The 69659-nt window shown below is 32.6% G+C and overlaps 10 protein-coding genes across 24 annotated transcripts in view; 3 read left to right on the top strand and 7 right to left on the bottom strand.

The window, feature by feature from the left end:
• Positions 1 to 4370: 4370 nt before the first annotated feature.
• On the bottom strand, positions 4371 to 5310 carry LOC110624152 (wound-induced protein 1). Its single transcript, XM_021769273.2, has one exon. The coding sequence runs from the start codon at positions 5024 to 5026 to the stop codon at positions 4631 to 4633; it is 396 nt and encodes a 131-aa protein (XP_021624965.1). The 5' UTR covers positions 5027 to 5310; the 3' UTR covers positions 4371 to 4630.
• Positions 5311 to 16661: 11351 nt separating this feature from the next.
• On the bottom strand, positions 16662 to 19408 carry LOC110625027. Its single transcript, XM_021770516.2, has 2 exons — positions 19219 to 19408; positions 16662 to 18667 (listed from the first exon to the last, which is right to left on the bottom strand). The coding sequence occupies exon 2, from the start codon at positions 18542 to 18544 to the stop codon at positions 16871 to 16873; it is 1674 nt and encodes a 557-aa protein (XP_021626208.1). The 5' UTR covers positions 18545 to 18667; positions 19219 to 19408; the 3' UTR covers positions 16662 to 16870.
• A 1345-nt stretch (positions 19409 to 20753) lies between these two features.
• LOC110625230 (alpha-soluble NSF attachment protein 2) lies at positions 20754 to 25105 on the bottom strand. The gene is made up of 10 exons (XM_021770829.2): positions 24983 to 25105; positions 24649 to 24813; positions 23774 to 23823; positions 23602 to 23674; positions 22900 to 22979; positions 22622 to 22773; positions 21879 to 22038; positions 21745 to 21792; positions 21372 to 21452; positions 20754 to 21043 (listed from the first exon to the last, which is right to left on the bottom strand). Exons 2-10 carry the CDS (start codon positions 24791 to 24793, stop codon positions 20963 to 20965), a joined length of 870 nt encoding a protein of 289 aa, XP_021626521.1. The 5' UTR covers positions 24794 to 24813; positions 24983 to 25105; the 3' UTR covers positions 20754 to 20962.
• A 5137-nt stretch (positions 25106 to 30242) lies between these two features.
• On the top strand, positions 30243 to 32000 carry LOC110624550. Its single transcript, XM_021769748.2, has 4 exons — positions 30243 to 30603; positions 30757 to 30882; positions 30997 to 31167; positions 31726 to 32000. Exons 1-4 carry the CDS (start codon positions 30526 to 30528, stop codon positions 31819 to 31821), a joined length of 471 nt encoding a protein of 156 aa, XP_021625440.1. The 5' UTR covers positions 30243 to 30525; the 3' UTR covers positions 31822 to 32000.
• A 1405-nt stretch (positions 32001 to 33405) lies between these two features.
• Positions 33406 to 36607, bottom strand: LOC110624895 (BTB/POZ domain-containing protein At3g56230). Of its 3 annotated transcripts, none has more exons than XM_043961180.1 (3): positions 36543 to 36607; positions 34342 to 34524; positions 33406 to 33960 (listed from the first exon to the last, which is right to left on the bottom strand). In XM_043961180.1, exons 2-3 carry the CDS (start codon positions 34492 to 34494, stop codon positions 33487 to 33489), a joined length of 627 nt encoding a protein of 208 aa, XP_043817115.1. In that variant the 5' UTR covers positions 34495 to 34524; positions 36543 to 36607; the 3' UTR covers positions 33406 to 33486. The 3 variants fall into 3 exon arrangements, with proteins under 3 accessions (XP_043817115.1, XP_043817113.1, XP_043817114.1); XM_043961178.1 differs by lacking the exon at positions 36543 to 36607 and adding an exon at positions 35128 to 35304; XM_043961179.1 differs by lacking the exon at positions 36543 to 36607 and adding an exon at positions 35133 to 35270.
• LOC110624893 (APO protein 1, chloroplastic) lies at positions 36426 to 40070 on the bottom strand. Of its 6 annotated transcripts, XM_021770321.2 has the most exons (6): positions 39804 to 40070; positions 38789 to 38906; positions 38296 to 38369; positions 37646 to 38019; positions 36691 to 37542; positions 36426 to 36611 (listed from the first exon to the last, which is right to left on the bottom strand). In XM_021770321.2, exons 2-5 carry the CDS (start codon positions 38841 to 38843, stop codon positions 36708 to 36710), a joined length of 1338 nt encoding a protein of 445 aa, XP_021626013.1. In that variant the 5' UTR covers positions 38844 to 38906; positions 39804 to 40070; the 3' UTR covers positions 36426 to 36611; positions 36691 to 36707. The 6 variants fall into 6 exon arrangements, with proteins under 6 accessions (XP_021626013.1, XP_021626010.1, XP_021626014.1 ...); XM_021770318.2 differs by having other exon boundaries at positions 36426 to 37542; XM_021770322.2 differs by having other exon boundaries at positions 36426 to 37542; positions 37646 to 38013; positions 39804 to 40068.
• Positions 40071 to 40679: 609 nt separating this feature from the next.
• On the bottom strand, positions 40680 to 41592 carry LOC110623859. The gene is made up of 3 exons (XM_021768863.1): positions 41481 to 41592; positions 41105 to 41195; positions 40680 to 40986 (listed from the first exon to the last, which is right to left on the bottom strand). The coding sequence occupies exons 1-3, from the start codon at positions 41527 to 41529 to the stop codon at positions 40872 to 40874; spliced, it is 255 nt and encodes an 84-aa protein (XP_021624555.1). The 5' UTR covers positions 41530 to 41592; the 3' UTR covers positions 40680 to 40871.
• Positions 41593 to 42526: 934 nt separating this feature from the next.
• On the top strand, positions 42527 to 47287 carry LOC110624421 (putative protein TPRXL). Of its 7 annotated transcripts, none has more exons than XR_006352238.1 (5): positions 42527 to 43049; positions 43558 to 43693; positions 44930 to 44993; positions 46051 to 46268; positions 46813 to 47287. XR_006352238.1 is itself a non-coding variant. In XM_021769547.2 (5 exons), the coding sequence occupies exons 1-4, from the start codon at positions 42731 to 42733 to the stop codon at positions 46250 to 46252; spliced, it is 666 nt and encodes a 221-aa protein (XP_021625239.1). In that variant the 5' UTR covers positions 42528 to 42730; the 3' UTR covers positions 46253 to 46268; positions 46813 to 47287. The 7 variants fall into 7 exon arrangements, 5 of the variants coding, with proteins under 5 accessions (XP_021625241.1, XP_021625240.1, XP_021625239.1 ...); XR_006352239.1 differs by having other exon boundaries at positions 46758 to 47287; XM_021769547.2 differs by having other exon boundaries at positions 42528 to 43049; positions 46106 to 46268.
• LOC110624420 (peroxidase P7) lies at positions 46430 to 47811 on the bottom strand. Of its 2 annotated transcripts, none has more exons than XM_021769543.2 (4): positions 47605 to 47811; positions 47343 to 47534; positions 47086 to 47251; positions 46430 to 46997 (listed from the first exon to the last, which is right to left on the bottom strand). In XM_021769543.2, the coding sequence occupies exons 1-4, from the start codon at positions 47809 to 47811 to the stop codon at positions 46612 to 46614; spliced, it is 951 nt and encodes a 316-aa protein (XP_021625235.1). In that variant the 3' UTR covers positions 46430 to 46611. The 2 variants fall into 2 exon arrangements, with proteins under 2 accessions (XP_021625235.1, XP_021625236.1); XM_021769544.2 differs by having other exon boundaries at positions 47418 to 47534.
• A 20055-nt stretch (positions 47812 to 67866) lies between these two features.
• Positions 67867 to 69659, top strand: part of LOC110624373 (protein NRT1/ PTR FAMILY 5.1) — a 3563-nt gene continuing 1770 nt past the window's right edge. The window contains exons 1-3 of the mRNA XM_021769468.2: positions 67867 to 68074; positions 68457 to 68674; positions 69194 to 69659. The exon at positions 69194 to 69659 is cut by the window's right edge and continues 91 nt beyond it. Coding sequence (XP_021625160.1) covers positions 67966 to 68074; positions 68457 to 68674; positions 69194 to 69659 — 793 coding nt within the window. The 5' untranslated portion in view covers positions 67867 to 67965. The remainder of the gene's footprint in view (positions 68075 to 68456; positions 68675 to 69193) is intronic.

Below are 69659 nucleotides of genomic sequence, written 5' to 3'. Positions count from 1 at the left end.
ATTTTGAAAGAATTACTATACACTCCTTTAATTTTTTTAAAAATTTAATAATTAATTTTTATTTTAATATCATTAATTTAAAATATTTTTATATTTTATAAAATCAGATATCATGATGCGGTCAAAAAATCATAACTATAAATGTAAAGTTAATAATAGTATATTTTAACAAAATAATTATTTTTTATAATGAAATATGTTGAAATATCTTTAAAAAATGAAAGAAATGACTAAAATATCTAATAGATTTTTTTATTTCACAATAACTCAAATAATAATAATATAAATCCAAAAATTTATATAGAAAAAGTTCAAACAGGAAGCTGAAATCATGAACATGACTCCTCCAAACACATACAAGAAAAAAAGGATTCTATGAAAAGACAGCCTAGGAAAAAAGGGAAGCCTTGATGAGCATCCCAAATCAAGGTCCTTTTTTTTTTTTTTTTTTTTCCTGCACATCTACATAAGGTCTCCATCTCCTTTTGCTGGTTTTCCAATTTCCATTATACTGATATTAAAGCTATCCACTTATATTTGGTCAACTTCTTATCATAATTTTGAATAAAACACATATTGATAGAGAGAGATTATATGCACTATCAATAAGGATATTTATAATTGATGTTGATATATATATTTTATGGCACATAAAATTATATGTTAGAATAATTTTTCTTTATTAAAATTTATTTAATACATTTCATTAATATACAACATAAATATAGGCTTTTTTTTTTTGAGAATGAGCCTCAGTCGAACTCATCAATCTAAAAAATTTAATCATTAAATAAATAATTTTTTTTAAAAAAAAGGAAGAGTTCTCATCGTCTTTTTTTTAAAATAATAATTATAATAATAAATATTGAGTTTGGATTTGGAAGTTTTATGGTGATGAAATCATGCGTGCCATATCAAAAATTTCAAGCTTGAAAATATTTCTATGTCAGAAAAATATGGCTGTTTGTGGTGAATTAAGGCGAAATAATTCGCACATTATTAAGCTAAGTTCATTGAATTATACGTCTCTATCCACTAAATTTATATATTTTAAATTTTTATTATATATCCCCTAAATTTATATTTTTTAATTCTCACTATTTTTATTATTTTAATGGACAGTTGAGTTTTTTCTTTTTGAAATAACAAAGCCATCGAATAATTCAAATTCAACTTGTGTTTGTTCATTTGATAATTATATCAATTCTTCATTTATCGCATTGTTTCTAAGTAGCTCATTTTTTTTCCGTAATAATTTCAACAATGAATCTGCTGATAAATACACTAGCCAGATCTATAAAGTTCTTGATACTCTCTGACTCCAAGCTGTTAAAATATGCTCGGGATGGTCCTGTTCAGGTAGTTGGGAAGACCTTACACATCAAAGCATCCGAATGAGTCTGCAACTTCATAAACGTTTTATAGTTCAAGACGTGCTCTCGGGGGTTTCCCATCCCATCATAGACGACCATAGTTGGCATCATGAACTTCTTTGTTATGGTTTTCTATTGTACTCGTTTTACAAACGGCGAAGAGATTGACAATAGGAGACTATTGTTGTCTCGTACTCCCAATTCTGTCAATAATTGCTCTTTCAATCTTTTTAGCTTTTGGTCTTGGTCTACATCTGCGTCTTCCCTTTTGGCCTTTTCTTTGAGCAGTAGTTTCTTTCTAACTCTTCACTCTCCGACCTTTTTGTTGGTTCGAAAGAATAGCTCTCAGCCCCATCATTCTCGATGAGTTCTCTCACTATCCTTCCTCTAGCTCTAGTTGTCGGCTCATTTCTCCAACTGATTTCTTCGTCTCCATCGTCTGTCCTCCTATTGCTCTGTTGGGGGATTTGATAGTTTAATATGGATTGGAACTCATTGATATTGAGCCCCTATACTACAGGTGGCCTACTCGATGGAGTACTGAGCCCTCTCTGCTGTAACATCTGGCCTAATCAGTAGGCAGTATTCTATAACTAAAGAGTTATGCTTTGCAGTTCTTAGTCAGATAGGATAGTTCGAGGTACGGTCCCGGCTGAGCTTGGTGAAGGATTAAATAATATTGGTGGCTAATTTACAGGGGCGATTGGATTGGAGAATGAGAACTATGGATCTTCCTAGATTGAGCTCAAGTCGTTTAGAATGTTTCCGGTATGGTTTTCACCATAATTGGCCACTTGGATCTCATCGGGTAAAATGAGGATGAAAATTCTAGTGATGAAAATATCTCCTTCATCCCCACAGACGACGCTAATTGATGGTTGAAATCCAGTATGAGGTTAGACTCAAAATATATTTTGGTAAGATTTGTTTGTCTTTCCTCGTTGTTTCCTTTTATTTCTTTTTCTTTTTGTTCTCTAGTAATATGTAACTGTTGTTTTACGCTTATACTCTTCTGTCATAATCACATTAATTGCACGTAGGTGTACTGTATATTTTTCTTCCGTCAAGCGGTCATTTAATTTTATTAGTCGATACTTGAACACTATCCAAATATTATAAAATTAGTTGTTTTACAAAGCTAACAAATATCCAAAATCAGATTTGCGTTCAACTCGACTCATCAAAATAAATACTAAATATATATAAAAAGTAGCTCTCTGTATTAATTCTAATAAAATTAAAATCCAATCTTTTAGGTGCGAAAGTTTGGATATCAAAAATCCGACCCTCATCGAACATTTTTATGTAAAATGCTAACGAGCAAGGACAGTCATTTAGATAAGACATACAATAATTATTGATTAAATAAAGAGAAAAATAATATAATAAAACATGCTACTACAAAGATTTTTTTTTATTTTAATTGACCATATGATTTTATGGGACCCAGAAGGAGCTGACATCACACTTGTGGACGCCCACAGAAAGTCCCAGGATGTTCACACCTAACGTGCCAAAAGTGGACCCTACTTGTGTTTCAAAAGTATTAGCTGTATCAGATCACAATCAGCACTCCTATTAATTATCATATACCGCCAACAAGGTATGCCCTATTTTTTGGGTTTTGCCGTATTTCATCATCCATTGTAACCTATAACACAAATTCTTTATCAGGCCAAACTTTTTTTTTTTTAAAAAAAACAAAAAAGTTAAAAAGTTAGTTCCGCCTCATCATCTCAACTTTGTTAAGGTAAAGAGACCAATTTGACCTTCTACAATACATTAATTACTAAAAAGATTAAATTCCATATTTTAAATCTTAATTGTATTTAAATTATCATTAAAAAATTATATTAAATTTTTACGTTTTAGAATTCTCTTTTTCTCGTTACTCAAATTTCAAAGTGTGAACTAAACCTAATGAACTTTCTAAACTATAATTATTAAACAACAGAACAAGAATTCAAACCATATACAAATACGTTCACGCATTGAAATGTTGGCTAAATTTTTATGTAAAAGTTTACATTCGAATGATTCATTTGACTAAATTTTTATAATAGTCGATTGATCTTCAATGGTATATATATATATATATATATATATATATAAATATATATATAATTATTTAATATATAATTTATACAATTTCTCCAATTTAAAAAAAAATTATATAATTTCTATTCAATACAACACACGATATTTTATATGTATTTAGTGTTCATTGAAATATATATATATATAAATTTTACTATTATTCATAATAAATATAATAATATTTGTATAATTTCTTGAAATATATTTTATTATTTTTTAATAGATTAATAAAGGTATCATTATTAAAATTAGAAGAATTAAGTGGTTAAAACTAAATTTTGTAATATATAAATTATTTGATGTTCAACATTCATTCGAAATCAATTCAGAATTATGCCGAGCAATTAAAATTTAGTCGAAGACGCACAAAAAAAAATCTGCACCATCTAGAAGGAGGTAATTCATCTCCCCTAGGTGGTTAAAATTAAATTAAATTTATTTAATTATTTTTTTTCATTGCAAAACCTTAAAGCATGTAATTAGGATCAAGTAATTCCTTTAACCCCTACATTATTCTTGATAGTAAAGAATTATGATTATTTAATAAATAAAAAATATTTATCATATTAATTATTATTATTTTTCTTAATTAATTATTAATTACTCTAATCCATCCAGTCTAATTACTCCCCTTCTTCCAAGGCGGAGAGTCAAAACAAAAGAGCTCCCCGTGAAGCAGGAAATACCAACAATTCTTTTGATTGGGATGAGGACAAAACAAATCAATTATTTTAGGACTCGCTGGATTCGTGCTGCATTTCTTCCTCCCCATGCCAGCCCACCCAAATTCTATTAAAATTCAAATGCCAAAATTCATACGCATGCTTAGTCACATATTAGGATAAAATCCCACCAACTGCAAATATTTTAATTACTTTTAAACCAGAAAAATCTCAAATATAATAAAAGCATAATTCTTTATTATATAATGAAAACACCATTTTACAAACAGAAACACATACATGCTTGACCAACTACGTCTCACTATAACAACAAAAGCAAGAACTTCCAAACCAATTCAACCTAAACAACACGCCCATAAGTTGCTTACATCTCTCTTCGTGTACAAGAGACAAGCGCAGCGTCTCTTTTATTCCACAGCTATATCATATAGTACTAACGCCTGCACCTGATCAGGAACAGAGAATACAGATTTTGACTTAAATTGCCAGAACCAAACCCGGCACTGATTTCCCGACCCGATTGGAGACTCTGCTCTCCCAAACGGACTGACAATGCACAGGCGTTGTCTCCGCCGATGAAGATAACGATGATGATGAAGACGGAGATGAATATTCAGAGGACTCAGATTGATCTTGGTTACCAAGACGAGTAACAGTAAGAGAAGTATTGAAGTACTCTCTAACTTGGGTAATTATCCCATCCGAAACGGTCCACGCGTGAATCCAAGAAACGGAGCGGCTAGAATCGCAGCCTTCAGCAATCACGATCGATCCAAAGGATCTGATGAATTCAGGGTTGAACTCAAAAGTACCAGTGGAGGTTTTCCCAACTTTTCTTGATGATGTGTCGGTACCAGTGAGAAGGCGCATCATAAACTGGTATGACGGCGGGCCATGGAACCACCACTCGAGGTCGGAGGCGAGGATCTGGTGCACCGTGTCCACGTCTCGAGATCTTAAGGCCTCATAGAGGGCAAGAACCACCTCTTGGTTCTTTCTTGAAGATTCTTCCAGAATTTCCTGTGAGTGAGCCAGCTCGAGAATGAGCTTTAGAGAGAGAATTGAAAGTTCTAGAGAGATAAAAGAAGAAAAAGAGAAATGGGGATTATGGAGAAGAAACTGATGAAGTATTGACTCTTCAGTGGAGAGGGAGGGGTTTATATAGAGCAGGAGTTGAAGGTGGGGGTTTTGATCGTCTGCTTCCTGGTTGATTCGGTGTTGAATGCTAAATGACGTGGCGCTGTGTATTTGGATTTGATATTCATTAGGAGACGTGTCAAGAAAAGAAGAGGGACACGAAGAAACTTAAAGACACGCCAGCGAATTTCTTTGACTGCCCTTTTGAAAAATGTTAACAATAAGAGTTTAAAGCCCTTTTTCGAAAATCGTGTTCATTAAAATTAAAATTGAAAACTTCTTTGGATATTTATATAGAATTTGTTATATAAGATTTTAGATATAAATATTTATATATATATATATATTAAGGTGGCGCCGATAGAATTTATACGAGAGGTGTTTTTTTATTATAAAAGTAAAATAGTTTAATAAGATAGAGATACTTGAAAAGTAAAATAGTTTAATAGGATAGAGATACTTGAAAATTTAAGTATTTAAATATAAATATTTAATTTTTTATAAAATTTATCGATATATTCTAAATTATTATTACTGTAATTATTTTTGAAATTGAGAGATTTAAATTTTAAATTCAAGCACAGTTAATTGTAAAAAAGAAAAAGAGAAAATGCAAACTGAGAAATTTTTTTTTGTGAAGATAAAATTAAAAATTATCCCATTTTATTCTTTATCTCATTTTTATTTTCCATTATCTCTCAAATTATAAAAAATTAAAAAAAGTTTGAATTTTTCCTTATTCCTCCCATGATGTGGTCCGCAATGACATAAAAAGCAAGGCAAGAGGGTCAGCTGCACACACAGTGCACATCAAGTTTGAAGGAGACCCACTCCCTTGGACTCTTACTAGACTTTTATTTTAGTAGTCCATGAAAAATATGAAATGGATAATTCTAATAATGAGGTGTAAGAATTCAGTAATCTAAATATTTTTAAGTTATTGAAAATCTAAATATGTCAAATTAAAATGTGAGAATACATTTAAAAAAAAAAATCTTAATATTGCATAAAGTGATGAGTTAAATTGATAAATGCAGACACTTTAGGGTGCAATTTTTTAACAAAAAAAAATCCAAAAAAGAGGTCCATAGGGAATGGCCAAGACAGAGAATTGAAGTTTGGTTTTGTCATTTACAATAGAAATTAGAGAGCACAATAATAGTGTGCCTACAATTTGTAAGATAAAGTTTGAGTTGCCAGGCTGGACATATCCAATTGCCACTAAATGCTTCTTTTCCACGTACGATCAAAATCAACGGCTATGATATCTTCTTTACTTATCCTCGTTCTTAAATTATTTATGACATGTAAAAGGACACTAAGGTTGAAACTTTCAAAGTGGGCCTGCTGTTTGTGTTTTCCGGCGGCTTGCCGCTGTGTTGTCAAGAGTGGCTGCTCTGTTTTGGATTCCAGGCGGTGTGCTGTGATGGATCGGTGTGCGGTGGGTCGGAGCTTGGCTTCTGTTTTTGAGCTGCTCCTTTCCTATTTGTAGTTTGATTTTGATTTGAGTTGGATTTTTTTTTATTTAATTTAAATTATATTTATTTATTTAAACCTTTGGCTTCGCATTATCTACCCTTATATTCTATGAGCTTTGAAAAATGAAATTTTTACATATATATATATAAAATATTTAATTTGATACCATTCGAATTTTACAATATTAATTTTTTTTATTTTAATATAATTTAATATAATTTTTTAATTCGATTTGAAATCTAAAAAATCATACACCATCGTGGTTAACATATTAATTAAATTTGATATTATGTTGATAAAATTGATCTATTTAATTCTACCCATAAAGCATATTTGTCTTATACCCGATAGATGGGAGAGAAAAAGAAACGTGGCTACATTTTGTATAACATGACTTCCTGAGAAAAACAATGAATTAACGACCTTTCAAGCGTGCATGGAGCCATGAGATCTTCCATTTGTCTTTCCTTCAATGGCCTTCATAGCCATTCTCAGATACCCCATCTTCGTAAACTTCAGTCTCTCATGTGTTTGATGATATAATCATTAGTGGTAAAAATATTATAATATATTTTTAAAGTAAAAAAATTAATTAATAAATTTTTTTATAATATGAGAATTAAATAATAATTTTTTTAAAAAAATTTAACGACACCTACCACGATGAATCATGCAACTAACCACACACTTTCTGTGGTTTATTATTAAATATAGTTACCAACAAACATGAAATTGTTATTCTAATAAACCAAAAGGGTTCTTGAATTGTCTCCGCCTTGAAAATCTTACGCCAAAAACCAAACGAATGAGAGAGTGACTTCAGCTTACAATTTAAAACTTGATGATGTTCACATTTTCCATATTTTTCTTTTTAGCTTTTGCAACAGACAAGTTCCTGGGCAAGTCAAATGAAATCTACAACTGTCTGAATTTTTTAAAAGTCATAGAGGCACTACAAGGAGTTCACTTTCGGCTGCGACGGAAGAGTGACTATGAAGCCACAATCATCCACTTCATGTATTAGTTTAAGCAGTTTACATTCTTTAATACTATATTTAAAGTATCTGAAAATTAAGCAATATTTAACCAAGCATTAATTATGAGCCACATAAATTCTCATTTTAGTTTTACCTATATTAATTTATATCTTCAGAAAATTACTATCACCATCATAAATTCAAAATAAAAAAATTTATAAATTAATTAAAATTAAGAGAGATAATTATAACTTGCTGATTAGAAATTTTTAAAACTATATGATTGATAGGCGAAAGATAATTCTATGTATTCTTTTTAGTAAGAAATAGAGGGCGGAGACTCGAACTTGAGGGAATTACAAATGACTTTTAGTTACCAGACCAAGTGAGATTAAGTTCCTATAGCCATTTCTTTTACCATTGGCTGTAGTATTTCTCCAGTACTAAAAATAGTGTCTACACCTTATCTCAATGCAAGAAAATTGATGTTTAAAAGTGTCCACTTATGATTATCACAGTAATGATGTAATGAAAGAACAGTGAAGTCTTTAGCTGATGGTATGACAAGACCTCATTGTTGCTTAGCGTTCTCCATTATGCATGCACCCACTGATAGAGGCTTCAAGTGTTGGTCCTGATAGCGACCCATGAGAGAAAATGATCTATCAATACCTAAATCAAACACAGCAACACCAAACTTTTTCAGGAATCTGCATTATAAGGGAAATCAATATCACCAACACTTAATGGCTCATATCATCCATCTCACAAAGTAGCTACTCCATTATTAAAAAGAAAAAATTTTAATCCCTTGTGCATATATGACTAATGCTGCGTGTGTTGTGCGTGGATGAGTGTACATGCACATATGAACATACTTGAAAGTAACTTACACGAATAGTGAAAGCTATGATGAAGAATAATATATTAAACGTATTAATAGATGTTACATAACATTTACAGATAATAAGATTTTTTGTTGTATAGAGTTCTATTTAGAGTAAAATAACTATATTTAAAATACAATAATTATCTTATCATTCCTCTCAAGTTGAACTATTTAGAGGAAATTATCTATGAGATCATGAAACCGTATTCATGTTAAGGGCTCGATAAGAATATCTGCAATATGATCTTTCATGCATATATAGCGAACTTGAATTTCATTGGTTGTAACTTTCTCACGAAAGAAATGAAGATCAATTTACATGTTTCATACAATTATGATAGGCTGAATTGACTGTAAGAGAGATAACTCCTAAATTATCACACGATAAAACTGGAATTATTGGTTTCACACCTAACTCACACAACAAATTATGAAGTTAAAGCACTTCAAACGTTGTATTTGTTACAACACAATATTATTTGTTACAACACAATATTATGTATATGTGGAAAATTAAGAGATTGTGTTTTGTTTTTTTTTGCCTCTGTGGAAAACTAAGAAACTGTTTTTTATTTTTTCGAACTCCAAGAAACAAGATTACAACTAAAGTAAATTGCAAAATCAGTAGTGGATTTTTGATCTTCCACACTTCAGGCCAATCCGTATCACTATAAGCCGAGATATAAAGATGGGCTTATCAGTTTGAGCAATAGTCCATAAGTAGAAGTTTCTTGCAAGTAATGAAAAACGTGGTCTTTAATTGGTTCTTTCATATACTATGCCACCTTGTTAACCGAATAAGAAATTTCGGTTCTTATAAAGGAGAGGTACTGAATGATAGGATAACTATTGTATTTTAAATATAGTTAGTTTACTGTAAATAGAACTCTATACGTAATGTAGTATGCTTCGTCAAAGTGTTTTTCTTATCTTAACCATGATCAATAGCACGATTACTCCATCTATTTCTTCTCCATCTGCTTTTTCTCCTACAGTTTAGTCTTCCATAATTACCTCACTCATCCGTTTCCTCTATTCCAAACGTTTCCAATCAAATTGATGTCAAATCCACCTCCACGAATTCTGTTATTTGGAAAACATAAATACTGCCGATTTTGCATGGATATAATCTTAAAAAACATATCGACAAATCCTATACTCCACCTCTTGCTTTGTTCACTGAATCCAGATCATATAATTTAGTTCGTGAGGATCAAATTGTTCTCAGTTGGTTACTTTCCTCTCTTTTCGAAAGTGCAATAAATAATCTAGCTGGAGTTTCGACAGCGTTGGATGTTTGGGTCAAGCTTGAATCAACTTATGCGGCTGGTTCGGCCACCCAAATTCGGCATCTCAAAAGTGTTGTGCATCATCTTGAAACAAGCAACGTACCATCTACTACTTTGCTGGTCTATTGTAATCAATCACGCAGCTCTTCCTCCTCTCGCACTCATAGAAAAGGTCATAAAGGAGGATGGTATTCGCGCGGAAGAAGATCGTATCAGTCTCCAAGTACTATATATATTAAACATATTATGTAACGACCCAGAAATCCGGACCGCTACCCGCGCTAGGATCCAGATCGACTTAAGGTCGCCGGGACCCGTAGCAAGCCTAACTTACATCCTGTATAGCTGGTATAATCCCATACATGATCAAACGTAAGCATAAACTTTAAAAACATAAAACTGTAAACTTTTTATTCAACCCGTTTGACCTGTGTATGCACTATGACTGAACTCATAGAACCCCTAGGGTCAGCATACCCTATGTCAAACTCGGTCCATCACATGAAACAACATAAAATAAAACTCATGTACAAAGGGATTATCCAACTCGGGCCAAGCACAATACTATAACTCTGAACATATAACATAAAGTCATATTACAATATAACTCTTTTACATCCTTACATAACTTTACATTACATCATGTCCACTACTATTCTATTACATAAACATGACCATGGACGTAACCTGCTGATCTCCTAACTATCTCTGACCCTGCAAACCTGGGGTTAGGGGAGAGGGGTGAGCTAAAAAGCCCAGTGAGCAGAAACCATAAAAGAAAACAGTTCATTTTAACGTATGCTATCATGGAATGCGTCACATCACAAATATATCACCTCAAGGATGAATCTGTCACCAATAGCCCTCTACATATCAATCTCGTACCATAACAAGTCAACAATACTCTATGCCAGGGGCGATACGGTCACGCCTGGACTTCATATGCTCTATGCCAGGGGCGATACGGCCACACCTGGACTTCTCATGCTCTATGCCAGGGGCGATACGGCCACACCTGGACTTCTCATCTCATCTCATATCGTACATGCCATATCATATCATACCATATCATGTCATAACATACTGAGGGCTAGAGGATCATCCAGTATCCATCCACATCATTATCATCGTATTATGCAATGCATCATATTCGTGAATTCTAATGCAAACAACCTATTGCATAACATGGTATTCATGATGCATGAACATGTTTGAACATGCTGAAAACATTTGATTTAAAACATAAGGGTTAGTTCCACTTACCTTTGGCTAGCTCTGGACAAACTCTGAAGCAGCTAACACTGCTAGATACCTCGGTTCCTCGGGTCCGATCCTACACAGGTGGACTCCAGTGAGGTGCCAAACATACTCTAAACAACTCATAAACAACTCCCCAAAAACCCCCTAAAGCATCACTTAAACATGCATAGAAAACTCTCAAGAAAAGGCTGGACAGGGTACTTTCGGCGGCACCTTCGGCGGCCGAAAGTCCCAGACAGAGACGAAAGTCAGGCAGGTTCGGCGGCACCTTCGGCGGCCGAACTCTCTCTCCAGAGACGAAAGTCAGGCACTTTCGGCGGCCGAACATTACTTTCGGCGGCCGAACATTACTTTCGGCGGCCGAAAGTCTGCTTTCAAGCCAAAACCCAACTTTCGGGGGCAAGGTTAGGCGGCCAATCCCTGCATCCTCAGGCAGGTTCGGCGGCCGAACCTGAGTTCATCCAGAACTCAGCTTTTGTGCATTTCAAGCCTCCCAAACCTTCCAAACACCCCAAAACAAGCATCCAACCTCTCAAACACATGCATACATCCTTAACCATGCACAAGGGAGCTCAAATAAGCTTAAACTCCCAAAAACAACATCTAAAGCATACATAGATAGTTTATGACCCACATAGGCCAAAACCATCAAAACAAACCAAACCTCACATACTCTCTCCCAATCATGCATACTCTCTCCCATATGTTCAAGGGGCTTGAAAACTAACTTAAACCCCAACACAAACATCACATGAACATACATTATCAAACATTGGGCATAAAACCCACATAAATCCTAACATGCATATCTACCCATACTCAATCATCAAACCTCTTCAAACTTGCTTAAAACTTCTTTAAAATATAAAGGAAAGCATAGATCTACACTTACCTCTTGAAGATCGAGGGTTGGTGCGACCCAAAGCTTGAGATGTGGAGAACCCAAACTCTTAAAGTCTCCAAACTCTCCAAACCTCGATCCAAGCTTTAAAACTCTTCAAAACAACCATATAGCTTATAAAACGTGAAGGATTTGAAGAAAAAGCAAGAAAACGACTAGAGGAGGACATGAACACACCTGAGCTCGAGAATGGGGAGAAAACTCGCCCATTTTCGGTCTGAGGGGCTTTTATAGGTGGCCAGCCAAACCTCCTTCGGCGGCCTAACATGCATGCAAAACACCCCCATGTTCGGCGGCCGAACTTGAGGTTCGGCGGCCGAACCTGGTTTGTTCAAACATAGCTTTCGGAGGCCAAAAGCACTCCCAAAACCAACTCATGTTCTGCGGCCGAACTTCACTTTCGGCGGCCGAACCTGGCAAAAACCTCCTTAGTCTTTTCTTTTCAAAACTCAAATCTTTTTCATTTAAAACCATGAAATCAGTAAAAATCATTTTAGAAATCACATTTTACCCCTCTAGAAGACTCTGGCATCATCAAAATTCCATATTCCAATGGAGATTCCGCCGGAAGGTAGGGATTCCGATGCCGGAATCTAGCCGGGTATTACATTCTTCCCCCCTTTAAGAACATTCGTCCTCGAATGTTCAAACAAACAAACAGGCAACTCTAACATACATCAACAAGCAAGCAAAACCTAAAAACCTCTCTTCTAAAAGAGAGACACGGTCATTGCTGGAGTATAAACTCTCGGCCTCCCTGGTGCACTTTTCATCTTAAGGTGATTCTAAGGGGCTTTCACCATCGGGATTTCCTTGTTTCCACACTTTCTGACTTGTGTGTCTGCGGTCCGTACTAGCTGCTCAACATAGGTGAGATCCTCTATGATCTCCACCTCTGGTTCTTTCCAGAACCTCACTCGGACCCGACACGAACTCATATACCGTGGAAACATGGAAAAACGGATCTTCCTTTGAAGTGGGTAAATCTAACTCGTGGGATACATTCCCAAATCCTTTGCAGGATTTCAAAGAGTCCAATGTATCTGAGAGCTAATTTACCTTTCTGCCCATAACGAATCACCCTCTCTTTAGGAGACACCTCCAGCAAACCTCAACTTCCTCGAGAACCTCAACACGCTTCCGCCGTGCACACTGACAAAACTCTTCTTCTCTTCTGAAACTCTACATGCCTCTTGCGGACGACTTCATAACTCTTCTGCTGACTCACAGCAGTTCTGATTCTTCTCATCTTCTGACTATGCAGCTCTTACTCTTTTTCTCTGCCTCTGATTCTCCTCTCTTGACTCAAGATGTATTGCAAACTCTTTCGATCTGTAAGGATCTATCCTCATACCTTATACAGGTACCGCCTCCACATCTTGAGTGCAAAGATTACCATCGCCATCTCTAGATCATGTGTAGGATGATTCAACTCATGCTTCTTCAGCTACCTAGAAGCATAAGCAATCATCCTATCACTTTACATAACACACAACCTAGTCCCACACGGGACGCATCACAGGACACTGCGAAACCTCCATCACTGGCAGACAGAGCCACCACTGGTGCTGACATCAACATTTCCTTTGGCTTTTCAAAGCCCTCTTCACTCTGAGTAGACCACACACCCTCTGGTTCTTCTTGATCCATCTGGCCATAGGAGCGGCAACTCTAGAGAAGTTCTAAATGAACCTCTAGTAGGTAACCTGCCCAACCCAAAAGCTCTTGATCTCAGTCACTACAAGGGGCCTGGGCTAGTTAGCTACAACTTCAACTTTCTCAGGTCTACTTCACTTTTCTTTCTCCGACACACATGACCCAAGAAGGATATGCTCCTTGACCAGAACTCACATTGGAGAACTAGGCATCCAAGCCATATTCCCTCAAGATCTGCAATCCTGATTTCAGATGATGGGCATACTCTTCTGCATTTCTGGAATTTGCCGAGATACCGTCAATGAAGACAATAACGGAGTGATCCAGAAACCAACTAAAACTCTGCTTATGAGGTCCATGAATGATGTAGGGGCGTTCATTAACCCGAACGACATTCCTAGGAACTCATAGTGCCCATATCTGGTTCTAAACACTGCTCTCTGTACGTCTTCTTCCTTGATCTTAACTGATGGTACCTGGACTTCAGATCTATCTTGGAAAGGCAACCAGCTCCTGCTAGCTGATTTCAACTAGATCGTCGATCCACGGTAACAACTACCTGATCTGGGTAGTGACTTTGTTCAACGACTTGTAGTCGATACAAAGTCCTAGGGATCCATCCTTCATCCTCATAACAACACTGGAACACCCCAAGGTGAAGTGCTCAGTTAGATGGGAACCCTTGTCTACCAACTCTTACAACTGATCCTTATCACTCCTTTAACTCTGTTGATACCATCCTGTGGGGAGGGATAGAGATTGGTCCAATTCCATGCATTACTTCTATTTTAAACTCTATCTCCCTGACAGGTGGTAGTCCTGGGAACTCATCTGGGGAAACATCTAAACTCTCTAACAATGGGCACTGAGGCGAGCTCCCTGACCTGACTGCTATACTCTCTCTGAAGAGCTAGAACTCCTGACAACTTTTCCTGAACAACCTACGAGCCTATAGGGTTGATACCGAACCTCTAGGTATCCCTATTCTGTCCCTATGGGATTATACCAGCTATACAGGATGTAAGTTAGGCTTGCTACGGGTCCCGGCGACCTTAAGTCGATCTGGATCCTAGCGCCGGTAGCGGTCCGGATTTCTGGGTCGTTACATATTAACAGAGGTCATATAATCTTTATAGATGATAAAATAACCTTTACAAATGATAAGATTTCTACTTGTACGAGTTCTATTTAAATTAAACTGACTATATTTAAAATATAATAGTTATCCTATCAAACGGTTATCTAATAATGGCCTTGTTTTGAAGTAATAATTATTCTAGTAGCTCTTAGTTAGAAGTTAAAAGAGTTAGCTTTCTATGAACTATTTAATTACTTTCCAATGGTATTATTGCCGAACATGGTGAATATATGATAAATAGTTATGGCTACACATATGCAAAAGTGCGTCTTTTACTAAATCAGTGAAGGCATTACTATTTCTTATGATAGTGCATCTCCATATCCGCAAGCATCAAAGTAGATGAACATTGGATTATGAGATCATAAAAGACAAATGAACACTGCAATGTGAATAAAATCAGGTTGATCATCAAAGAAATAAAAAATCAACAGAGTTTATTTTATGAAATCACACATGACCAATGTTGCGTGTGTTGTGCATGGATAGTGCACATACATAGATGAACATAATTGAGTGGCTGACGCGAAATGTTCCCTCTGTTCGGCAACATAAGTTGTTCCGATAACTATTAGTTTTTTTTTTTTTTTTTTTGTTAAAAGTTGGGGGAGCTAACTTGTTACGAACCATTATTTAATCGCTCTAGATAGTGTCTTGACGAAAGTCAGAATATTTACTACTATTTTAAAAGTTATTGCTGAGCAAAGTCAATATACACATTTAACCTTGCGTCTCTTGTTAAACCAGTCAAGTCATTACTATTTCTTCTGATAGTGCATCTCAAGAACTGCAAGCAGCAAAGCAGATGAACATTAGATTACGAAATCATAGAAAGACATATGAATACTGCAGTCTGAATAAAAGAAGGCTGATCATCTAAGAAATAAAATTCAACAGAGAGATTATTTTGGGTGAAAGGTTTTTATTTGATTTAGGTGTTAGGATTCATCTCACTTGAGAAATAAAATCTTGTGACTGACTGATCTTCCAAATAAACCAGAAATATCAGATCAATAACTCCAAGGTTTGAGCTAAACAAGATTATAGCAGAAGCAGAATCAGAATGATTGATCCTCAGTTGGCAGACCACCAGATCCAAATCACAACTGGTTTGATTAGAAGCTTAGCACTTTGTCATGGTTCAGTATTTTTTTTTTTCCTAAAAGAAAAGAAAAAAAATAAAAAAAGAATCAGGTACACCAAAAAGTCCAAAAACATTGATTCCAAGAATCTGAATTCAGACATACTCGCATAATCCAAGCTTTGGAGTCAGATAAAGCTACAACATATATCAAAATCTATCTTTTGTCCCCACCTTCACACGCACATATAGCACACATGCACAGAAACATTTTCATTTTGAAGTTGACAGAAATCAATTGGAGCACAACCTGGCATCCTGCATTCATGCGCTACTTCTATGGAACATGCCTCTCTTAATGTCTTCGCTTTCGTAACCAAGCATGCAATAGTTAACATTAACTTAATTGAAGGTCTAAACTGCAGACCTATTTTTTTCACCATACCTTCATTTGCAAGTTGGCACATACTGATAGCAAACCAATCAAAAACCTAACAATAAAAATACTCTAGCATAAATAATTTTCAAACAATTACAAACAAAGCGAAAATAAATAAATATAAACAGATTATAAAGGTGAAAAACTACTGTCAAACTAGGTGCACAGGTCTCATAGTCATCTTTGATCTTACATAGCATATCTACTGCTTTTCAGACCAAACAGATTGCTACCAGAAAATAATGCACCTCAGAATAAAGTATTTCCTCAAAATCCTTCCTGATTTAGACTACTCTCCATATGAAAATAATGCTGTTCAAAATGAAAAATCTTTATACAGGCAAACTAGTATCTCTAAAAGATATAGATACGCACTGTATAGAGTCACTCATGATACATGTAAAATTTACATTGCTATTCCACAACAATCCATTACCAATAAATAATAACGGTATCTAAATCATTTTCCCGCTACACGGCTTCTCTTTCTATTAATGATGGTGATGGTGGAGTCATCGTCTCATCCTTTCCTCCTGCAGAAGACTCTTCTTTTACCGTAAAAAGCTGCCTGTCTGGGTTATAATACTCATTTGAAACTCTTCTAGGACTTGGAGAATTAGCTATCAGAGTCTTGGATGGGCTACGGTTGTTGCCAAGTGGCGAACTTGGGCCAGAACCATCTTCACGAGGCGAAGGCTGTGGATAGTTACTACCATCCACGGGTTTCCTGTAAAACTTATCTTCCACAATATCATAAGAATTCCCAGTTCGAACTTCCTGTGCTAGAGAGCACCAACAACAACATAACCACAATGTGCAATCAGAAACTGCTGGTTCACCAAAACAGAAGGTATAAGTTGGCAAATTAAATCTTTTTCTCATTTGGATTCTCCAGAAGCCACCATATAGCAAACCAAATGCACAAAGGATAATACCCGTAAGTCCTAAAGCTTCCCTGACAGTCTCATCATCAACATTAACGGCAGCCAAGTTGAAAATCCAGAAAGGAGCCATACAAAAGAGGAGAAAGGTTGCAATATGAACATACATGTTCCCAAATCCAAGCCTATCCATATTCCATCCAAAGACACAAAAACTACAGAAAAGTGATAGATATGCCAGAGAAATGTCATCCCAAAAATCAAGGATCCCTCCACTCCATTGAGGTCTAGTCTCAACATTTGCTTGTTCATCTCTTGTTGCAAAGGAAAATCTCTTTTCAAATGATTTTCTCCTTAACTGCTCTGGCCTCGTACTTTCACCAGTAGTAATTTGAATCTGCGCTTCCTCATCCATTTCGGAATAATCCCTCCCAAGCGGACTAATAATGGTGTATAACCCAGCAATTGCGGGTGCAGCTATTGCAAGAGATATACATATTCCAACTCCTATGGCAGGTCGCTCAGATCTCTTGTACCCCAAATTTAGACCACATAGTGCATATTGAGCAAAACAATTCACATGGAGTAGGATAACAACTACCATCATGTGTGCCCACTCATGGGGCTTATAGGACCCATTCTTACAGTAAATCTTTCTGAGTCTAGAAATGTCCTCCGGTTTCCATCTGCAGAGAAGCACAAGGTGGTAGAACCGTTTTGGGTGCTGGTAAAGGCACATAAGAGTGAACAATGCATTGAGGATTTGATTATTTACTTCAAACCATGCATTTCTCTGCGATTTCTTTGGCAACACGCCATTTAACATTCCAGTCATGACTAGGAACAGAATTGCACCTGAAATAGCAACACATATTATCCACACAAACAGGGCCATGTTCATTGGATCCCGTAACCAGTCTTTGCTCATTTTCATCAGGGAAGCCCAATCAATCTTCCTATCAAAAACTCCATGCATGCGCTCACGAAAACCATGGCCACTTGAAGAAGCAACTGAGCGTGACATCTCATCTCTGTCCTCAGCCAACCGCCTGAATTTGGCAGATGCAGAGCCAAATTTAAGAAAATTTATTCTATTGGGAAGGGCAGTAAACATGTCTTGGAGTGGAACATTCCTTTGGGGATTTTCATTGTTCAAGAGGGTCCTTTTAGATACTGATATATTGAGAGGGGCTTGACCCTGGAGCTTAGCACCATTTGATTCCTCAGTTTCTCCATTTTGATTCCTATTACTGATCGAATCCATTCCCTCACTCAAGAATTGAGCTTTTTCAATCAGTATTGCAGGCAAGACATCAGAATATAAATGATAATAACAGGGAGGAGTACTCCAATATGCAAAACCTCATGTTTAGTCCAGAATTGAAACCTAGACAACACAAAGCAAATATCATTCAGTAATCCAACTTAAGGAAGAAGAAAAAAAGAGTCGGTCTCAAATGAACAACAAGATATCTGTCAAAAATCATAAACCAAGACTCTCTAACATGTTATTTATAAACTGATCAAATTTATGCAAAGATCAAGAATTCCACTCCCAGATAATAAATTCAAGTAATAGAAAAACATTCAGTTAGTTTTGTCAACATTGACTAACAATAAATACTCAAGTCCTTTCTCTGTCCAAGCAAATGAAAAATAAGTCCTATTAAAACCCAGAATCTGATCTTAAAGATATAATCTTCTCATGAAGAGGGAAGTTAAAAGAATGAAAGAAACGACCACAAAAGTAGAAAGCATAATTCATCAAGATCTGCTAACTGATCGAATTAAACAACAAAAGGTAAAGGCTAATAAGCAACATACTGTTCAAATATGATAGGAGAGGGTAAGAATGTGATGGAGTAGAATCAATCAAGGGAAGAAAACAAGAGAATCAGAAACCCAATGTACAAGAGAAGTAGAAGCTTGAATACTTACCTCTTGAATGAGACTGAATCTGAACAGGCTTTGATCTTTAGGAACTATTTTTGACTCCGGAGAAGATATTCACAACAAGAAGATCTTACTCGTCTCAGAGAAAGATGCTCTAGTTAGTTCACCTTCTGCTGCCTAGCCTGAGATAGGGGAGTTTTCCTAAAAGGCAAGTGGGCGAGATGGCTTTGCTTGGCCAAGGAAAGATTCTAAACGATGTCGTATATTAGTTTTCTATGCACGAATTGGAGCCACCATTTGATGCCATTGCAGATAGAAAATTATGTGGGGTTTATCACATGCAACACACATGTAATAACCTGCTCAATTACAAGGAAAAAAATTGCTTAAATTTAATTTAATTGATTTTTTTAATAATTTTTTTATTTAAAATAAAAAATTCAATTTTTTATTTTAAATAAAAATTTGAGTTTATTTTTTTTTATTTATAAAATTATCATGTATAAGAAGTTGAATCATATGTACTTTTATAAGAATTGGTGACAAGTGACAACCCATCTTGATCGGTTGGATTTCGGCCTAAATCATCAAATGTTGATTTAAAATTGAATTATTAGGTTTTCATTTTTATTTTCATTCAACTTTTAATTTATTTTAATTTTAATCTAATTTAAATGATTAACTTTTTCTTTTTCAAATTTTATCTTAAAAATAAAAAAGTTAAATATCAAACTAAATCATTTAATTTTAATCTAATTTAAGAGGAGAAAAATATAATCCATTTCAATACTCTTGGCAAATTACAAAATTTATTTAGATATTAAAAAATTAACCCGTTCTCTTAAAATTAGGGGTGTAGGATAGGATAAAAGTGCACAAATATTAGGTGCAATCAGTAATTTGTTAATGCTCGTAGCGAATAAGCCCCTTTTATATGCAATTAAGAGACACATTTGCACCATATCGTCAATTTTGCTTACGCTTCTCCACCTAACACCGAGTCACCGACGATGAATTTCACCAATTTCATGCTCTTTTTTCAAATCCCACATCATATTACCCTATTTTGGGTCATATCTAGCTCATCAAACCGGTATAAAAGATAAGACATTGAACCCCAACGGCTACACTAATGGTTAAGTAGCAAACCATGGCTTTAAAGTCTCATCTGCTATCAGATTAAAAACATTCTAAAATTAAAACTGATTGAAAAGGCAGTTTAATTAACTACCTACTTAAAGAGCATTCTGATAAACTATCGAAGAGTAAACCAAACACCCTCTCAAACACATAATTGTCTATTAGTTGAGACCTTTGACAAACGTGACACGATGCTGAAACAACCAATCAATCATATTAAGGTAACACATGCTTATTTGATTTCTTTTATTTACTACTTTGATTTGATACCTGTTTGATCCAAAAGTTGGGATCCATTGGGTTCCAACTGAAAGCTTTAGACCCATACGTTTGTCCATAAACTCAGTTAACTGTTGAAACCAACAATGGATTACAACTGCTAAACCAAACACGTCCTTTGTCAGAACATCACAAGCCATGACAAGGACAAGAGGAAGAAGTTAGCTTACCAATATACAACCCACTCGCGATATTCCAAAAAAATTACAAGCTCATGTCCACAATTGCGAAGCAATGCATTCTGAATGAAACCCAAGCCAAAAAACATTTGATAACAGAGACGGTGTAATGGTTGTAACTTAACAAGACAAGATAATACAACTCAATCATCGGTGATCAACCAAAAGAACAAATGATTGGAACTTCAGATTTAGGTAAGGTCGTCCTCCTCCAATTCCTTAGCTTTCAGCTTCTCTTTAACCCTCAACAGAAGGGTTGTCTTCCAGGAATCCTATACAGCAGATATGCAAACCGATATCATCAGCACATAAAGGTTTAATCAGTGATTAGTCATTTCTCTATAGATGACCAGAGGTGTGACTTCAATGTTGAAATACAAATGAAGTCAAAGAAAAACAATGGATACATTACCTTGAATGAGGTATGCTACAAATTTTATGTATGACATGCAAAGTTAAATGCTCGGGAAATTTTTTTTTTTTTTGCCCTTTCCGAATTAACATGAAAGTAAATATTTAGCCTACTGCCTAAAGTAGATTATCCTTTATATCTTTAAAATTTTATATGATAGGACCAGGATCAGATACAGGAAAACTGACCAATGGGGTCATGCTGTCGAATTCCTTGACAACATCAGTAAACTTTGCAACATCTTCCTCATCAATAGCAGCAGCAATATCCTGCCAAGAGAAAAATGTGCTCAGCACATAAGTGATATATCATCAAGCAACAAAAGAAGGATATAGACAACAATGTAAAATCAAGGTTATAAAGGAGGTAAAATCAAGACTCTGTTTGGTTTAACATCCTGCATTTTTACTGTTTAACCAAACATTGCCCTTTGTTTTTATTGCATTGAAAATATCAAAAGGGGAAAAAAAGAAATAAAAAGCAATAGTTTTGCATAGGAAAGTATAAGAACAGAAGCAGAACAAACCATCAAGTTGTTTTTCCAAACTACACATAACCTACCGCTAGGAGTTTGTATTCTCGAGTTCCTGAAAAAGTTGGATCCAAATCCTACAACAGCAAGTTTAACATTTGTTAATTTCAACCAACTTATAGGTATGAACATCAAGACAACAAATCAGGAGCCATGTCTAGACCTGATATCGCTCTAATGCATTGGATATAGCAACAACATCGCCTTTGCATAGGTGACAAATTCCAGCATTGAGTAGATGACCTTTGACTCCATACTTAAGCAAGTTACTGCTGAGAGACTGTCGAGCAATCTCTTCATAAATCTCAACTGCTTTCTGGTATCTGAAAAAAATATCATGAACAAATTATTCAAATCTGGAAACAAAACTATAAGCAGTGACCCCTTTCGAAGCCAAATCACCATGAAAAAAAAAAGAAGAATTGATGAAAGACCACTCAAATAACCTGGGCTTTCGTTATAATGCACAATGAGTACTTTTTAGGAATCCTATTACTTGGGCTTGCACTATATTTACACTGTTGACCAGTAAAATGGGGCATTATGTTGATTTATTATATACATTTAACTACTGAGCAATTTGCATTTTGCACATAATAAAATGCTAGTTTTTCAAAATGCAAAAAATCAAATCATAGCTATTTCATGAGTTTGTTAAACACATAAAAGAAAGTTGGCAGCATATCCAGGTTAATAAACATAAACAGCATTCCAACATGTAGTAGCACACACAACCACATTAATGCTGTCTAACAACTGCACACATAAATCTCATGCCATGCAAACCACCAACTGCAGCAATCCATATGGCTAAAATCAGAAGACAGGAAACTATATGAAGACTGCATGTAACAGTAGGATATTTAAGCAAAACAATGGCAATTTGCAAAAAGCAAACATCCTTACTTTTCTAGTTGAGCAGCAAACTGGGCTACTTTCTGCTTGCATTGGTTGGCAGAAGTTGTTACTTCTTCACCTTGGAAGAAATCAGCTGCCTTTTCATAAAAGTCAATAGCTTTCTCAATATTTGCTTCTGATTCATATAATTCACCAATTTCCTGTGCAAGTAAATATGACTCAGTCATGCATATCTCTCAGACCATCAACCCTTCAAATGTATCTTATGCAAGTATATAGATGCCACGGATACCCCAGGGGTAAAAGCTCTAGCAACAAGAGTATACCTTGTAATATCTTGCAGCCATACTGATCCTTCCTATATCACAAAACAGATCTACAGCTTGACCGAGGCAGGATATTGCCTCTGCACAAAAAGAAACTCTAAAAGATTAATGCCACATGGGAATAAAAAATGGGTTAGGAGAGAGCAGACATGACCATATGTTGTACATGCCAAGTGCATAAAAGGAATGCAAACAACCAAACAGCAGAAACAAAAAGATTAAATTTTAATCCCAATCCAGATAAACTAGCATAATCTTTGTTCCCATCAGCAGAGTAATAGAAAAATGAGATTAAGATTCTCCCATGTTGGTGCAAACAAGACCGATCATATTTGTACAATTTCACATCCTTGAATTCAAAACGATTCATTAAAGATTTTATTATCTAGTGCAAAGAATGCACCAGTTTGGCAATGGTAATGCATGCACAACTTTAGAGAAAAGATAACCTATTGCATAATCATATATTCTCAATTCAATAAGTGATTTAAAACTCTACTCTCTATCATCACAGACTTCTAATTGATCTTTCTACAAGAAAAATAATACTTTAAGAAACATCAATGTAGCCTGAGTGCCAGAAATCAATGCATCATTTCTCCTAACGGAAGTTTCACTATGCCTGTAGTTAAAAATGTAATAAAATATCCATGAGGTTATGTCTACAAGGAAAATACAATGAGGTTAAGTACTATAAAATACCATTTATAGACGTTTTCTTATAACAGTGAGCAGCATCAACAAAAGCTTGAGCAGCTTCATGTTTACTTTCCAACTGCAAACATAAGAAGACACTGTCATTAAACTCTGTTCAAACAATAACAACATAAGAGAGATGAACTCAATGCTTAATTCCAACATGAAAAGCACTCACCTTCAAATGACAGTTCGCCAACTTGACATAAGTTGATCCAGCTTTATCCCCTGAAATATCACAACAAAGTGAGCAGACTAAGAGCAAAATATAGAGCATGAAGTCAGTGGATTTAGCTGTGTATGTGAGAGTGAGAGACCCAAATGGTGACTCAAAAGGCTACAATATCATAGAATTCAAGGATGCTTTCTGGAAAAAGCAAACAGATCGCAAAGGCACTGGCATGATGGTCGAAAGTATTTAGTAATTGACAGATTCATTAAACATAGTAATCATTTACTGTATTTTCATTAAGCCACCGACTAAATCAGAAACCGCCAGTAGAATCATACTTCTTAAACTGAGGGAAAAAAAAAAAAGCAATGACCAATAATCAAACACCAAAGAAGGATCTAGCTATAACTTCAGCCAAAGATGAGAATGCAATATACTTCCACAACAACCCATTCATAAAATACTTGCAGTTATTCATACAAAATATCTTATGTATACCAATGAAGATTCGCAAATGAGGTAGAAAAAAATCTTTAAAAAAAAAAAACCCTAAATTGAAACATTCTACCATAAATTACTTTCTACCCGTAAAGAAACTGGAAATGAAAACGTAAACAAACTTCATTCTTCCAATTGCAAAAAGAATAGAACCAGTTATCATATCATTCAAATATAAGCCATAACAAAAGGCAGCAATAACTCCATTAAAAAGCAGAAAAGGAGGAAAAAACCATTAACCACCATGCCATTGCAAGATCGTCAAAAGTTTTTTTTTTTTTTTTTTAAATCATCATCGGTTGCATGTCATTTACTTCCGATCAAAAATATTCTCGGAAAACAGACACAAAAGCTACGAGAAAAAAAAATCTTTATGTAGTTACAGGATTTGGCAAGCTTAAAGCAATTGGCAGCTTTGTCGAAGAGATCGGATGCGTCTTCAAATTTGGAACCGAATAAGCCCCAACCACTAAGCTTCTTTTCGGCTTTCTTCTCGAATTCCTCTCCTCGAGCTATCTGATCTCCCATTCTCAGAGCCTTTTGTTTTTCTAAATTAACAGTGAATATAGAACTTTGAAATTGAGACTATGAAGCAACAGAGAAGGAAAAGATCGAGGAAGGAACTGAATTCCTCGATATTGAAGTGGTCTAAGGAAAGGAAAGGGAAGGGAAGGAAAGGAGAGGAATATCGTATTCGTGTTTTTGAAAAGTACAAACCTAGAATTGGATTACGTGTCCTTCTCTGGATCAGGCTGGTTCCGATTCTGGTAGTTTTGGTTTCTGGTTCTGGACCTTCTGGTTAAGTGGTTGTTAATGGAGATGACAAGTCGTCACGTTGGGCCTGCGTTTTCTTTGGGCAAGCCCCTGTTGGATTAGCTGAGTCAAGGTCGGTCCGGTTTACTTAAATTTTAAAAAATTAAAATTTGAATAAATTAAATTAAATTAAGCTAAAGAGAAAAATAAATCAAATCAATTGATCTTCATTTTTTTTTGAATTTGACTTAATCTTGCGTTTTCGGGCTTATTTTAAAATTACATATGTTCGTTTTTTTGTTTTTAACTCTAATTTAATATTTAATAACAATAAAATATGGTTTAACTAATACTTATATCCAAAACTAAAACCAATTTTATTTTCTTTAAGTTAAAAATGCTAAATTGAAATTTTAAATTAAATTAATTGAAATAATATTTTTTTCATTTTTTGATATTTTGCATACAAAAAAAATTGATGAAAGGTGTTATTATAATAACGGTTAAAAAAATCTATCCACCATGCATATGACTGCATGGAACAGTTTATTGTAAAAATGAGCTTCTATATACATCTACCAAATTTATGATTCATCACGTTTACGGGGAGAAAAATAAAATGGTAGCTGTATGATTTCGTGTAATCTATCAATTATTTACCCAATCCAATAAGCTCTGCTGTTCTAGAAGGATAAAATAAAAAGAAGGGTCTAGCTCCAAATTTTGTGGGGCTTGAAGAAGTTTGAACACAAGGAACAAGACATGAAGTAAAATCGCAACCCATATCTCAACCTCTCGTACACTATTCCAAATCCAAGAAAGAGACGCAAACAGTTGAAAACACCCTCTTCTTGCAATGTCTCATTGAGATATGGCTCGCCATGGCAGTGAATGACACTCATGCATCCTCCTCCCTTTTTTGTGGGTTTGCTGGATTTTCCTCTGCTTCTTTACATGTGATGATGAAAAAGAAGGGACAAGAATTTGCACTCAATGTTTTCTTTCAATTCATCCATATATTAACCCCATACCTAAGACTATTAGTTTAATTCACAGCTAATAATCGATTAAGATAGAAAAAGTTTACAAGTTTTTGGTTTAAGTCTTTTCATTTATTTAATTCCCAAAGTATAATCCGTCATTATTACTAATTAATTTAATGAAAATCTTTAAAACAAAAAAAATTAAAAATAAACAGAAAAAATATATGTATTTTGAAAATTTGTCTGATGAGAATATGACGATACTATGAGGATAATATGTATATATTTTTACAAAAAATAAATAAAAAAATAGAGAGAAAAAAAACAAAAATATAATAGCTGTCAAGAGTAGTGTATTTTTATTATTATTTTTTTGAAATATGAATATGAACAAGAGGCTTATAAAAAACAAAGAAATAAATTAATTAGCATTTAGATATTAGGATTGTAAGAGTCATCATCACCAATTGAAAACGACCCTTTTATTCTATTCATAGGAGAGAAATGCTTCATGAAAGTGACTTCTCCATGCTCCACTTCACCCAAGAATCTACTCTATTTTCGAATAAATCCGTTTTAATTTATTATTATTTTTTTATTAATGGATAAAAATAATATTTTTTATCGTTAATTAGAGATTTCATGTATTTAAATCAATATATAAACTCGTTATTTTTTTAATAATTTTTTATTACGTTTAAAATAAAAAGATTACACATGATTATTGTAATTTGGGCACTTATCACCACTATACATGCAGGAAATGAAAGGATATAAAAACTTGAATGTATAAGTCTATTAGACAGATAATCATTAGATCAAATCAAATTAAATTATAAGGTATATAAAATTTGTTCTTATTATATATATATGTCACAACTGCATGTGAATGTACTTTCTCCAAGTGCAACTCACGTGACTTTTACACCAGGCCTCAAGACTTATTAATACTATTCTACAAAAGAGATGATTTTTATTTTCAGAAAAGGAAAATCAAATTTATATATAAAAAAAAAGCCAGACCTAGTCAAAACGACACACTTTATTGGCGGAGTAAAAAACACAAGCATCCTGTTTAACAATTAATTGTATATTTTATTTGAAAAAAATATTAAACTATAAAGTAAATTTTAATAATTTTCTTCTAAATTTTAATTCTGATATAAATAAAATTATTACACATAACGTGACTTGATTGCAATAAAATTACTGATACTAATTCAACTCTTTTTTTTTTTAATTTTAAAAGAGAGGCAATAATTAAAATATGATATAAGAGAATGGTGATGATGCTAAGAAGCCTTATAATCCAAGGAAACATGAGTTTAATTTGGTAGGTCGTGTTATGAGAAAAATTCAGTTTTTAATTAATATGGAATGTCACGAGAAACATTTCTGCATAAGTAAATATTTAATTTCAATTGCACATATTATTGAACCCTAAAATAAATAATAGTATATTAATTTACTTAGATAATTATTATTTTTTTTGTTTTATATTTTGTCACATGATGATGACTATGATATGAGATTTATCCAATATATTATTGTAATGTACACGTAAGCAATATTCACTACCACAAATTCACATCATCTTCCCTTTTGGGTATTATTAAATTTGATAATTAATTACTAAAGAGTTTAATTAAGGCTATTTTTCTTGAGAATTAATAGTAAAATCATTCTTTTTATATAGTGAAATAATGCATGTGAATGACAACAATCACAATCATATTCCTAATCAGAATCTTCTCGTTCTCCAACTATTTTGCAAACCCTTAATAACACCATTATATATATATATATATGATTGATATATGTTCATAACTCAAATTTTTTGTTTAAATTAAAATTAGCTAATATTCCTCCATTATTGGATGGGAGATGAACAAAAGAGCATATAGCTAGCATAATTCAGATTGATAATGATTTTGACAATTCTCTATATGTGTGGAAGAAGAAATCTCCTATAAAGCTACTAGGGTTGGAAGGTTGGATGTGAAGACAAATACATGCTTATCTGTTTTAATTTGTAATTTTCTCACTTTTTCGCAATACCATCATTTCAATTTTCATCCAGTCAGTCTCAATTTGACAAAAATATATGTTGATCAATTTTCAGATTTTTCAAATTCTGAATCATCCCCATTTCAATTTCACCTTCAAACAAGTGCATGGTGTGTGCAGTTTTCATAGAGATGGAAACCTTCTCATTCTTGTAGACTTGTAGAGTGACTACACTGTTTCAGAATTCTATACCGAAATCAGATTTAATTTTGTTAATCTTTAAATTAAAAGGTGATTTAAATGGGGAAAAAACCCTAGAATTAAAAGGGAAGAGGAAGAAGAGAAGGCAATGGAAGAGACAAGGTAAGTGTATGGAGAATATTGTTTTGTTGTAATGATTAATGGGCACACATGTGAATAGGTGGGTACTTCATTTGTCTCTGCACAAACGAGACAATCTTGGAAGCAAAGGACCCAAACCCCTCACTTGCTTTCTACTTGTTTCCTATAACATCTCGTGACCCCTTTTACTCATATGCCTACCCCTACACCTACATAATTATAATTACCCATCATCTCTTCATCATTTTTACTTAATTACTTAGAAAGTCTTATCTAAATTCAGACCATCATTAGATTTCTTCATATGAAACTATCTTCGATTCATGGTGATAGGTTATGTAATGGAGAGAGGTAAAGATGATGAAGGGTATGAAGAGATTTCAATTCCCAATGGAGAAGAAAATGATTAATAGAAAGTAAAATGAAATGGTAATTAGATGAGATGATATGAGATGAGATGAGAGGAGAGGAGATGTGATGTTGGAGAAAGGTGAAATAAGGGCACGTGTGGAGAGAGAGAGAATGCTCCCCCGTGAGGAGTGTTTGGAGGCATTCCAAAATCACAACTAAACATCCTTTTGTTGGTTTTTTGTTTCACTTATTTCGATGGTCTTTTTTTTTTTTTTCCTTTTTTTGCACTTATGGCTTCTCAATCTCATCACGAGTTCATCATTCCCCATCCCTCTCTTTCTTTCTTTCTTTTCCCAAAACACCCTTTTATCTCTAAATGGATTTTTTTCACCCATTATCTTCAATATCAATAGGTTGCCTATCAAAGGTTTGAACTATACATGCATGTAATTATAAAATTATAAAATTTGAAATTTTAATTTTGATTAAATCTAAATAATTTTAAAGAAAAGAATTATTTATTTTAATAAAAATACTGTTCAAATAGACTTTTTACAATCTTTCACTAGCTTTTTTGTTCATATTATATGTATAGCTGTATGTTAAAAGAAAAACATATTTTTCATATATAGCTGAAAGAAATTGTAAAGAAATTTTGTTTCTCTTCTAATAAATTAATTAGAGAAAAAGAAGGTTGAAAAGGACTAATGATAATATATAATTTCCAAAATTTTCCACAATTATATTTCAATGCATTTGATTCGTTTTGGAATTGTATATATTTAAAAACAAAATGATGAAAAGGACTAATGATAAATTCACATTTTTCTTAATAAAAAAAATAAAGAGTGAAAATGATTGATAATAATATTATTTACTTATTTTTTTCCTTGAAAAATAAAAATAAACAAAGAAACAAAAATTAAGGAAGAGCCAAGAAATATATCTTTTTGTGTGTGTATATAACAAAGGCAATATTTGGTAATATCTTCTTGTAATTTAATCAACAAATCAGATACCTTTAAACATATATATCTTGAATGATTCTTCAGTCTGTTGAAATGAAATTTTTTTTTTTCTGTTTAATTCCTCCAGTTATTATTAATGCATGATAAAAATGGGTTAAATTATTTGAAATTTAAAAAAATAAAAAATAAAAAAATAAAAAATATATATAGACGAAATTATTATATGTACAACCATTTTTTTTTTGAAATGAGAATTGAGAATGAAGGAGTAGAACCTGAATTCTCTTTGATTTATTTAAATATACTTACCGCATGTACAACTATTTTATTATAATTATCGTTTAGGATGAAATTTTACATGCGCTGTAATATCAAATTTTTAGAGATTGGAATAATTTTGGGATAGATTTTTATGAAAAGATAATAATTAATGAAGTATTATATATATATATATATAATTATTTTTTTGAATAATTATATATGTAATTATCCTTGAGGGTATGGGATATTATTATTATCCTATTGAAAAATAAATAAATAAATAAAAGCATGATGAAAATTTGTTAGGCTTCTTATGGAGTATTGGAAAGGGCATTGAGGTAAGTCCATCCACAATCTATAATATATTTTGTTGTGAAAGAAACTGAGGCAGTCATGTGGGAAGAAAACAGCAGAATCATATAGATTTAAGAGCTTCATCCTCTCTTTAAACTCCCTCAGAACCTTGCAAAGAGACTTGATACATAGAAGAAGAAGAACCGGTAGAAGAAGAGGAGGAGAGGAAAGGGCAAAAAGAGAGAAAGCTGAAAGTTTTTATTTTCTTGTATTGAATTGTTTTCTCGAGAAAATCTTAACCATGATTTCTAGGGAGAACAAGAGAGCAGCTCTGCATGAGAAGCTCCAACTTCTTCGTTCCATTACCAATTCTCCTGCTGTAAATCCCTCTCTATCTGGTTTTATTTCTTCTGTTATTTCATAGAAATATGAAGAAAAGCATGGAAGGAAGGGAAGAATAAGGAATCAAAGAGAAGAGAATATAAGGGTTTGTTTATGAAGTTGTTCTAACAAAAAATTGTTCATGTAACAGCTAAACAAAACCTCAATCATCGTTGATGCAACCAAATACATTGAAGAGCTAAAACAGAAGGTAGAAAGATTGAATCAAGATATAGAATCTTCACAAGCTTCAAGCCAAAGAAATCCATTGCCTATGGTACAGGATATGATCTTTTCTACAGTAACTAATATTATTGCTTTGTTTTTGTCTTTTATTAAAAACCCAGTAATTCTTTTTATATTATTTTTTGCATTATTGTTATTATCGCAGGTTACTGTGGAAACCCTAGAGAAGGGGTTTTTAATAAATGTATTTGTAGATAAGAGTTGCCCTGGCTTGCTTGTCTTCATATTGGAAGCTTTTGAAGAACTGGATCTTAATGTTCAAGAAGCTAGGGTTTCTTGTACTGATAGTTTTCGATTACAAGCTGTTGGAGGAGAGGTAGGAGATGAATTTTCTTTTTTCTTTTTTCTTTTTTCTTTTTTCTTTCATATTTGCTATAATTTAAGCAATATTTCCATATGGGAAATCTATATTTCAGTTAGTTTCTTTTATATATTGCTAATTAATATTGGAATTTAGAAATCATTATTAATTTTATTTTACCATTTATCTTCTTTGGTGTGAGGCTGGCTCTAGCCCAGTCATCTCATGTTATAGGTTTGCATTGCTTATATAACTATTAATGAAGTCATGTACTGTCTTTGTACGTACCATGTTTGGCCACCACTCAAGTAGCCTCTCTCTCTCTCTGCAATAAAAATTCAGATTAATCCGTTTTTGCATTTTAATTTTAATACTATAATCTAGAAATAATTTATCCGATTTGAAAAAAAAATTAACTTTTTTTCTTATATGTTTTCAGAATTATTTCGATTTACCAAAAATAAAAATATGATATGTAAATTGAATTTACAATGTATTGAATACATAAATATATGAATTTTATTTTATATTTGATTCTAAAAAATAACAAATTTCTTGGAATTGATTTGGCAGAACGAAGAAGAAGGTATATGCATTGATGGTGAGGTGGTGAAACAAGCAGTGTTGCGGGCTATTAATAACTGGAGTGAGAGTACTGAACAAGACTAATAATATTATATAATCATATTAAAGTATTGTTTAATTAATATCCTTAATTGTCTTTTTAATTTTAATTATCACTTTCTTTAATCTCTTTAGCTGGAAACATTTTTAATCAAAGGATTAAATGTTCCGAATTGAATTTTGTGTTTTATAATTTAGAAATGAAATGCAATTATTACCTACAAGTTTTTATTCAATAATATTAAAATTATCTATAAACTATAAATTTCGAGTTTTGAATCACATATGGAAAAAAAAAAATCAAATGAATAGAAGATTCAATAATGCCAAGTTGTTTGGTAATAGAACTATACAAATTGGGTTTATGTATTCACAGCCATAACCATAACCTAAGTGTATCTGAATAAATTTGAGTGGTTTCATATTTTATTTTTTGACCTCTAATCTCAATTTCTAATTTCCATTTCATATAATATAAAAATAACTTAAAATTTACACAAAAATAACTTAAACTACAAAATCTTAATTTTTTACACTAATATAAAAAAGAAAAAATTATTTTTTAATCCCTGAGATTTAACGTAATTAATCCCTCTATTTTAGCGACCCAACACTTAAATTCTTCATTTTCTCTTCCGTCCAAATTCATAGTCCTTCCATCCATTTAAGCCGTTTGGTCAAAGATTCAAAGGTGAGAGGTGATAACTTTTTCCAAAAATACCATCCTCTCAATGTGAAATCGCTATTTTTTTTTCTCTTTCATATTTTCTCAATTTCTTTTTATCCATCGTTAATTCTCCTTTTTTTTTTCTCTCTCTTTTTCATCTTTCTTCTCCCTCATATTTTCTCATTTTCATCTTTTTTCTCCCTCATATTTTTTCTATTTCCTTTTGACATTGTTGATTTTTTTTTCTCTTTTTCATCTTTTTTCTCCCTTATATTTTCTCTATTTTTTTTTGACATCGTTGATTTTTCTTTTTTTTTTCTTTTTCATCTTTGTTCTCCCTCATATTTTCTCTATTTCCTTTTGACATTGTTGATTTTTCTTTTCTTTTTTTTTCTTTTTTTCATCTTTCTTCTCTCTGAAGCATTATTTGAGAGTTCCAGAAAGGGTAGGAGTTATGGTGAAGAAGAATAAGAAGAAGAAGAAGAAGAAGAAGAAGAAGAAGAATCTATAGTGAAGAGGCATTGGGTTTGAATTTCGTGATTTTGAAATAGCGGGATTTTTAGTAAGGGTTAATTTTGTCAATTCACGTGTCCCAAACGATTATTTTGGACGGAAGGACTACGAATTTGGATAGAAGAGAAAGTGAAGGATTTAAGTGTTAGGTCGCCAAAATAAAGGGACAGAAGTGTTAATTATGTTAAATCTCATGGACTAAAAAGTAATTTTCCCTATAAAAAACTCAAAATTTACATATTTTTATATTTTGAATTGATTATTTCAATTTTTGCATTTGAGTGCAATTTAATTAAATTTTAAAATAAGTTCTCAAATTTATTTTTTGTACAGTTGGCATAGGAAAATTAATTCAAAGTTGAAATGGTAGAATTAAAATATATAAATAAAAGTAAATATTTATTCTTTATTGTCCAATTGGCTTTTTTTTTTAAACCATAAAATAGATATTTAATATGACAAGTTTACTTTATTGATGAACATATACTTTACAATTAAAATGGATTAATTCCACACATGATAATTTTGTGTCAAGAAGCAACATTGGCCTCATTTCTCCTTCTGCTTTTGGCATCCATCAAAAAAGCCCTTGTAATTTGGACAGAAAGATGAGGATTTTTGGATACAAAAGTCTCATACTTAGAAGAAAAAACTAAATCCTCCAAGTTCTTAACAATAAAATTCAAGGCAGTCTCCTTCAATATTTTGTTGGAGCAAACATCTGAGATCTCTAACACATCAAGAGCATTAGAAGAGACTAGGGTTTTGAGCATGTATCTCTCACAGAATTTCAGCAAAAATGGGATCTCATATTTATCTGCTGCTAAGGTTAATGAGTAGATATGCTTCTCTATCTTCTCTGCATCCAAGCTTCCTCTATAGAGAAATTCCAAGAGAGCCTCAAGCTCTTCATGCTTCAGCTCTGGAATTGTTATTGTCTCATTTGCTGGGGCTTTGCATGCATCTGAATCTAGCATGTTCTTGAATATTTCTGATCTTGCTGCCTAGCCATCGCATATAAAGTTATAATGAGGACACTAAATGAGTGAAGATACTCAACACTATGCTAAATTAAGTCTAACTCTGAGTACTTTGAGCAAGCTAAATTATCACTTAAAAGAGTATACCCAATCGAAACATAACCTCTTAATTTTAGACGATGAGTTTCAAACTCAAACTTGATATTATGTTATATATATCTGATATTCAAAATTCACCAATTTAATTACGACGAACGTCGAATAAATCCACGAGCTATATTATATATGTTAACTCGACTACGCTTTTTATTTATGATACACTTGAGTAATAATAATATACCTTATCCTTCCAAAGCCAAGAATTCAAACAAAAAAGATATATAAGAAGGAAGGGGAGAGAATCACCAATAGGGCTCTGTGTGCAGAAATGGGAGGACCGCCATTGCCAGGTTTGAGTTGGATGTCGGTAAGAATTTGATCTTTAAATAAAGAAACAAAGCCACTGAGGAAATTGATTTTTTCATTCAGTTCATCTTCTGTTTCCTTCATATTGTTCATCCATTTTGGAACATTTGCTAATGGTTGAGGCTGAATAATCAAACACCAATTTCCTCAGAAAATATAAACATATGTACCTAATTGTGAAAATAACTCTTAAAAATTTATAGTAAAAAATTTTGTGATAATAAATAAAAATTAATAAATGCATATTATTGAAAACTATATATAAAATACTTTTTTATCGAAAATATATATAAAAAGGAACATAATTATTTAATTCTTGTAGAATTGAGAAATTTATTAATTAAAATACATGAAATTTTTAAAAATCTAATTATTAATTCTTTTATTAATTTTAACTGTTAAAAAAGTCTGAAATATCTTTAATACGAATGAATTAATTAATATATATTTTTATAAAATTGAAAGACCAACTAATAAATTTTCTCATAATAGAAGGATTAAATAATAAAACACTTAATGGGATAAAACTAATAGAAAGCTAATTAGTAGGATTTTTAAAATCTTAAAAAATCAAACCATCAATTAATGAATTTCTCTATAAAATAAAATAAAATAGTAATTTTTCCTATATAAAATAGAGGGGAAGAGAATTCAAGATAATTATAAACTGCAAAAACCAGTACAAAGAAAAAGGGAACAAGAAGAAACAAAGAAAGTGGAGCTTGCCTTACACGAATTTGGGAAAGAAACAACAGAAGTAATGGCCTTTTCACTTCCTTTATCGTTTTCGAATTTGTTGATCAAAGTGATAACACTTTTGGCTGCCTCATAGCATGATCCACATATTGTATTTCTTGGAGGTCTCAGAATAGAAGGCATCGAGCTACAAATTGAGCAATCCATTTTCTTCTTTGTTTGGATACCCAAAAGGAAGGAAAATATAAAGATGATGTCAATTGAGATGAAGATATAGAGAAGTTGGTGGTGGTGGAGGAAGAGGAGATGGGTTTGTTTTGTTGAGTTCAATTCATACTCTTCCCACCTTTCATTATTATTATTATTAAGGTTTGTTAGGACATATTCCTTTGCTTGTTAATTAATTAGATGAAAGGAACAACTCTATTATTATGTTGATTATTCTATATTTTTATAACTTGAATGAAATGTCTATAACAACCTTTAGCGGAAAATGATGCCATTTAGTTACTTATTTTGTTTCAGTTTTTTTAAATTTCTTAAATAAAAACCCAATCAATCAAACTGAAATTCTAAAAAATCTAAACTAATTCGAATTAAAATTCCAATTTCATCTCACAGTATTCAGTTAACTGAATACTGCATGCCCTAATATAAAACTCCGCAAGGGTGAAATTGCCAAACAATGAACAAAAGAAACTGAAGGAGAAGGGTATTGTTGTAAATGAAAGAATGTGAAGTTGGTTGGAGCGTAGCCTTTGAGTGAGTAGTAGATTTAAAGGAAAGCCTCTTAATAAACAAATCACTTGGATAGGGAAAGAATCAACAAGTTAGGAAGAAGAAAATGACTTTCCAACCTATCAACAGCCAGCTTCTGTGAGGCAAGCACGTCCACTTAACCACTTTCCCAACACCAAGAGTTCTTTTAAGCCAGGTTGGCTTAGCTAAGCAGCCCACCTTCCCCAATGATTGAGAATCATCTTACTAGTCCAAATAAATAATTTTCAAATCAATTAAAAGTTAGATTATATGATATGACCCTTACTTTTACAAACACATAATCAAGGAGAACTTCCACTAAAAACATGCATTATAATCAAAGAGAGCCTAGTTGTAACTGAAACTTTTGTTCCACTGACTGCATCAGCTGATAGAGACACAAGTTTCTAAATCACCTCAATATGGTTTCCAGCTTAGGATAAAGAACTTAATTTCATAAGCTGGTTGTCGGTGACAAAAGTGATAATTGAGGGCACGAAATTATGACAATTAGGTGGATAATTGCAAGCTATGCAATTAGACAATCAATAGCTTTCGCTTTACTCTTGTGAACCAGAAAGAGAGCAAAATAATTATTGCTTTTATCAGCTTGTTTCAGGGGAGATTAGTAATATTCTGTAAGATTTTGCATTGTCTTAACAAAGCAAAGTGGAATAATAGCATACCAGTGGGATTACTTGGGCTTTGCTAAAGCATCTCTTATATACCTATTTGTAGTTCATGAAATGCCTCACCTGCACCATCACAACAAAACAATTTACTCAAAGGTGGACTTTGACATCAAATTTTTCTGCAGAAAGGTGGAGAATTTACCACCATCTCAGATCATTTCATGCAATTAATTTTGCTTCATCAGTTTCAGGTATTATGATGTCAAGCCTCATCATAGGCTTGTATTTTTCAGGGATTCGTGCACCAGCTTGCATGCACATTTCAACCACAGCTGGTGCTTTTCCATAAAACTTTTTGAGTGCACTCTTCAATGGAGGCCCTTTGGGGTCTCTAACATGCCACGCGTAATTAGGTGGGATAACTTCCTCAACAGTAGCATCCTGCCAACCATGTTTTCCATCCCTCCACTGGTGCTTGTATTCCCCACAAAGCTTAACATTGTGACCCCAAGGTCCCACATGAACCTCTGAGCAATATCCACATGCCTTCACAGTGTACTTCCTCATTAACTTCCTTACACCCCATCTAACAATTTCATATGCGTCAACGGTTTCCTGTGCAATCTTCGGTACATCTTCCAACAAAGGAGGTGAAAATCGCTCACAAGCCCTATATGTATCAAAATCAATAAGGGTGGACGGATTTGCAGAACGCCATGGCGTCGGCTCCTCAACAAATCCACCTCTGTCTATTACTTTCTTTCCAAGCATTCTGACTGGTTTTGTTCTTCTGCGAGAAGGATACTCTGGGATATCGACACCAGCTTGGATGCAGAGTTCAACGACAGCTGGAATCCTGTCGTAGTCAAACCGAGTTTCATGCTTGATGCGCCGACCAAAAGGATCATAAAGATGATACGATTCAATGGGGACAAGTACATCATTGATGGAACCCTTGATCCATGCGTGGAAACTCTGGCGCTTATCACTAGTCGGACCAAGGCAATCCTGGATGTGGTGACCAGCGTGGGCCACATGAACTTCCGAGCATGCACTGTACACAAATTATAGCATGTAAATGTCCAAGATAGAAAACAAGCAAACAAATTTGCTAAAATTAATCATTAGATAATTAAGCTATCAAAAGTCCAACTTGCCTACAACCATATACAGGAATAACATGCAAGAGCTGTGCAACTCCTTTAATCAAAACCTTCCAGGCATCTAGTACCTCATGCGCAACAGGAATCAAATCAGGCACAAGTAATCCATTTTTCGGAGGTTCAAGGGGCTTCTCAATACCCATTTCTGCAAGTTTTTTGTCCCTCCTTGCAGCCTTCTTGATAAGCATGAAAGGAATGGGATAGGGCTTCTTTTTTTTCTTCGGTAGTATTGGTGGAAGGTCCACATTCTGTGGGTATGATTGTTGTTTCTTGCCAGTTGGATCTTTTTGGGGTTTTTGCCTCGCATATAAGATGGTCCTGGAAATTGTAGGTATGCCTTTCTGAAGTTTCTGAAGCCCAAACTGCAGCTAGAACAAAACATGAGTGTTAGAATGATAATAATAGTTTGTGAAAGTTGATCCTATTCCCAGGAAAAAAACTCAGACCGAAAGCCATGGAAAAGGTTCAACATAATTGAATTGCAAAAAAAAAAAAAATAAAAGCTCGATATGTGTCAAGAGTTGTATTGCCATAACTGGCACTATCATATGAGACAATTAGACAAGGAATAAGGATTCATGTTTGGTTTAGTAGCATCACACAAAAGAAAAAGAAAAGGCTTGTAAAGGAAGCTTTTATAAGACCTTCAATCTGAGCTTTTCCGAATCTAGAGCCGACATTTGAAGGCTTTTAAACTCCATGATGCCCAAGCAAAGACCTGCAAAATGTAAGCCAAGCTAAGTCATGTTAATGAAGGAATTCTACCATGTCCCTTTTTCTCATTTTGCACCGTCATTTACACCATAAGATTAGAAGATGTAGAAAGATAATATTTGTTGTTGTATACCAAAATAGAGATTACAACCTATTTATACATAAGAGACGGTATCTAAACAGGAAGAAAAATCAAGCCTATGAATATACATTCCCTAAGATTAAGTAACTAACCCATCTATCAATATTTACTTCCTATATTAACATATTTACTTTCTATAACCTGTAACAGAAGACAATATGGTTCCCAGAAGTTCATTTGTCACACAGCTTATCTTTTTCATAAACACATGCACCTTCATAATTGTCCTCACTGCACTTAATGGCAAGCTGTAGGTACAAAAGAAAGCAAGAATAGTTAACCTTTGGGAGATGGATTCCATGAAGTAGAAGGTACTGCTGACAGCTGCTGAAGCATTTATATATCAAAGTATATCCTGTGTATTTGTTGTCTCCCTGCAAGATAAATCCGACACTGCAACTGTATCATCAAAACAAAGTTAATGAACCAATCATCTAATTGATAATAAGATTTATAATCACAACCATTAGAAAGCACAAACTGTAATTTTTACATCCAACATAATTGAATCAGGCACCATCATCTTTTCCCCTTTTTTCAAACACCGCGTACACATGTTTATTAATTTACAAACTACAGAAGGAACAAAATAAACACAAAGATCTGCATCACCACCCAAACATGGTTCACAAGAAAAGTTACTATTTCAAAACATAAGAAAATGTATTTCCTGGAACTTGAAGAGGTAGGAGAAGTGCAGCACCATTATGATGTCATCTAAGATTCTGAATGACTGCATAACTCAAATTCTGAACAACCATGCCTTTCGCGGGCAGTCTAAATACATCCATTAACTAATATTCCAATATAGTAATTTCTACAAACACATAGGGAGCTTCAAGTGGGGCCAATCAAATTACCAAAGCATCCCTCAATTACAACTCTATATATCGGTTCCCATCCTTGGAGCATTTTTTTATTGGATATACACCAGCAAATTTTCCTATTGTATGACATGATTACACTGTGGAGAAGCACTAAAGTACCAAAAGAAAATCTTCTATGCAGATAAATTAACTACCCATAAAAATGGCTGCTAATAAGCTTCAGCTCCCTCGTATTTGGCTGCAACAAACGTGCAATAATTTAATAGTCTCAATTCGAACATGCAAATGAACCCACCATCAGAAATCAAGTCATACGAGAACACCAAAAAGATGAGCGAACAGAATTGAGAAAATTTTGCAGCTGAAGCCTGAAGGCAGCTTAGTAAACACCATAAACAACCAAAAGTAGAAAAGGGTAGCATCGATTAACAGTTAAAAACAAAAGCAAATTATAGTAAGGAGTAAATACCAAATACCCAGATGGATCTCTGAGCTCCGACGTTTCTTTCCCAGCAGGATTGTGTAAAAGATATAATTTTTTTCCCTCTTTATTTCAATCAATCTATCCAGCTTAGCTAATTCGAAGTGAGAAACCAGCAAAGCGAAATGAAGCGAGACGAAAGGCAAATGAATGGAACAAATGGAGGGGAAGATATTTGTATTTGACAACGAGTAACTAATGAGAGACGCTACCCAGCGAGCCACTCTCCCCAAAGATACTTCACTCGTTTCTCCTCGAATCTGGGTCCTGTGATGGAGGGCGGTTTTGTAATTTCATTTTCTTTTCTTAGTTTTCAGTTCTCTTTTATTCTTTGGCTAAAATTTACTTTTCCCAGATTTATTTTTCAATTTTAATTATTACTTATTTTACAGCTTCCTCATGAAAAATATATATATATTTTTGGCAATGCGAATTATAAAATCAATAACAAAAGGGATATTTTTTTTATATCACAAAAGAAAATCTTTAGAAACGTAGAACATAAGTGAAATATAAATTAATTGATACCACATTTCTCTTCTAAAACGAAAATTTATAATTTATTTACAACAGATGAGTTATAAATTTTGTTTGTTAAATTTTAATATAAAGAAAAAAAAAAAGCAATTTGCCCCTTCAAGAGTTAAATTATCTCAAAATTAACTTTGTGAGTAAATTAGTACGTAATTTTTATTTTTTAACCTAATTATTATTAATCGTATAAAAAATATGTAGCTTCATAAATTTGATGAGAAAGTTGGGATGGCAAAATATTATATTTTTATATTTTTCCGATGTGGAATACATTAACAAACATCAAAATATAAGCTAAAATATTAATTATTAATTAATCCAAACATGGAATTAGCAAAGCACAAAAACTTAATCATATTTGGTATTAATTTTGTAACTAACCCAGCAGGCAGCCACAACAAAAGCAAGCCCCAGGTTGATACACATCATTTTAATTTTCAGGGAAAAAATACCTGAAGCTTAATACAAGCCAGTAATAGAGCAAATTTATTTATTATTTAATTAGGCAAAGAGTTGATAAATTTATTTAGAAGAAGCAGCAGCAGCAGCAGCAGCATTATTGTTTCCTTTCTTCTCATAGTAATGGTAGATTGCTGCACTTGAGAGCACTGCAAGTGTCAAAGCTTGTGCATGCATCCTGTACCAACCAAAAAAAAAAAAGCACGTGTAAACATTTATTACATACCTGGCATTTATTCAATATTATCCAATTTTATTATTTAATCTCCGAACTAGAGAAAGAAAGCCCTACATACCTGGCATGTATAAGCCTGAGACTTGGCTTTAGAGGAGTTCTTGAACGTGTATAAGCCAATGATCCTCCAACTGCTGTTGTCCACAATGCTCCTGCAATACCCAATGCATGTTGTACGTAATTAATAACATTCTCATTTTTTTTAGCATTTTTAAAGTGCTTATGATGCATGCATTCCATGAAATAGAGGAATAATGAGCCTCGATCTCCATTTTTTCGAGAGAAAACTATGCCTCAGCTCAACTGATCTAGATGGGAAACCGAAATGGAACACTATGCTTTGGACTATGCCTTAGACCAACTGATCTAGACGGCCTAGGCAATAGCATTGGCATATGATAAAAAAAATTTAGACAATACTATTCTTAACTACTGACCAATGCTGGTAAGCTTATGCTCTGAAACCCAAGACTGAAATGTCTCCATCGATCTTCTTCAAGTTGTACTATAGATGCGTTGAAAATGGACAGTGTGTGTGGAAGTTGCAAGCAAAGGGAATTACAAGGTTGGTATTTATAGACAAAAGAAGATGTTGAAACATGTGCTGAGTTCTGTTTTTGTCTTTCTTTTCCATTCGCCCCTTGGTTTTGTGTTCTCACATTTTTCTTGGAACACTGAAACCTTAAACCATAGGCTCCTCTCAGTCTTAAGTTTCCTGGTTTTGTTACTGTGCTTCTTCATTTCTTGGTTTCCTAATCTCATCACTTGGTGTGAGCCATTGGATTTGGTTCCAAACCAATGAGCCAGTCTTATTCAACTATCAGTAGGTGCTGCTGTATACCTGATTTGTCATTCACCTTAAAAAGTAAAACTCAAAAAAAAAAATTATTAATAAATTTTACTTTAGAAATATTTGGGTGAATTTATTTTAATAACCACAAAAATAATTTTAAATCTAAACCGTTTAAGTTAAAAAAAAAAAAAAATCAGATTGAAACCGGTCCAGAACCAGAGGTATATGGATATGGATGACGATTATTTTGGATAAACAAACTATAATGGTTAATGGTTGTCTTGTGATTTTCAAAAGCACCTCTTTTTTTTTTTTTTTATCAGATTTCAAAAGCACCTTTGGTTATTAAAAAAAAAAGTGAGGAATATCTGAGTACATATGCACGTGTAATTCGTATATTTTTATTAGTTTTAAAAAAAAATTAATTCATTGATTAAAAAAACTGAAAATTTTGGAAAATTAAAAATTGTAAAAAAAAATTAAATAAAATTTTATTTAGAGTTAGGATGAGTTCAAATTAAAAGTCCAATTAAGTTTATTTAAATTTGAGTAAAAAATTTAAGGATTTGTTTGAATTTTCTAATAAAAAAAGAAAAGGTCTTTACCTGGGCCGGTTCGCAAGGCCGAGCCAGAGGTGGGCTATGGGTTCGGTGTTAGGAAGTTGGAAGCCATTTCTATTATCTGCCGCTACCCGCTAGCCAACCTAGCCCTCATCGCTCGAAAGGGGGGAAGAAGAAGACGAGAAAACATCCACAGTCCAGAACAGTCCACCATAAGAACACAGAATTTTCCCGCCAATACAAAATTCTAAGCTTCTTTTGTGCAATCTCTAATCTCTACATGCAACAGAAACAAGTACCAGGCTTTTTCTATTTTGCAATGGGAAGCAAGTAAATGAAGACGATAATGGAAGCTAAAAGGATAAGAAGAAGTAGTAGTAGAAAGCCGCTATCAGACTGCACTAATTCAATCCATTCTATAAAACCATCTCTTTCTTCATCAACGTCTACCAAAAACTCCTCTTCTCATATCAAATCCAGTAAGTTCTTACCCGCAAATTCTGAGACTACCGAACAAAGCGAAACCCAAGCGAAATCAACATCTGGATCCACCGCCACTGGACAAATTGGCAACCACTCATTAAAATCTAGTAACATTTCTCTTACAGTCGCTTCCACGCCTTCCCGGGATTCAAAACCTTCTTCTCTTGCTGGTATTTTTCTGTTATCTTCTTTGATTTGGAGTTCGATTTCTAGGTGGTTCTCAATTGGGATTTCTGATTTTAGTTTCATTATTTGTTTGTTTTGTTACTAATTTGGCCACATTATTAAGCTATTAGGTTTTGGTAATGCGGCATTTTTTTTTCTCGGAATCGCGTTTGATAGGTGTTATTTGATGTGTCTGTAGTGTGCATTGGGGATGAATAGCTATGGGAAATGGATTTATTGCATTGGGAATTATACGTTTAAACCATTATTGTTTAATTTATAGTCTTTTAGGTATTGTTTAAATTGCAGTTCCAAGTCATGTTTGAAATTGGATGGTCTGTTTCCAGGATCTCCATTTGAGATAGAAACGAGTTTTGAAGTGATATTGTGCTTGTTTTCTATGTCTGATTCTAGGATAGTTTCTAGTCTTGTCGTTCACTTTGCCTTTTTCTCTGTATTTATCTTCCATTTTTTTCCCTGATGAGTGGGTTTTTGAATTTGACCTGAGATCAGGTACTGCTAGTCATGAGGTTTCTGAGCCTTGTTCAGTTTACAGTCGGAGAGAATCTATAGATAAGAGGAAGAGTAAAGGGAAGGCAGTTGCTGTGCCTATGAGTTGCTTTTCTTCTGTAAAGAATCAATTTACTAGGTAAACATTCCTCACCTTGCTTCTTGTCTTTCCTAGGCTCCTCCTCCAATCCAAACACAACAAAAAGAAAAATAAGCAACTTAAGTGGCAGAAGGGTGAATTTATGGTGAATTTATATCAATGCAGCTTTCATATGAAATGGAAGTGCTGGTCCTGTCAAACTAGTGATCAGCATGTATTTATGGTAACTATATTTCAGGCTGATGAGGAAAGTATCATTTGAAATTCTTTTTGTGGAATATAATGTGACGCTCACTCTAACAAGCATCTCACTTGGTAAAATGGACATTAAATTTTGGCTCTTTATGGGCTTGTTGGGATGTTGATGAGTGGTGGCTTTGAGCAACCTGCTATGAATAATGAATTGATAGTTTAAAACTTTTGAATTTCTTGCAAACTAGACTTTGATAGTTCCATTAGATATGTCTTTTCTAGTTTATATATTCTACCAACTCGAACAAGTTTTGATCTCCCTTCAAACTAGTCATCATCCTACATTTATGTAAATTATATTTCAGGCTGATGAGAAAATTATCATATAACATTTTTTTTATGGAGTCTAATGCAATGCTCAATCTTAACAAGCATCTCACCTGGTGAAATGGGCGTTGAATTTGGCTCTTTATGGCTTTTTGGGATGTTGATGAGTGGTGGCTTTGAGCAACCTTTTATGAATAATGAATTGATAGTTTAAAACTTTTGAAGTATGTATAAACTAGACTTTGATAGTTTTAGTCCATTAGATATGTTTTTTTTTAAATTTTCTACTTTCTACCAACTCAAACAATTTTTCATCTCCTTTTAAATATAGGCAAATAAAATCCAAAGGAACAAAAAACAAGGCCAAGAAAGCTGAAACGGGCCTTTCCTTTTAATTCATTTTGTTTTTTTTTTCTTCTTTCTCCTTTTGCTTTCCTAGCTTATTAAGCATTCGTATATCAGTAGATCCTCTGTCCAGATTTTTTTGAGTTCTTTGACTTCTAACTGGTTGAATACAAGTATTAAGGGCCTTGAAAATGATAATAATGGCTTCTAATCATCAGAAAGGTTAGCAACTGGAGTAGAATTTTCTGCTTAACATTATTCTCAAGTAATGAATACAGAACAGTGCCATTTTATTTATCTACATACAACATGTTGCTTTGTCTTTAGTTTGCTATGTACTTCTTTGTCGATCCTATCCCTGGAGATTTTCTAGATTGGTGGAACCAAATATTCTGGTCTTGCCTTGTGTAGGGATGAAATGAATGAAGGTAGAACAACCAGGCTATCCAAATCCTGTACAGTGCCTTACAAAAAGGTATGGAGAATTTTTGTTTTCTATATTCTTACCGATTTTGCTATTGCAGTTTCTCATTTTTATCTCTGGATTTAAGCGTCTTTTTGCCATTATTAATCAAATTACTATAAGTTGCTTATCTTGAAAATTTCATAGGATGAATTTCTTGTCTATCCCAGTTTATGTTGATTGATTTATCTGTGCTTAATGCACCTGCAATGTGTGATATATTGGCATGACTGCGTGCTTTAGCTAATTTTAGCCTCTAAAATCCGGGTTACATAACTTGTATTACTAGGAAGTGTCTTTGCATAACTGCAAGGTGCAGTGGGAGCCATGTGAGGACCAGAGCTGCACCAACCCTAATTTTCTTCTTTAAAAATATAGTCTTAATAAATAGATTTTCAGGAAAAAAATTGTAATATGACCTTTTGGAAAATTTATAGCTCACTAATATTAACCTATAAATTTATGGGCCTTTAATAGAGATGCGTAGCAATATCCAACTTAGTTTGTTATCTGGTTGTGTTTAATGTCATGAATTTTGTAATAGACATTGAAATGTTCAATTAATAAGTAGTCAAAGCATATTTAAAGATTTCAAATATTTAAGTGTTTTCGTTTGCAACTTTTTTTTTCACATCATTTATGTGAAAATATCTAAAATATCTCAAAATTTGTGATGGTTATTTTTTTACTAATAGTTCAGAATGAATTGTACTTGTACAATACAGTATAATGGCTTTTTTGTTTCTGCAAGTCAACCTCCTCAAAGTTTATCATCTATTTCCGCCACTGGCAAGCTGATTTCCAGACACTTATATTTTCTCCCCTATGGGTATAATCAGGCTTAATGCCTGCTTAGGTGGTGACCTTTGTACCACTTTGTACTTTGCAAAATTTCTTCATCTTAAAAAGAATCAACTGTGTTTTTTGCTGAAACTGGGACACTCTAGCAAATTAGCAATTTGTATTATTGTTGAATTTTTTAGTGTTCTGTTCCATGTTGCATCATATTATGTCAGATGGTGATATTCTCTGTTTAAACCAACTTCGTGTCTGCACTTAATATTAACAGTTGTCTTGTATACTTTCAAGTTTCAACCTCGCCAATCTCCATGATGTTACTGCAGAAAAGACGTCAGACTACCCCCAAGGAAGATGTTGCAAATCATGGCCTGACACAGGATTTTATTGAGCAGCAAAGAGCTTACTTCGCTGAAATTGATGCCTTTGATCTTCCTGAGGAGGAAGTTGCTTCAATTGATGACTTGGACTGAACGAATGCGAAACAAAGTATGCTTCTGGATCGCAAACTAGGCACCATAACTCTGAGTTTTTCTCTCTATAGTTGATAATATTTTAGTTGATATATTCTCGTGTAATGACCATTCACCGCCTAACCAATCATACAATGAAGTGCTTGATCCTGGCTGTTGTAGTCTAATGTGCATGGAGAAATATTATTTCTTTTGAGTAGCAAAGAGAGTATGCTTTCCTCTCTTTAGATGATAGACATTATACAGTTATGGATAATAATTTCTTCCAAACACACTAATGCACTAGTAAATTTTGATTCCCACATTCATACATGGAAGAGAAAAGGCTGTAATACATCCAATTGCCAGCCAATTGAATTTCAATTAACTTTTCTGCAATTTTTTCTTACTTCACCCTGTTTTCCTGTGAGGGGCTTAATGTTGCTCATCTTAACCATAGCTTTAGCAAAGTCTTTGAAAAAATCATGAGGATTACTTGCATATCTTCTAACAAGGAAATCTGCAGAACTGCCATTGAAGAGTTCTTGATCTGAATGAAGAAGACCCTTCCCTTGCAACAGGTGCTTGTAGTACAGATTATCAAAACAAGCTGGAGTATGCCGATCAAGGGGTGCAAGAACATTGTCTCTCCCACTTCTTGGGCAAATCCGCCGCAATGACTTGGCAAAGGAGGGATCAATATTCGAATCATTGTAGATATGCCCTCGAAAGGTTGCGCATCTGGCCAGGCCTATGGTGTGGGAACCTGCCATCCAGGTAAGTTGAAATTTCAGGATGCATATTTTTAAATAAGCTTGTTGAAAAGAATCATGAAAGGCTAACCAGGACTTAACCTGAAAGAGCCACCAAGTTCCTTAAAGAGAGCCCCTGTGCAGAGAAGCTTGTTATGAGGGCACTTAGATTAAAAGTAGCTGGAGGTATAGAACTATTTGCAAGTGCCCTGCTTGCTGTGAGAGAATCTCTTCTTCCCAACCTAACCTTCCAAGAAGGACCCCCAAACTGCACAGGCCAAAAAAAAAAAAACACATCCACCCATTTTGGTTATGTACTCTGAGAAGGTAAATCTCCTACCGTAACATATGCAACTCACATAAACAACCGAGTCTCGAGCCGCCAGGGCGACGATATCAGCGCAAGACACAACACCAGGACAAGCTTTTTCTACCTTAGCTTTGATGTGATCAATGACACTGAATCCTCTGATGGAGTTATTGTTAACAACAGCAGTTTTCTCTCCTATGAAGGTGGCATTATCATCTAACAGGATCGATCCGTCGCAGCCCTGTAATGATTACGACATAAGTACTATGATCACATAAAGCTGAGTACGTAAAAAGCAGAAACATGCTTACATTAACAAAGCAGTCATGAAAATGCAATCTGAGCAATGATGCCCCCATGCGAGGTTCCTTTTTTATTGCTGCTGCTACTCCTGCATGAATGATAGATAAAGCTTTTGGGCACGTAGACGAGTAATAATTCACAGATAGGTTGCCATATGCCACGGCAGATGTACATGCAGCAACCAAAGAAAGCAACAGAAAGTTCTGAAAGGCCATGAAAATTTCTGTTATTTAACAATCAATATACTGATATTGTAGTTCTTATAAAACATTGCTTTGTATCCCCAAGAGAAGAAAAAAAAAAGTGTTGAGTCAAGTATAATCCAATAAAATGTAGATTGCACATCTTTTTCATAAGGGCAAATCACTTTTTAGTCCCTGAATTATATTATAATTAACAATTCATGTCCTTTTATTTTTAAAAGTTAATAATTTACTCCTTAAATTTTAAATTTGTCCAACTTAACGTTATTATATCTAAAAGGACAGTTGGTAAAAAGGAAATGAGCAAATTACCTTTCCTAAATTAAGATTCTCCACCCCTTCCTATTCATGTTGGTGGGAGCAATATATACAAGTGCAAACAAATGCATACACAGATACTAATTTCAGTACTTGAAAAATATTTATGATTACTTTCATGTTCAAAAATATAAGCAAGTTTCAAATTATATGCTTGTATTACTTGTTAAAGTTTGTTTTTTAATTCTTTTATAGTTTGAATTAATAATTAGTTTTTTCTCTTGCCTTAATAAATGGATAGGACTAATACGTGTAGGATGGGATAAAAAAAAAGACTAAACTATTGACTTTTAAAAATAAAAGGATATATGTGAATTATAATATAACTTAAGGACTAAAAGATAATTTGTCCATTTCATAATCTAGTAGTATCTAATTGAATTAATAGAGTACTTAAAAAGGGATAGCTCAGCATTATTTAGAGTCATTTTCAGAGAAATGTTTGAGTCACATTTAGAGTCAAAAGAATCAAAAGAGAAAACTGTCTTTATCTCTTTCTTCTCTTTCTCTTTAAGCTAAAAACCTTCCTATCTTTTTGAAGTTTCTGATCTTAGTGATCATGCACATTTCCCTCCATTATTGTGCTTGTCTTTTCTTTGATATATCGCGTAGGTTTATATGTTATCTTCCATGAGAAAGGGTCCATGCAGATTCCTCTCCAGGGAACCTTTCTATGGACTGTCGTTTAGACGATTTATTTGCAAGAAAATAATTTAAATTAATCATTATAAAAGTATATATAATTTTAAAATAATAATTTTTTTTAAATTAATAAATAAAATTGATAGAAAAGAAATCTGTTGAATTGATTTTGTGGAATAGTGATTAAGGAAAAGGAAAGAGTTGCTTACAAGAATTGCTTATGATAGCCTTTCAAGGGAGGCATCAAATTGGATGTTCTATCATTGCTGAAAGCATCTTTTCGTCCCTGAATATATAAAGTGAATAAAATGAGATCGGATTTGAGCAAAAACTTTATAAAAGTCCAAGAAAAAGTTACGATTTCATAACATATAAAATTATTTAAATTAAAGAATTAATTCATAAAAAAAATATATCATAACATATTCCATACTTTTCCATGAAATACAAGAAAAATATATTCTTTTGGATTTTGGAGCTCAACAGCTCTTTTCTTCAATCTTTACTACATCTCTTTTCTCTCTCTCCGTTTTTTGTCTTTTCTTGATAACTTTCATGACTATGAGGTTTTTCCAAATGTGACTTTGAATCTCTTTCTTTTTGGGTTGTAGCTCAACAGCTCTTTTATTCTCTAGTTGCTTCATCTATTTTTTCTCCCTCTTCTTCTTCCTTTCCATTTTTCTTTTTCAACTTTTATGACTATGAAAGTTTTTTAGATCCAGATTTGAATGTTGAAGTACTCATATATATATATATAGGAGGCATCCTACTGAGTATTTTTACTTATTTTGCAAGTCTCATGTAAATCTAAGAGCTATAAATTCTATTTTCAATTAAAGAGAAATGATAATTGTTATTAGGATCATATACATTTACCAATTACAATTATTAAATCGTTATACTTTTATAAAATTAAAGTTTTAAATTTGAAGTTAAGAGTATCAAGTGACTTTTCAAATAAAAATCAAGAGTGAAATGATGGATTTAACATTTAATTTTTTTTTAAGAGAAGAGGATTATTGAAGATGAATAGCATCAAGTTGAAATCATCAATCATGAAAAATTATTCTTTGAAATTAGGGTTTTGGATCTTATGACAAGTTAAGCAAGTAAATTTAAAATTATTCTTTGAAAAATTAAGGTGTTGGATCTTACTATAAGTTAAGCAAGTACGTAACTTTGCCATTTGAATCTTTCAACATAAATAATGTGATGTGTTTCCAGCATTTTCAGATCATTATCAAACTACATATTACTATTTTTATTATAGTAGCCATATTTCATAATTGAAATCACTTAAAATTTATGTAATTCCTTTTGTTTTTTATATAGAATATGCATATATATGATTACTGCTACCAAAATCATTTGTTGGATCTTGGATTAGTAGCCTAATAATTTGTGGGTTTTTTTTTTAAATGTGGTTTTATTTTCAGGTCTGTGAATGATATTGCTTATATTTTAATAATATCGGCTCATTTTAAGTCAGGTCAAAAAATTTGAATTCATATTCTTTCTCCTTGTATAATTTTTTTAATCACTTTGAATTAACGATATTTTTCTCCCTTTCAAAAAACAATTGGTGTAATCATTATTGTGTTTAGTAGCTGTAGGTATTTTGTTTTCTGCCAATCATATTCCTCTATCATTGAAAACAAAAGTCCAGTTATCTCAGTCTCTTTTAAAAAAATATAAATGCATAAAGGAATTTTTAGCATAATATGATAATTGTTTTTATGATTACAATGAAAATAATTAATAAAAATAAAAACTCAGTTTACCTTTTTAATGTTTTCATGTTATTAAAATTGCCTATAAAAAAATTGATTTTTCAGTAAATAAAAATTATATAATCTGAAAATATATTTTTTTAATTATCATAATAACAAAATTAAAAAGAAATTGATTATAATATAATGGCAGGGAGTGATATGATTGTTTAACAAAAACTTTAATCAATGAGAAGAATATAATATATATTGGGATAAGCTTCTTCATTGAACACTTGGACCACTCAATTTAATTGGGATTTCACAGCTTAAAATCTTTATTCTTTTCTTAATTTGATATTAGTATTAATTATTAAATAACTTTCTCAATTACCCATTTAATTATAGCTAAATTGATTGAATTTTAATATTATAAGCAATAATTCAAATACCATTATTTAAAGATTATGAGTATCATTTTAATATTTTTATATAAATAATAATGACCCACAGAATTAAAATTACCAATTTGAGGTTTTGGCCCAAAGTCCTTATGCCTAAGTTTATATATGGGCTTGCAGGGCTTTCCATTTCTTTTTTCTTTTTTTTTTTTTTTTTCATTTGAAAAGGATTTTTTGAGAAACAAAGCCTAATATCTTGCATAATCTATTAATGTAGGGAATTATAATAAAATAAATCAAGTCATCATTGAATTTATTAACCAATTAACATTGAAATTGAGTTTAATGTATTATATATCTACCTTTTATTGCTCTTTCCACTTATGATTAATAAGCATTTCATTGTGATTCATTGAGCTTTCACCACTTGCTTTTCACTATTTTTCCTCACAAAAATGAGTACATAGGATGGTATGGTTGAGCATGTATCTTGTAATAAAAATCAAGTTGAAAATTTAAACCCTATCTGCTACTTTTTACTTTTAAATTTTTAAATTTTTAAAATTAAAAGATAATTATAAATCAACAAGTATTTAGTGCACCGATAGATTCGTTATACTCTTAAGTAGTGAATTCAAATTTGACTTTCGAAGACGATATTTTACAAAAAGCATTTACGAATATTAATAAATTATTTTTTTATAAACTGTAAAATGGATACAGTTAAATAAATAATTTTCAAGATAAGACTCCATTGAACATAATTCCAAGCTTGAGGATTTATCTCTATTGGAATCCCATTAGCTAATTATATCATAAGAATTCATTATGAGAAATGACAATATACTGGCTGTCAACATATTACAACCTTCCTCTTCTATCAGTCTTTCTTGTACTCTCTAGAAGGCTTTAATTTCTCTTTTGATAACAATCTCAAAACCCTTAATCTGATGTTTGATTCAAACATATCCATAGAAAAGCTAACTGGATTTTAGATAGTCTTAAAAATGGAGATTTCATAGGGTCGAGGATTAATTTTGTTATTTTGATTCTGATTTTGTTTGTTTGTTTTTTTTTTTTTTCATTTCTTTTGTAAACTTTAGTGAATCTCTTGGTTTTGTTTTTGATTGTTATGTTGGTTCTAATTTTATACATCCAGTATCGGTTTAGTATAATTTACCTTAAGTTGAATGATCTGAGAGTCTAATAATCAGATGTAGTTAAATTTATTATTCTAATTATTTTCCTGATTTTATGAATATATTTATTAGGATTTATTTTAATAGAGCACAAAAGAGCCGTTTTTTATTTTTTTTATTTTATCAAAGATCTATTGGAGAGTTAAATGTGATATTCGACATTATTAGAAAATAACTCTAATTAGAGCCACTTCTTTTTCTCACGCATCAAAGATAAGAACAAAGAGAAAAATACAAAATAAAGGTTAAGACATATTCTTCAATAGAATTATGAATTATGTAGATAATAACCTACCTATCACCTTCAAACATAGATTAGCCAACAGCCAATGAACTAAAAGAAATTTTATGTCTTGTCTTAATTTGCAACCAAATGTAGTGCGCCTGCTGTAGCAACATGCTGCTTCCAGTTAACTTGACATAATTTTTTACTCCATTGTTGGTTAATAAACATAATCAAGTAAATATATATACCTTTTTACTATTGATTTTACCCAATTTAATGTAAGTGTGTGAATTGAGTTGGTTTCTTGTTTTGGACTTTTATCAAACATCATTGGAGAGCCACTCAATGCTTAAGAGACCAATATTCATTGATAGGGACCCCTTCTAATAATTAGACTTTTATTGGACACCACCTTCGCCAAAGAGCCTTATCATCACACTGCAATCTTTCACTTGTGGAGCTTTTAGGCCTATTGTGACAAACAATTTGTCTCATACTCAAATGGACAAATCATACATATAGTTTATTTTTCAAACTTTTTCTTAATTAATTAGCACAGTGGACAGGGGACCCCACCCTCCCAACTATAAGGTAGTCCTAATGGCTTTTGCAAACCCTAGCTACTTCTCACTGAAATTGCTGTTTTTGATAATTAATAAAGTAAGATATTAATGGGAAACCATGAATGAGATGTCATAGAAAATAATTGGTCTCAAAGGCAATGATTATTTATAAAATTGACAAGAAAATTAAAGCATATAGAGACATACTCTTATTATTATTGTATTTCTTCCCAATATCATCAACAGAAGCAAACCAATAGTAGAATGAGACAAAACCATCCTTTCAAAAGGATTCCAATTTGGTATTATCATAAGAAAATGCTATGGATGATGGGACTCTCTCCTTCAGCTTAATAAGGAACCAATAAATAATCCTCGTTACTGATTAGAAGCAGTTTTATAATTACACTAAATTTAATTAAGTAAAAAAATATATATATTAATGCAATTTTCCATTGTAAGTCCACTTTTCTCTTATTTTTTTGTGAATCATAATTTTCATAATTTTAAGAATTGATTATTTTACCCGCAAATACATAATAATACCGATTTTATTTATATTTTTAAATTTTTTTTTTTAAATATATCATAGGATTTAAAATTTAGGGTTTAGAGTTTAAATTTATAAAAAATTACATTTTATGTGTTGCATATATAAAGTAAGAGCTCATATTATAGGGCAGGGTTAGTTGTGAATGAGACCTACCAATCACCAACTTAAAGACAAATTGATGGATGGAAATTGGGTGCTAGAATTGAATCTAGCTAGGTTTATACAATTTGGGTGTATTGCATTGGCCTACTAGCTTTTCTGTTATTCTTTTGATTAGGAAAAAATCAACATCTTCACATTAAAAATTGAGAATATGATTGGTTGGTATCTATCTTCTAAGATTTTCTCAACGTGCAACCAACAATACCTTAATTGTGCTCTCTTTTCCTTGCTTTAACCTTTTGTTTTTTTTTTTTTTTTTTTTTTTTTTGATATTTATTAGGTAAATTTTTCGTAAAACACACCTAATAATTGTTGATAACTTGAACATTATAAACATATGCTGTCCATTATTTTTCCTTTTGAGTTGGAATGATGTTGAAGTTCAAACCTACAAATTTGCAAAAGAATCCTAACTCCTTTATTCTGATGGACTGCTACAGCTTCCAGCTCCAAATCTTTTATTCAATAGCCTGAATTAAACTAGAACCATGAATTCCAAGAATCGGATTTGGTCTGCTCCGAATTTTTTAAAAATATATAATAAAATAATTTCAATCATTGAATTCAAATCGAATTTTTAAGGTTTAGTTTAGATTCATTTCTTTCACAAATGAAAATGATCAGTTGGGAGTTTGACCCATGGCTAGGAATATCCTTAATTTGCAAGTTGATCCACTGAATCAAAATGGCGACCAAATTCTAAGATATGATGCCATATGTTTCCAATTCCAGTGGCCAGGCTCGTTTCTCCTAGGAATATTAGCTTCATTTTTGTTCTACAAGACATCAAACGTATAATTAAAAAATTTAATTTAATTGATTTTATTACTAACGATTCTCTTATTTCGAATTAAAGAGTTCAATCTTTTTATATTTAAAAAAAAAAAACTTTTAAAAAAGTTGACTCTTAATATGATTTTTTTATGCATTTATTTAAATTATTTTATTTCAAAATGAATTGTTTCATAAAGGAAAAGAAATGTATTAAAAAGAAAATTAGATGATTATTTTCTAATATTTGAGAATTTTAATAACAACATTATACCATTTATACTTAAATCTTATCAACAAACATATTAGAAAATAATGCATTATTTTTTAGCTTTACAATAAAATAATGAAAAATAAGATTTTTTTAAACAATTTCTTTAGAAAGCATTATCACATAATTAAAATTATTTTTTTATGAAATAAAGTTAGTTTTAAAAAACACATTTTTAATATCATGTTTTATATGACATTAATAACTAGATAATATCAAAGTAATGCATTAATTTAGACATCAATACAATTAATGTATGAAATAATAAATTATATGGATAATATCCTGCATAATAATACTATAAATTACTGCAGGAAAATATTGCTAAAAAAATGGCAGCTTTAAGCAAATAATTATATACTTATTAACAATATATTTAAGTTTTTATATAAAAATAATAATTTAATTAACTGTAATATATATAATAATTATATCATTGTGATCGCTACAGTTATAGATTATATTTATTTATAATAAAAACATTACCCAACACACGGCGACATGGTTGGTAACTTACTATCACAGTAGAAAAAGAAGAGAAAATAAGGGCGAAGAGCGAAGCGGTCAGAATTATCATGTCTGCCCAATTTCCAGCAAACTCTCTTTCCCCCTCTTCCATTAATATTAAAAATTATTACATACAATTATCATTTTATATGTAAAATAATTATATGACAGCCATTGATTATGATTAATCGATATAGAATTTACTATAATTAATAATTATAATATAACTGTTATATATATAATAATTATATCATAAAATTTTAATACATATTGCAATAATTTAGTATCCAAATACTAAATTATTAATATATATATATATATGTCGGTGGTATTATTAAGGTGATAGTAAGACAGCACTTTAGCTTGCATGGTGCTCTTAAATTTCTCCATAAACTTCCTTACCGATTCAATGAAATTGTTAAGAGCACCTTGAAGAGCCCCCTCAAGCTCCATCTTTAATTCTGCTTGCTCATCTTCCCAAGAGTCAAACATCTCCAGAATATCACGCACAACCAATTCAATTTTCACAAGCCTTGCCTAAAGGCATCAACAAGCTCTAAAGGTACAACAACTTCCCTTACCACTTGGTCGAGGGTATATTCGGGGTAAGTGTCTAGTCCAATTTATGGTCGGTGGCTATTCTCAAATTTAGCTACTTTTCACATAGAATTAATTCAATGTTACTTGTCAACCGAATAAGCAGCTGTAAACACTTAATTTTTTTTTTTTTTATGGGTCAAATTTCTCATCCTTTTACGATCCATATACTAATGCTATAAGAGGCATATATGGTTTTGTCATCAACTTGTTCGCCATAAGATTTCAGATCAAATGGGCATAATTTCCCCTTCCAAGGGTAATTGGCAATTAATGAAACAAAACAATTGTGGTAATTTCATAAATAGACAAATGTTCTACGAAAATTCAAATCCAACTTTCAATAGTACATCAAAGAATTTACTTTCAAACTCATAGCATACTCACTTTTATAAAGTATTGTTTGATGCACTAGATGATAGCTACAGATCATTATATCACATGTTTCTCTAGAGCATCAACTTTATTTATATAATGACGGATACAACATTAACATTTAAAGGGAATAAAGTCAAAATAAGTAAAATCAATTTTTTAAATTTTCATTAAAAATGTTAAATTTTATAATTCATTTTCAATACACTCCCTCTTAAAAATTAAAATTTGAAGCTGTTCTTTAAGTCCGTCATTGTATTTGCCGCCTAGTTGGCCTTCCACTGTCCTACCAATCAAATAAAGAAAGGTCTCCTATCTCTTTATATCCTTTTTCTCCTGTTGGATGTTTTTGCATCGGATCCGATCGGTGAGGGGCATATTTGGAGATGCTATGGTAGTGGTGTTGCCTTTTTCTTCTTGGATGTTGATTTATGTTCTAAGGGGAAGTTCCTTCCTTATCCTGCTCTAGTGAAGAGATGCATATCCAATTTCTTTTTTTGTCAATCCGTAATTGAAAAAGTGGGTTGACAATTAAATTTTGGTCATGAGAAGATTTTTATCAATCAATCTAATAGGTGGTAGGCAACAAAAATCCAATTCCTTCCTTAATTAAAGATATCTTTAATATGTATAGAATACCTTTAAAAACATGGTTTATGACTTTAATTAAGTCAACGAATTTAATTAACTGATACTAAGAAGATAATCTGAAATCAAAATAAATGGAAAAGAAAACATGGCTTGTATTGAAAAGGAATATATTGTGTGGTGACAAAATGATTGTCACAACCCAATAAATTAGATTTCAGCAAGAAGCCTATGAATGGTTATTTTAGTGCTTTTCTCTCTTCCACGTTTGGAAAATGACAATTTTTCATTTTTTTCATAAAAATTAATTTTGTATTAGGCAGTATCTAAATTAACATAAATAATTAAGTGGAGTTTTTATATAACTTTGATCTTATTGGAGTGAAAGAGTCCAATAAATTTATTTTTTTTAAAAAGTGAGATATGATATTTAATTATCCTATTGTTAGTAGAGAATCCAACAAAGAAAAGAGAGGTGGAAAATTTTTTATCTAATGATTAGTGGAAAGAAATTTAATGATTAATGGGTAGTTATACCATCCCCATAAAAAGATATTAATGGTGTTATTAAACACCAAACAGAAAATAAATAATTAAGCAAATCATGATGGATTATTCGTCGACCTTCCCTAACAATCGGAAGGTATATATATATAATATATTGATTTAAATAATTTTTGTATGTATTTTTTTTATTTAATTTAAATTATTTAATAATTTTCTCAACATGTGAAGCAAAATCAACCCTACATCTCATTTTCTGGACACTTATGATGTGATGCAGCACTAAGAATATATGTATCAGTACCCATATCACATAACAAGAGTTTGCACGCCTATGTCTTGTCTAAATTAGGTTTAGGGTTTTGCTCGATTATATATATATATATATATATATGGAAAGTACTGTACTATCCACCTATATTATATATAAAAGTGAGAATAGTAGGAGAATATTGAAATTTTCTAAATTTACTTCTACTATTTTTTGTTAATTATAATTTTAGTATTTTTAACTTAATTATATTAGTATTCTTAAATTCAAATTGATTAAAGAAATTCTTTGACATTTAAATTATAATTAAATTAAATTTTATTATAAAACTTCTCTTAATATTTAAATTATTTATATTATAATTTTATCATAATTTAAATTAATTTTTTTAAAAAAATAATTACAATTGTTATTATTTAAACTTTTTAATTTAATTATTTAATTATATTATTAGTCTATTTAAATTTAAATTAATTGAAAAAATTTTTGATTAAATTTTATTTATAGAAGATGTTTTTTAACTTTTAAATTTTATTGTAAGTTAAATTATAGATTTAAAAAAATAATAAATAAAAAAATTCATATATAAAAATTTAAAAATAAGTAGTTTATATTAAGAATCAAAATTTTGTATGGTACTATTTAGAAATAAACTAATAATTTTAATATTAATTAAATTAAATTATTAATAATAATAAATTCATATATTTTTTTATTTCAGATATAATTTATCTTTTTATATTATATATAAAAGTGAGGAAATGATTGAGATTGCTATTATAATCCTATGTTTATATTTCTTTAGTATACTTTAAATTTAAAAAAAGATAATGATTTTATTATTTAAATAATTTTAATTTAATAAATTATTTCAAATATCATTTAAAATAATTTTAGATATTCTTCATCTAAAATTAATGCACGTTTAAATTTTTTATTTTTTGATTTAATTAATTTTATTTGGTAATTAAAATAGGATAATTATTAAAACTTAATTACTTTTTATAATATTCAAATTTTAATAAAAAATAAAAAAATTTGAGGTAAAATTATTAAAATAAAAAATTTAAATAATAATAAAATTATTAAAATAATAAATTTAAACATTAATAAAAAAATATTAAAATAATTTCACAATATTAAATTATTAGACTTTAATTTTTCAATTTTTGAGTTTAATTAATTTTATTAATTAATTAATTAATATTTAAATATATTTTAATAATTTTTTTTTAAATAGAGATCGGGAGAGTATAATCTAAAATCTTTTAAATTTATTTAGATGCACTTATCCGTTAGCATATGAGTACATATATTTTAATAATAATTATTTTAAGCTTTTTTATATATTGATATTTTTTAATAAATTTAATATTAAATTAAATAATAAAATTATTACCCATAACAATATAGGTTTTCATTCATTTTATATATATATATATATATATATATATAAAGTATAATTTTTTAAATAAGATTAATAAAGAAATAAATTTAGATATTAGATGAAAATTACTTTTATTTGCAAGTTTCCCTCTATGATCCTTTTGTTACTCGATACTCTCGCATTTTTCTCTTTCTTAAATCTAACTTCTTCTTTTCCCTTCCCATGAAAAATGATCTGCGTTAATTGACTATCTATAAAGAAGATGTTGTTGTCTCCATTAAGAGTTCCAGAGATCGTCACTTATGATTTCGGTATGGTGGGGAGGTCTCTCACATACAATCCAATACATTTTATTTTTTATGAAAACAAAAATTCTTAATTCTCGTATGAAATTTTTTTATAATTTTTTATATTTTGATGGTTACTTTTCAGTCAATAGATAAGGATTGGGAAGGGGTTTTTCGTTAATGTGAAATAGTCATGTATCTATTTTTGTGGTTGACTTTTTTTCAAATTTTATTAATTCAGTTATTTCGGAAGGTAATGTTCAATGGAGATTTACTAGTTATTATGGGTTTCCGGAATCGCAACGACGAAGTCAGTCTTGGAATCTTATTCGAGTTTTATCTCGTAGAAGCTCTCTTCCATAGGTTTATTCGGGAGACTTTAATTATTTATGCTTGAGAGATGAGAAAGAAGAAGAAGTATATTTGCCAAATTATTTTATGCAGGGTTTTAATTTTGAATGATTGTAAATTTTTGTTAAATTCTATAACTGATATTTCTATTAGATGGGTTCATTATAATACTATTCTAACTACTCATATTTTGATTAAAAAAACTATTAGATATAATTGTCTCTTTATTTAGAATGATATCCCTCTTTATTTGATAAAATTTTATTATAATAAACAAATTTTATTAATATAATAAGTAGTTTTATTTTTTTAAAAAAAATTATTGAATTTAATATAAATTTTAATATTTAAAAATTTTAATTATAAATATATAATATAGAAAATCTACATTTATCTAAGTATATAATTAAAATTTAACTAGATAATGATTTTATTATTTAAATTAATAAAATTTGACATTTGTACATATTTAAATTTATAAGTGGATGATAATTTTATAATTGAATTTAAATTTATAGCGAATTATAAATTAAGTAAATAATTATTTCATTATTTAAATTAATTTAACACTAATAAAAAATTTAAAATTTTGAGTTATATATAAATAATAAAATTTTAAACATATTTTTCTAAAAAAAAGTCAAATTTATAGTATAAAATTATTAAAAAAACACATTTAAATATCAAATAATATTAAAAAATAAAAAATAAAAAATAAAATTTTTAAATAATAATAATTATATATAATAAATACACCCCTATAAATATAATTCGCTTATATTATAAGGAGTATTAAACAGAGACGTTAATTAAGACTAATAATTATTAAATACGACTAGAATATACATGTATGAGCAATGAGTTATATGTGAAAATAACATTCTCAAATTCAAAAGGTAATTTGATAAGTAAAGAATAAGTGGAAAGGATTTATAAATTTATTATTTTAAGATTTAATTAAAATTAAATATATGGTGTTAGACCCGCAATAAACCAATGGAGTAATGATTCACCTCCTATAATTTAAAATTTAAACACACAATAAATAACAGTTTAATAATGATATTAAACTGTTGGAAAGAAAATTTAATTTTCTACTATATATAGTATAATATATTTAATAAATAATTTGTTTATATTTAGTAAAATTATAATTTTAGTAATAATTTTTATTAATTAAGTAAATCATTACTTTTTTTTTTTTAGAAAAAGAGGGATAGAGCCCTTATTTTATTAATCTAGGCCATGAAAGCCCCAACCTATCAGCATCCAGTAAAAATTTAATAGTAACAGGAGGCCATTGATGAATTTTCAAATTAAAATCATCACCAATGGTTAAACTAGTCAAACGATCCGCTACCGCATTTGCTTCCCTGTAAATTTTTACCATCTTGACTTCCCAGCTTCTATTGATAAGATCACGACAATTCCTCACCAAATTAGCAACTCTAAAAACTCCTGCACCTCTACCTGCAAGTAAATCTAACGCGAGTTGAGAATCCGTTTGAATTTCAATCTTCTTCCACCCTGAATCCCATGCTAATACTAAAGCATAATATATTCCCCATAGCTCAGCTTCCATTGCTCCACAATTGCCCAAAAACCGTTGAAAGCCTAAAAGCCATCTACCTTCATTGTTTCGAAAACAACCTGCACAACTTGCCCTTCCTGCTGACAACAATGCACTACCATCGGAATTCACTACCACCCAGCCTGTTTCTGGCGGCTTCCACCCAACATACTTCAAAGACCGGCCTCTCGGTCCAGACCCAGCCTGCATCGAAAACCTCCATGCATGAATATATTCTTTTGCTCGAAGCTGAATAAAGGACGCATCAATAGTATCCTGGTCATTATTCTCATTAAAAACCAACAAGTTTCTTCGCTTCCATAACCACCAAACAGCCGAACTAAAAAGCACATCCCATGGTATTCCATTAGCCAATAACCCTACTTTTTCTATATTAGAAGATAGCCATAAAGGCACATTCAAAATATCAAAAAATGGAGAAACGAAATTGGTAGGTAAAAGGGAATTCCAAATTTGTTTCACATGTTGGCAATCTCGTAGAGCATGCAAAACAGATTCACTTGCAACTCCACAAAGAGGACATAAATCATAATCAATAAATTCTCGCTTTCGGCGTTGAACATTAACCATGATTTTCTCATGTGCCACTTCCCACAAAAACACTTGAATTCGCTGTGGCACCCTAACCTTCCACAGCCCTTGCCAATCCATATTAGATCCTGACACTTCTGAATAAAACGTATCAAACCCTGACTTAACTGTATATAAGCCAGAAGAAGAATGCTTCCACGCAAAACCATCCAAACACGACATATCATCAACTAAAGTAATTGATTGGAAATATAAAAGGACATCAGTAGGAAGAAGAGAATTTAAAATGTCCCAATTCCAGCCTACATTAGGAACCCAGAAATATCGAACACAAACCTGCATATTCAACTCAATCAACGGTTTAAGTGCAAAATTCCAAAGAGGCCCAACCGGAAGCCAATCATCCAGCCAAAATCTAGTGTGCATCCCATTATTCACATCTACAACTATCCCTTTTCGAAGTAGCTCCAAACCATAACAAAAAGATTTCCAATTGACTGAACCATTAGCTCGCTTAGCGACTTCCCAATGAACAAAACCCGACTCATATTTATTGAAAAGGCACCTAACCCACAAAGCTTGCGGATTCTTGTAAGCTCGCCAACACAACTTCCCTAATAGAGCCTGATTCATTTGTCGCATATTTCTGATGCCAAGACCACCTAACCGCTTCGGCAAGGACATTGTATCCCAATTAATCAGATGTACAGCTGGCTTCATATCCTTCCCATGCCAAATAAAGTTCCTGCATATTTTCTCTATTTCATTGCAAAGCGATATCGGTAAAAGAGCACTCTGCATCACAAAAACAGGAATAGCATTAAGAACTGATTGAACTAACGTTATTCGTCCAGCTTTTGATAGAGCTCTCGCCTTCCAGCCATCAAGTCTGCCTCTCATTTTATCCAAAATACTACTATATGTTGAGACTGAAATCCTCCCATGAATAGATGGCACACCCAAGTATTTTCCCAAATCAGCAGTCAAAGGAATACCTGACCTTGAAGACAAAAGTGACGCCAAATCACTATCAACAAAAGGCGACAAATAAAGAGAAGACTTAGCTAAATTCACTTTCTGCCCGGAAGCCTTAGCAAAGTCATCCAAACATGATAAAATCAAATCCAACTGTTCCACAGAAGCTTCTGCGAACAAAACCATATCATCCGCGAACATAAGATGAGAAATCATCGGACCATTACTCGAGATAGGAATCGGCTTCCATCTGCCTTGACGAACAAGCTGTTTAAACATTCTCGAAAGTTGTTCAATACACATAACAAAAAGATATGAAGACATTGGATCGCCTTGTCGCACACCACGAGTCGGTTTAAAAGATTCTAACTTCTCACCATTCCATAACACTGACATAGAAGATGTTCTAACACAATTCATAATATTAGAAATCCAAGCATCGGAAAAGTGGTAAGAACCCAACACCCACTGAATAAAATCCCAATCTAGTCTATCATAAGCCTTTTCAAGATCAATTTTAATCGCCATAAAACCCCCTGACCGCTTAGACGTTCTCATAGTGTGCAAAACTTCTTGAAACACCACAATGTTATCAATAATTTGTCGGCCAGGAACGAAGCTACTTTGTTCCAATCCAATGAGAGAGCTCAAAACATCTTTCAATCTGTTAATCAACACTTTTGTAACAAGCTTATAGATCACGTTACATAAGCTAATTGGTCTGAACTGAGAAATAAATTCTGGACAAGCAATTTTAGGAATAAGAGTCAGCACCGTTTCATTAACTTCCTCTGGAAACTCCCTCCCGCCCAAGACCTCAATAATAAACGCTGAAACCTGTGAACCTACCGCAGACCAAGATTTCTGAAAGAAAACTGCTTGTAGACCATCGGGTCCTGGAGCCTTGTAAGGAGACATAAGGCGCAAAGCTTCATATACTTCATCATGAGAAAAAGGACGATCCAGAAGCAACCGTTGAGAAGAAGAAAGAGCAGGCCCATCAGGTCTAACAAAATGGCTGCAGTCAACCGCCAAATCTTTCGAATACAGCTCCTGATAGTAACCGCTAGCAAGCTCTTTAAGTTGACTAGAATCTTCAATCCACACATTGTTCCCATTTCTCAGCTTGAGAATTTGCTGCTTCTTGCGTTTAATCACGGTAGAAAGATGATAAAACCTTGTATTTCTCTCACCAGAAACAATCCATTCCTCCCTAGATTGTTGAAACCAGTATAATTCTTCCTGCTTCAAAACATCTTCAAGTTGTCGTCTCAGATTAAATTCCAGCTTCACTAAACCTCTCGTTCGCCGGATAGCTAAGCTTTTTTGAACACCATCAATTCGACGGATCAACCTCTGCTTATTATGAAAAATATTCCCAAACTCAGATCGGTTCCATTGGCTTAATGAGTCTTTGGTTGATTTCAAATTATCAAATAAAGAAGTATTTTGCTTCCAACCACGGGAAACAACATCAACAAAATCTTTGTGAGCTGTCCAAGCCGCTTGAAAATGAAAACGACGAACAGAAGAATTTGTAACTCCAAAGCAATTCATAAAAATAGGACAATGATCAGAATGCAACTTTGGAGCATGAATAACTGTAGCTCTAGAAAATGTCATGCGCCAAATCTCAGTACACAAGCAACGGTCTAATCGAGCAGCTTTATAAGAAGAATTAATACCACCCTTACTCCAAGTAAAAGGGGTACCTTCAAAACCCAAATCAATAAGTGAGTTATCAAAAATCCATTGCCGAAAATCACTAGCCCCAATACTGTGAACATTAACATAGCCGGTTTGTTCATTCTCGCTTGTAAAAGAATTAAAATCTCCCAACAGTAACCAACTTTTCTCACTTCCATTGAAACCCAGAACCGAATGCCACAAACGTCTTCGTAAACTAATGTCAGGGCTGGCATACACAAAACTCACTAACCACGAGTCCCCATTATCAAGTAACACATTGCATGTAATAAATTGCGGATCTGTCGACACAAGCGTTAACTTAAAAAATATTTCTGACCATAAAATCCAGATGCCTCCACTGAAACCAAAAGTCTCGACACGAACCCAATTATCATAACCTAGCTGTTTACAAACATTATCAGCTGAATGGCCAGAAATTCGAGGCTCAACCAAACAAAAAATCTGAGGCTTATAGATACGATTGTATTCCTTAAAAGCTCTCAGAAAATTAGAAGAAGCAGCACCCTGACAATTCCAAACTCCAATAATCATTAAAAATAAGAGAGAAAAGAAAGCCACGAGGATGACTGAACCTATAATAGAACGAAAAATCTAGTAAGACCCCTCATTAGAAGGCATCTTACCAATTAAACCACTATTCTGAAATTCATTCAAGGAAGTCTGAGCAACAATTATCATCGCATCATCGTCAAGATTCATATCCTGATTACCATCTCCATTAGCTGCTGGGATATTGGGACGGGTTGGATGAGGAAATGACGGATCATTAAAATTATCATGTTGATTCCTATCCAATTCTGTTTCTAAATTTGCAAGTCCCACCAATTTCGAGTTAGAAACAACCCAAGTCTTTGACTGATTCGTTCTATTATTCCCTTGAACAACTACATGGTCATCTTGTGCAGCAGCTTTTCTAGAAGATCCCCCTGATCCACTCGAAACCCCTCTAATTTTTAGAACTGAACTTTGCACAGCAGGCCCATTAGATCTCACATAGGAATCTAAAGCAATATTGGGAGTCTCCTCTCTTGTCACAGTAGAAACCACTTGACCCTTCCCTTTAGAATCCCGTAGCTTTTTCTTGCCCAAGACAGGACGAAAATCTTGTACCAATGGTGGAGTCGCATTATGTTCTATATGAGTCTCAGAATCCTGGAGAATAACTAGAGAACTAAAGGGGTTATTATTGGCCTTCATCGTTGATTTACCCTTGTTTGACTCCCTCGGACCATGATCACCTGACCCAAATTTAAATACAGGTTTTTCCTGAGGACGTTGATTACGTCTTCTATCTTTCTTAACCAGCATCCAATCACCAAAATCATCTAAAACAGCTGGATTAACCACCTGATTCTCGGGTAACTGAGCCACCTTAGGAGCAGGGTTACTATGAACCGAATTAGGCACATTCTCTACATTCTCTGGCTGCAACTCTTTCCGCAACGAAGGACAATTATCCTTCATATGCCCAAAAATTCCACATGAAAAACAAACCATATGCAACCCCTCATATTCAATACGTCGAACTCTCCGGTTCAGCTTGAATTTCGACAAAAGAGGCTTCGTAACATCAACTTCAACACATAATCTCGCAAAATGCCCTCTTGTCACTCGGCTAGTGTTATTATCCACTCTGATAGGATCTCCTATCTTCCTCCCCAATCGCATAAGAAAATCCTCATTAAAATATTCAATTGGAAGGCATGGAAATCGAACCCAAACTGCCAAGCGTTCCAAGGAAACATTAAATGGATCAAAATCCGGGCACCATTGGCGAACTGACAAATAATGATCAGCTATAATCCATGGTCCACCCTCCAGTGCAAAATCAAAATCTTCCCTACTATTAAATCGAGCAAGGAAAAAATCGTTGTCCAGAGCAATTAAGTCAATAGGGGATTTAGGTTTCCAGAGTTCCTTCACCCTTCGCGATAAATAGGCATACCCTATTGATCTTCCAATCAGCTTGATAATCAAGGAGTTCTTCCATGGTTTACAATAACGAGATTTCTCAATTTTAGTAAGTTTAATATTAGGGCACTTTTCATCCTCCTCATCCTCTTCCCCATCAGAAAGCTCATACGACTCCTCATCATTCACTTCAACTGTGTCAGCAATCACAGTCTCGTTATTAGGACTCCCATTGACTAGCATATCCCTAAACGAAGGACCCATTGGAGACGGTTGTCCAACAGACTCAAACTTTCTACCGTCTTGTTCTTCTAAAGAGAAACCTCCTTCACCATCTTTACGCTTCCTACGGCCATTATGTTGCAAAAGATCATCCTCTTCCATACCCTCATTGCCGGAATCTGACATTCCGGTGGAATCACAATCGGCAAAAGTTCTAGAGCTATTGGCGGCTTGAGAGAGAACTTCGGCACTTTTTCTTCCTTAATTATTATTTAATTAAGTAAATCATTACTTTATTTTACAATGATAAAAGATAAATATAGCATTATAATTGATATATATAGATATATGGACTCCAAATAATGACTCTCCTTGCAGAGTTAATTTATCAGCATACGATATAGTTTATATATATATATAAAACAAGTAAGCCTGCCTTATACAATAATAGAAATGCTCCTGTAGAAATGTATATTAATATTTTGAAATTCAGAAAATAGGGTTTATATAGTAGTAGTATAAGTTTGAGTGGAGAAAAAGACATTTCTCTCCTTTTATATCTTCTCCTTTTGTCCGCTAGCAACGTGTAACTGCTTTTCTATTATAGTGTTACCCGTCTTTGTCACTAACTCAGATCCGTACATACGGATGTGTGAGGGTCTATCTCTATGCTAGGCGCGGTCATTTAATTCCTCCGGTGTGCATATGTGCAGGGCTGCGAGATAACTTGGTCTGCTCTCCTACTTCTTGTTGCATTACTAGGCTAGGCTTCTTTCGGATAAATCCGCACATGTGGCCTGTCTGGCCCACTTTGTATTACCGGACTGGGATCTGCAGTTTGAAGCTGGTTGGCTTGAGTAAGACTTGATGAGTCTTGGATCATCGTTCTTCATCAAAGGCCGACCTTGCCCAGATATAGGAACCCGACGATCATCATATTCCAATATAAACAACTAGGGTAGAACTAAAGAATTTAGGTTCACTCTCTTAAAGCTTCTAAACTAAAGCAAATTAGTAGAAGAATGAGATGCAATGAAGCAGACAACTTTCATAAGAACAATACATTTTTATTAAATGATTTTTATTACTAACTATATTAAATTTAATAATAGCGAAATATTTATATCGACTCAAAATACAAGTGATCTTTTTATAAAAGAAATATATGAAATTAAGTTTTATATGTCTATGGTCTATCTAAGAATTTTCTACTAATAATAAGTTTAATTAGTACAAATTCTTCAACATATATATATATATATATATATATATATATATAAAGGTAACGTTGACTATGTAATTGGGGTTTTTTTTTTATATAAGCAAAAGAAAAATCTCATATAAATGCAATTATTTATAATTATTAATTATTTTTCAAAAAAGAATAAACATAAAGAAAGTTATTGTTAGTGGCTATAAAACACAGGCATGTTTCTGGCTATATATTTGCAGTTGAGTATTCCCACCACTCTTACCTAGCTTATAAGTGGTCTCCTTCTTCCCACTTGCTCTCTCACTAAAAAACACTCCATTAATTATATTTCATGGAATCCAAAGGCCAAGGCCATACACAAGATGGGACAGTGGATCTTCATGGTCGTCCTGTGCTTGCCTCCAAAACTGGGAAATGGAAAGCTTGTGCCTTTCTTGTTGGTAATTTAATTAACCATCTCTTACCTTCTTTTTTTTTTTCAATCTCGCAGTTAAATTTTTCATCCTTTTCTCTCTTCATTTAGCAAGCTAAACTTCCTTTCTTTTCTTTTCTTTTCTTTTGCAAGATTGATTATCGGTTGTGTTTCATAGGACAAACTCACTTTAATCCACTATAATCAAATAAAGATCATTGAAACGTAAAGCAACCATTAATCATTTAGCTTTTACTGCTCTCTCTCTCTCTCTCTCTCTCTCTCTGCATGAACTGCAAGCGTGAAACTTTAAGCTGAATTCTAGAGCAAAGCTTGAAAGATTGATTTTTTTTTCTTTTTTTACAAGATATTCTATGTATGTATGAATATGTATAATTGATCATCAACAGGGTATGAAACATTTGAGAGGATGGCTTTCTATGGAATAGCTTCAAATTTAGTGAATTACTTGACAACACAACTTCATGAAGACACAGTTTCATCAGTGAGGAATGTGAACAACTGGTCAGGTTCAGTGTGGATCACTCCAATTCTTGGTGCTTACATAGCAGATACTTACGTGGGTCGATATTGGACTTTCACTGTGTCTTCTCTTTTTTATGTCATGGTAATTTTAATTTATCATCTTTTTCTCCTCCACTATATGTATAATGCTCCTCTTTTTATTTATCTTTATTCATTTTTGTCTTCTACGATCTAACTAGAACCCCATTTGAAAATTTCTTCCTCTTGAAATGAATCTTTCTTTCTTTTTTCATATCATGAGAGGTTCATTTCACAATCTCTATCTCAATGCACTGATTGCACCACTTGTTTGGACTATATATTGAACTACCTACTTCTTGATAGCCAATTGGGTTCCTTTTCTTTGCTTGCGGGACCTATTAGAATTGCTAGTTTGATTTACACAAGCATAAGATTCAAGTTAGGCCTACAATTGACAGTAGCTTTCTTGTCTCATTTGAACTATGTTAAGGGAATTTATTGCCATTGTAGCCATTGAATTAGTGGAAAATGAGTTGCAACTGATTGAAATAGACTTAAATTTTTGTACTACTCATCTAAACCCTCACCTCCATAACTTAAAATTTTATTTGACTAACATGGAATTTGATTTTCTCTGAAGGGAATGATACTACTAACAATGGCTGTTTCATTGAAATCTATGAGGCCAACATGCATAAATGGAGTATGCAACAAGGCTTCTACTTCACAAGTTGCATTCTTCTACTCAGCTCTCTACATTGTGGCAATAGGTGCAGGAGGAACGAAGCCTAACATATCAACTTTTGGTGCAGACCAATTTGATGATTTTAACCCCCATGAGAAAAAGCTCAAGGTCTCCTTCTTTAACTGGTGGATGTTTAGCTCTTTTTTGGGAGCCCTATTTGCCACACTTTGTCTTGTTTACATACAAGAGAACATGGGATGGGGTTTAGGGTATGGTATCCCTACAGCTGGCCTTCTATTATCCCTATTCATTTTCTATTTAGGGACTCCACTTTACAGGCACAAAGTTAGAAAAACTAAGAGCCCTACAAGAGATCTGATTCAAGTCCCCATTGCTTCTTTTAAAAACAGAAAGCTTCAGC

The sequence above is a fragment of the Manihot esculenta genome, chromosome 10 (assembly GCF_001659605.2).
Source record: "Manihot esculenta cultivar AM560-2 chromosome 10, M.esculenta_v8, whole genome shotgun sequence".
Classification (NCBI taxonomy): domain Eukaryota; kingdom Viridiplantae; phylum Streptophyta; class Magnoliopsida; order Malpighiales; family Euphorbiaceae; genus Manihot; species Manihot esculenta.
This window is presented reverse-complemented; position numbering and strand designations above follow the sequence as displayed.

Bases quoted from the DNA above. Each gene is read 5' to 3' on its own strand.
- LOC110623859 (XM_021768863.1), bottom strand. From the start codon at position 41,529: ATGGAGACATTTCAGTCTTGGGTTTCAGAGCATAAGCTTACCAGCATT. The intron at 41,196-41,480 runs GTCAGTAGTTAA...TGGGTATTGCAG, and splicing joins GCATAAGCTTACCAGCATTG to GAGCATTGTGGACAACAGCA. The intron at 40,987-41,104 runs GTATGTAGGGCT...TGGTTGGTACAG, and splicing joins CTCAGGCTTATACATGCCAG to GATGCATGCACAAGCTTTGA.
- LOC110624420 (XM_021769543.2), bottom strand. From the start codon at position 47,811: ATGGCCTTTCAGAACTTTCTGTTGCTTTCTTTGGTTGCTGCATGTACA. The intron at 47,535-47,604 runs GTAAGCATGTTT...TAATCATTACAG, and splicing joins TTCATGACTGCTTTGTTAAT to GGCTGCGACGGATCGATCCT. The intron at 46,998-47,085 runs GTTAAGTCCTGG...CCTGGATGGCAG, and splicing joins GAACTTGGTGGCTCTTTCAG to GTTCCCACACCATAGGCCTG.
- LOC110625230 (XM_021770829.2), bottom strand. From the start codon at position 24,793: ATGGGAGATCAGATAGCTCGAGGAGAGGAATTCGAGAAGAAAGCCGAA. The intron at 23,675-23,773 runs GTGAGTGCTTTT...TTATGTTTGCAG, and splicing joins TGGCGAACTGTCATTTGAAG to TTGGAAAGTAAACATGAAGC. The intron at 22,039-22,621 runs GTAAGGATGTTT...TATTTTTTTCAG, and splicing joins TTTGCTGCTCAACTAGAAAA to ATACCAGAAAGCAGTTGAGA.
- LOC110625027 (XM_021770516.2), bottom strand. From the start codon at position 18,544: ATGGATTCGATCAGTAATAGGAATCAAAATGGAGAAACTGAGGAATCA.
- LOC110624550 (XM_021769748.2), top strand. From the start codon at position 30,526: ATGATTTCTAGGGAGAACAAGAGAGCAGCTCTGCATGAGAAGCTCCAA. The intron at 30,604-30,756 runs GTAAATCCCTCT...TTCATGTAACAG, and splicing joins CCATTACCAATTCTCCTGCT to CTAAACAAAACCTCAATCAT. The intron at 31,168-31,725 runs GTAGGAGATGAA...TTGATTTGGCAG, and splicing joins TACAAGCTGTTGGAGGAGAG to AACGAAGAAGAAGGTATATG.
- LOC110624152 (XM_021769273.2), bottom strand. From the start codon at position 5,026: ATGATGCGCCTTCTCACTGGTACCGACACATCATCAAGAAAAGTTGGG.
- LOC110624893 (XM_021770318.2), bottom strand. From the start codon at position 38,843: ATGCTTCAGCAGCTGTCAGCAGTACCTTCTACTTCATGGAATCCATCT. The intron at 38,370-38,788 runs GTTAACTATTCT...TACATTTTGCAG, and splicing joins ATGGAATCCATCTCCCAAAG to GTCTTTGCTTGGGCATCATG. The intron at 38,020-38,295 runs GTCTTATAAAAG...GTTTTGTTCTAG, and splicing joins CGGAAAAGCTCAGATTGAAG to CTGCAGTTTGGGCTTCAGAA.
- LOC110624421 (XM_021769547.2), top strand. From the start codon at position 42,731: ATGAAGACGATAATGGAAGCTAAAAGGATAAGAAGAAGTAGTAGTAGA. The intron at 43,050-43,557 runs GTATTTTTCTGT...ACCTGAGATCAG, and splicing joins AAAACCTTCTTCTCTTGCTG to GTACTGCTAGTCATGAGGTT. The intron at 43,694-44,929 runs GTAAACATTCCT...TGCCTTGTGTAG, and splicing joins GTAAAGAATCAATTTACTAG to GGATGAAATGAATGAAGGTA.
- LOC110624895 (XM_043961178.1), bottom strand. From the start codon at position 35,304: ATGGATTGCTCAATTTGTAGCTCGATGCCTTCTATTCTGAGACCTCCA. The intron at 34,525-35,127 runs GCAAGCTCCACT...TTGATTATTCAG, and splicing joins CTTTCCCAAATTCGTGTAAG to CCTCAACCATTAGCAAATGT. The intron at 33,961-34,341 runs GTGATTCTCTCC...TGCGATGGCTAG, and splicing joins CTGCACACAGAGCCCTATTG to GCAGCAAGATCAGAAATATT.